The following is a 72,089-nucleotide window of genomic DNA, read 5'->3' on the forward strand; positions in this document are numbered from 1 at the left end:
CTTTCATTTTCTCTGGAGATGTTTTAGAAACTCTTTTAATGAAAAGAAAGGCAAGGCACTTTACTCAAATATCCACAACCCAGAGACAGATTTTTTCGACCCTCAGTGTCGTGCTTTTAAAGACAAACTGAATGCAAATCGATGACTTATTGGTAGTCCTATAATAGATTCACATGAACCTTGCATCTGTTGTCTAGGCCCGTCCCTTACGACGCTCCTGATTGGCTGTTGATAAGCCAATCACAGGGCTGGAAATTCTCAATCTCTCTCGAGAGTTCACACAGTCAGGATGTACGTTCCGACCTCTCCTGAGAGATGTGTCTTTCAAAAATTAGAACTTTCATTACACCTCAGTTTTGCCTGCAGGAAAGGAGTGTTTCCCATTTTTATCACTAAACATCGTCAAACCAATGATTTAAGGATTATAATGACATAAGAATTATGTACTTCAGCAAACTTATGGTTTAAATATTTATTGTGGAATAAACATGAAATTCTTAATATAAAATATAAAATATATTGCCAAAGATTCGTTCTCTTCGGGTCGTTGACTTGTTTTCAGACTGTTTGTAGTGTTTATTAGAGATGGATATCCACGTCCGCGGATTATCCGCATTCTTTATAAATTCGCATCCACATCTGCATTAGCATTGCAAGTAACATCTGCATCAGCAGTTTGGGAAAGTAGATATTCGGATATCACCCCCTGCTCAGAGTTCAATAGTTCATACTCATACATTGTAGCTAAAAGTAGATTTTTTTTTTTTTTTTTTTTTTTTTTTGCTGAATTTGGCTTTTTAGTTTTATCATACAGAATACATGATACATAATTACGCATTTCAGACAATATATAAATTATAAGTAGCTCTGTTATAGTATATGTGTTTTAGTAATTTCGTGTCATTTACAGCAATTGTACTTATAAAGGCAGGGTATTGCATTTCTTAGGAAACTCTCTCTCTCTCTCTCTCTCTCTCTCTCTCTCTCTCTCTCGTCTCTCTCCTCTTCTCTCTCCTCATCCTCTCTCTCTCTCTCTCTCTCTCTCTCTAATGCAAAGAATGGCTTTGAGTTTTGTTACTCTTATCATGCAGTGAACATGAAATAACCTTGTGCCAAGACAACTACGTTCTTATGAAAATATGAGCACACATACATGAGTATTTCTTTATGTTACTACTTTCTATTAGTACATCAAATATATGGTAACACATGATTTTGAATTATGTGACTGAAGATCGTCTTTAACAACTAAATATATCGTAACTATTAAGATTTACAAAGTATCCGCATCCACGAGGGTATGGTCATCAAATATCCGCATCTGCATCCGCATCCGCATCCGCATCCGCAATTTAAAAGATTGATATCCGCATCCACATCCACATCCAGTTGTATGACTTACTAGTTGACCAACCCAGCGCTTCCAGGAAAACTGAATGACAGTCAATCATTTACCTTAGAATGGAATAAATATGGTTTGTGGTTTCGATTAACACGTTTATTCAAGATTGAACATTGGGTGGTCACAACTTAAGGCAGAGTTCATCATTCCAGGATGCAATGAAACTACCTGTATGTACTACCACAGCATTGTGCATTTACTGGAAATGGCAGTTTACCACAGAGCAGGGCTTTTTGTAGGCTCGCTTAGATTTCAGTGAGATAACATTGCTGTTACTTTTTCATGATTTGTTTTTTTTATTTTTACTGCTTATTCAATAGAGTAATGTAGCCGTTCCCGGCGTGAGTATTTGTCCCACCATGTTGCTATTTTACGCCAAGCTAGAATTTCATGTCAACAAATGGGTTCATTAATTCAATCTGAGACTTAAGATCAATGTTCCTGGTAATTTATTGCATTTGGTGACAATTATTTTAATAAGAGGATTCAGAAGCACCAATAACCGTTTGTGTTTATTTCTGTTATTAGCTCTGTCAACACTTCGCTTCTTCACCTATCTTCTCATAAGTCTGTTGTCTTGTTTACATGGACGGAAGATCAATAAGTACTGTAATCGATTACCTTTTGGGGTGTTTGTTTGTTTGTTTGTATGGTGTTTTTATGTTGCATGGAACCAGTGGTTATTCAGCAACGGGACCAATGCCTTTACATGACTTCCGAACCACGTCGAGAGTGAACTTCTATCACCAGAAATACATATTGCTAACCCCTCAATGGAATGCCCGAGAATTGAACACGCGGCAGGCCAAGACCACACTGATCACGCCACTGAGGCGCTTTTTTGAGGTGTTTCTTAATAGTTTATATATACTATATGTGAGATATATATTAATTTTATATATAAAATATAATATTATTCTAATTAATTTTATAATATAATATAATTATATATATACATATATATATGTGTGTGTGTATCTAATAAAAGGAGCCCATAAAAACGCCAAAATATAGAGAGAAAATACTATATTTCAGAGACCACTGCCTCCCTCTTCAGGTAGATGAATGAGAAAAGTTACAGAAAAGGTGGTATTTATACCAAGAGATGCATCCACAGATAAGCCAATTTAGGTCACTCCCACTGATAATCTTCCTTTAATCCTCTTAAGCATTGGTTGAATGAACACTTTATCAATGACATCTGTATCCCATGCGCCCTTTGAGATGTTCATTATATCATCTGACTTGTACTGGCAGTTGCTGCTATAAATTATACATGACAAATTCCAGTTTATTCTGTGGTTGTTCATTTATATGGTGGAAAATAGATGAGTAATGTTGTCCATGTACCTAACTGACTGTTTATGTTGTATTAATCTCTGGGGAAGTGATTTTCCTGTAAATCCGATGTAAGATTGTTCACAGTCCAGGCATGGGATTTCGTAAACGCCTGTGTCCTTGGGGGATGTCTTTTGTTGGACGTTAATCAGGGGTTTGGCTAAGGTGGGGAATTTTTATTTTATTGCTGGGTGTCTCTCTGGTCTTGTCTTGAGGGGGTCGGTAGAAAATTACGTTTGCTTTTTACTTAGGCCAAACACCCTATATATATATATATATATATATATATATATATATATATTATTATATTATATATTAATTATAATAATTTATTATAATATATATTATATTATATATAGATATATATATATATATATATATAAATATATAATTAATTATATATATATTATCTATATATATTATATTATATATATATCAATATATATAATATATATATATATTATATAATATAAATATATAACAGTAACCAAAGTTAATAGAAATGCCATTATTATTATCTTCTTGGAAATGAGAATTAGGGAGGAAGAATTGCTTGGATGTCGAGTGACTTGGATAAAACAAAAAAGCAGAGAATATAGGGGGGAACCATTTTTCCTCTTGAATTGAGAGGAAAATGATTCAGCAACTCGAAATTTGCTATCCAAGTTTGATTATAGTATATGAGAGCACGGTATAATAATGTTTGACTTGATCTGAAGTAAATCACGTTAAGTACGTCTAGTTTTATTTAGTTATTCCATTTATCTATGTATTTGTTTGTTTATGCATTTATTTTTAGCTGTGAGAGTGGGGGGTTCGTGTTTAAGACTTTTTAACCGTTCTCTTATAATGATGTTAGAGATTAAGCTGGCCTTATGCCAGCATGGGCTCTTGCTCATAGAGCAGCCCGTAGAAGCTCTCTTATAAACCATTGTCAGCAACTTCCTTCTACAGAGTATGGGAAAACTCAATAAAATATTTTGCTCAACATGTCTATCATGGATAGACAATGTTATTAAATCAAGATTGAATGTACAAATAGTTGAGGATGAAGAAGAAGAGGAAGAGGAAGAAGAAGAAGAGGAAAACGGAAGAGAAATAAACAAAACTGAAATGACAGAAAAAAATAAGGAAAACAAAGAACAAGATAAAAGTATGGATGCAGAGATACTCATTGATACTACATATGAGGCAATAAAGCAGCATACTTACGAAGAAATAAATTACGATATGACAACACAAAAGAAAATCCCGAAGAGGCTCTACCCAGATCTACACAATGACGGGAAAGAGGAAAAAATAGACAAAAAAGACAAAGTCTGCAACCTTTTGAAAAGAGGGAATTGCAGATTTGGTGAAAGATGTTACTACAAACATCCTAAGGTATGTCACAACTATGAAATATATGGTAAATGTGCATACCTAGACGGCTATGAGGATGATAGCAGAGATCTGCATCCAAAAGTATGCAAAAACCTAAAAGAAGGAAAAGGATGTAAGTTCGACAAAAAATGTAAATATATGCACCCTGTAGCCATGAATCATAATCAAATAAATAATCAATCAAGTAATAAAATCCAAAATAAGAAAGAAACAAATAAAGAGAGGAATAAAGAATATCAGGTAAAAGAAAAAACCAAGCCATCAACACGATATGCAGTGATGTCAGCAAAAAATTTAAAAGCCTCAGCTCCAAGATACAACTCAAGAGATAATAACTGTATTTATTATGCAAGAGAATATTGTAGATACGGAGAAAATTGCAGATTCAGACACAAAATGAATAATTATGATGAAGGAAGATCAAATATTATGGAAAAGTTGGATTTTTTAATGTCAGAATTTCTGGAAATGAAAAAAAGAACAACATACCAGAACAGGAAAGAGACATGGGAGAATCCTTATTATTACCCATATTAAATGAAGGAGAAAACACGCAAACCATCATAGTGATGAATGCGCAGGGTTTAGTTACGAGTAACTCAAAAAGAAAAATAGAGTACTTAGAAGAACTAACCCAAATTGAAAAGAAAATAGATATAATGAATATAAGTGAAACCTGGTATTCCCAAGAGACTGGGAATGGTGATCAAATAAAAGGGTTCCAAACTTATAGATCAGATAGAAAAAATAGGAATCAAGAGGGAACCGCAATATATGGGAAAGACAAAAATCAAGGAAAAATGTATGAGAAATATAGTAGTAACTCAGAATGTGAACTAATAGCGGTAGAATTTGAATCTGAAAAATTAATGAACATAGTAATATATAGACCTCCTAATACTAAAGAGTTTGGCTTAATAATAGAAAAATTGGATGATCTATGTAGAAATCACAAGGACTGGACTATTCTCCTATCTGGAGACTTCAACTTTCCTTTCGTAGACTGGAAAGAACGAAGAGGAGATTGTGGTTGTACTTATACATATAAAAAAGAGAGTAATAGTAATGCAGAAGATAAGAGGCAATTCGAAAAGCTATTAGATATGCTACTAGAATACAACATTCAACAAATACATCACCTGTCAACAAGAAAGGAAAATACTTTAGACCTTTGTATTTGTGAACAAAATGAATTATGTTAAAGAAATAATAGTTTATAATGCGAGTATTTCAGACCATAATGTCATAGAATTAACAGTCCATTCCAAAGCAAGTGAAAACAGAGATAAGCAAGAAATGAAAAAGTGGGAAGGATATGGAAAATACAACTTCTACAGTAAAAATATAAAATGGTCAGAAATAAATAAAGAATTAAGCAAAGATTGGGATAACATAAGGGTAAATACGGAGATATTATATAAAATATTAGAGAAAATAGTGGATAAATATATACCAAAGAAGAAAAGTAAACATCAGTCATGCATACCAAGAGACAGAAAGATCTTGTTCCAGAAAATCAGAAAGGGGAAAAAAGGTCTTGCAAAAGAAAAAAATGCATGGAAAGTTATAGAACTAAAAAGAAAGATAGAAAATGCAGAACAAAACATTATACAATCAAAAGAAAATAAAAAACGGGACTTGGAAGAAAACACCCTATTAAATATCAAGCAAAACCCCAAACTATTATACTCATACGCGAAAAAGATGAATAAAAGAAGAATAGAAATAGGCCCTCTAAGAATTGAAGGGAGATTAACGAATGAAAAAAAGGAAATTTGCAAAATATTGGCAGAACGATATAAGAGAGAATTCACCCCTAGAATAGATAATGAAGATAATGATATAGAAGTAAGGGACGAAAATAGTAAATATTTAGCTGACATAGATATTAATAAAGCTGATATTGTGCAGGCTATTAATGAAATTAGAAATGGAGCTGCAGCAGGTCCTGATGGAGTTCCTGCTATTTTGTTAAAGAAAGTAGTTCATTCTATTGCAAAGCCACTTGCAATATTATTAAGACATAGCGTAGATACAGGCATGATTTATGATGAGCACAAATTAGCATATATTACCCCTACATTCAAAAGTGGATCAAGACTAGAGACAAGTAATTATAGGCCTGTGAGTCTAACATCACATATTATGAAAGTGAATGAAAGGGTAATGAAGAAAAATATTATGAAACATTTAATAAAAAAATAATCTGTTTAATATAGGACAACATGGTTTCGTACCCGGAAAAGTACACAAACCCAACTGTTAGTCCACCGTGAGAACATATACAAAAATATGAAAAGCGGAAATGAAACAGATGTGGTTTATCTAGACTTTGCAAAAGCTTTTGACAAGGTAGACCATAATATATTAGCGAAGAAAATTAGAAAACATAATATAGGGATAAAGTAGGAAGATGGTTAAAAGAATTTTTACACAACAGAAAACAGATAGTTATTGCAAACGATGAGAAATCGGATGAAGCTAAGGTAATTTCCAGTGTGCCACAAGGTACGGTGTTAGCTGCATTACTGTTTGTTATTATGATTGCAGACATAGACAGTAATGTTAAGGACTCGGTAGTGAGTAGTTTCGCCGATGACACAAGAATAAGTAGAGAAATTACTTGTGATGAAGATAGGAACGCGCTACAAAGAGACCTTAACAAAGTATATGATTGGGCAGAGGTAAATAGGATGGTATTTAACTCTGATAAATTTGAATCAATAAACTATGGAGACAGAGAAGGAAAGCTATATGCATATAGGGGACCTAATAATGAGACAATCACAAATAAGGAAGCAGTTAAAGACCTTGGTGTGATGATGAATAGGAACATGTTATGCAACGATCAAATAGCAATTCTATTGGCAAAATGTAATGCAAAAATGGGAATGTTGTTACGGCACTTCAAAACAAGAAAAGCTGAACACATGATTATGCTTTATAAAACATATATTCGTAGTCCACTTGAATATTGCAATATGATATGGTACCCACACTATCAAAAGGATATTGCACAAATAGAGAGTGTACAAAGGTCCTTTACAGCTAGAATAGAAGAAGTTAAGGACCTTGACTACTGGGAAAGACTACAATCCTTAAAATTATATAGTCTAGAAAGGAGAAGAGAACGCTACATGATAATTCAGGCATGGAAACAGATAGAAGGAATAGCAGAAAACATCATGGAGCTAAAAATATCAGAAAGAGCAAGCAGAGGTAGATTAATAGTGCCCAAACTATACACAGGACATTAATCCACTACGCACCAGCATCGATAATGCAGCGTCTATTCAATGCGTTGCCAGCTCATCTGAGGAATATAACAGGAGTGAGCGTAGATGTGTTTAAGAATAAGCTCGATAAATATCTAAACCGCATCCCAGACCATCCAAGATTGGAAGATGCAAAATATACCGGAAGATGTACTAGCAACTCTCTGGTAGACATTAGAGGTGCCTCATACTGAGGGACCTGGGGCAACCCGAACAAGATGTAAGGTCTGTAAAGTAAGGTCTCTCTCTCTCTCTCTCTCTCTCTCTCTCTCTCTCTCTCTCTCTCTCTCTCGTTCGAAAAGAACGAAATATGTAGTGACCTTTCCTTAAAACCTAATATACCTATGTTGACTTGAGCAGTAGCCTGTGTTCCTGGTTGCTTGTCGACTGTTGTGGATCGCAACTGAGAGGGAGAGAGTGATGGGAGGGACTCTGCAAAATAAACCTCGTTCTTACCGGGGTGATATCACCCATCAGATTTCTCTCTCTCTCTCTCTCTCTCTCTCTCTCTCTCTCTCTCTCTCATAATCTTTATACAGTGTTTGATTTGGACCTATTTGAAATGCCTGTATTACTTAAATTTTTTGTTATTGCGAGTTAGGCAAACATCAGTAAATAAATAAAATTATTTGGTTATGAGAAGATCAATTAAACTCTGAAATTTAGTAGACAGAATCGTAGAATAAAGTTATGTTCATGTTTTCAATGTATTAATTATTTTGTTTGTTCATTGCAAGAAAGGCGGAGAATTCCATTATCTGAAAAGGAATGTCGTTTAGAGCTGCTCTAACCGGTTGATCCTCGAGTTTGCGACTCCTGCACGGCAGTTTTCTATTTCCGGTTCCGAACTTTGACGACAGCCTCAAGCTCTCAAACCCTTCAACGCCCAGGTTATCTCCATATTATAGCGGCGCGATAGAACGAGATAAGAAATTATTCACTTCTCTCGCTTCTCTTTGGGTCACTTCTCTTGTCTCTCTTTGGGCCACTTCTCTCTTCTCTCTTTGGGCCACTTCTCTAGCCTCTCTTTGGGCCACTTCTCTCGCCTCATTCTGGGGCACTTTTCTCGTCTCTCTTTGGGCCACTTCTCTCGCCTCACTCTGGGGCACTTTTCTCGTTTCTTTTTGGGCCACTTCTCTCGCCTCTCTTTGGGCCACTTCTCTCGCCTCTCTTTGGACCACTTCGCTCGCCTCTCTTTTGGCCACTTTTCTCGCCTCTCTTTGGGCCACTTCTCACGCCTCACTTTGGGGCACTTTTCCAACCGTTGCTTCCACCTCACCTTTCGGAACGATGTACAATGCGCTATGTGTGTTTCTAGAGCTAGTTTGAGTCTGCCAATCTGTGTCCTAGAGGAGTCCCCCTCTTAGTTGAGAACCACTGGTCTAGACCAAGGTTTTGACCATTGACCATGCTCACTACCCTCCAGCTATGAGTCAGCAGTCGAGTAGAAGTTCGCACGTCGAGTTGGTATCGTTAGCTGTTCGTCCCTCATACCAGCCACAAGTATATGCAAAGGGAACGGCAGAGCGAATATAACAATTTTTTTTTTATAAAATTTTCCATCTAAACAATGTGGGCAATGGTGTACGTAAGGTAGTGCAGATGAGATAACTGGAGAAATTTACCGAGATAATGAGAAATTCGCAGTCTTTTGTCTATACTTTAATCCCCGGGGGGCTGATACTAAATACGGTGTCCCTCGGAACTTCCGCAGATTTCTCATTATCTCTGTAAGTTTCGAAGGTGATCTCACCTGTTCCGTGTTATATACACACCCTTTTCTATATTGGTGAGCCAAAAAATCCTATTAATAAGGGATATCTTCGTTCGGCCTTCTACTTTACATGTATCCCTTACCCAAGTATTCTTACGACAACAGTCCTTACAGACCTTACATCTTGTTCGGGTTGTCCCAGGTCCCTCAGTGTGAGGCACCTCTAATGTCTACCAGAGAGTTACAAGTACATCTTCCGGTATATTTTGCATCTTCCAATCTTGGATAGTCTGGGATGCAGTTTAGATATTTGTCGAGCTTATTCTTAAACACATCTATGCTCACTCCTGTTATATTCCTCAGATGAGCTGGCAGCGCATTGAATAGACGCTGCATTATCGATGCTGGTGCGTAGTGGCTTAATGTCCTGTGTATAGTTTTGGGCACTATTAATCTACCTCTGCTTGCTCTTTCTGATATTTTTAGCTCCATGATGTTTTCGGCTATTTCTCCTATCTGTTTCCATGCCTGAATTATCATGTAGCTTTCTCTTCTCCTTTCTAGACTATATAATTTTAAGGATTGTAGTCTTTCCCAGTAGTCAAGGTCCTTAACTTCTTCTATTCTAGCTGTAAAGGACCTTTGTACACTCTCTATTTGTGCAATATCCTTTTGATAGTGTAGGTACCATATCATATTGCAATATTCAAGTGGACTACGAACATATGTTTTATAAAGCATAATCATGTGTTCAGCTTTTCTTGTTTTGAAGTGCCGTAACAACATTCCCATTTTTGCTTTACATTTTGCCAATAGAATTGCGATTTGATCGTTGCATAACATGTTCCTATTCATCATCACACCAAGGTCTTTAACTGCTTCCTTATTTGTGATTGTCTCATTATTAGGTCCCCTATATGCATATAGCTTTCCTTCTCTGTCTCCATAGTTTATTGATTCAAATTTATCAGAGTTAAATACCATCCTATTTACCTCTGCCCAATCATATACTTTGTTAAGGTCTCTTTGTAGCGTGTTCCTATCTTCATCACAAGTAATTTCTCTACTTATTCTTTTGTCATTGGCGAAACTACTCACTACCGAGTCCTTAACATTACTGTCTATGTCTGCAATCATAATAACAAACAGTAATGCAGCTAACACCGTACCTTGTGGCACACTGGAAATTACCTTAGCTTCATCCGATTTCTCATCGTTTGCAATAACTATCTGTTTTCTGTTGTGTAAAAATTCTTTTAACCATCTTCCTACTTTATCCACTTTATTATGTTTTCTAATTTTCTTCGCTAATATATTATGGTCTACCTTGTCAAAAGCTTTTGCAAAGTCTAGATAAACCACATCTGTTTCATTTCCGCTTTTCATATTTTTGTATATGTTCTCACGGTGGACTAACTTTTTCCGGGTACGAAACCATGTTGTCCTATATACACTTTCATAATATGTGATGTTAGACTCACAGGCCTATAATTACTTGCCTCTAGTCTTGATCCACTTTTGAATGTAGGGGTAATATATGCTAATTTGTGCTCATCATAAATCATGCCTGTATCTACACTTTGTCTTAATAATATTGCAAGTGGCTGCAATAGAATGAACTACTTTCTTTAACAAAATAGCAGGAACTCCATCAGGCCCTGCTGCAGCTCCATTTTTAATTTCATTAATAGCCTGCACAATATCAGCTTCATTAATATCTATGTCAGCTAAATATTCACTATTTTTGTCCCTTACTTCTATATCGTTATCTTCATTATCTATTCCAGGGGTGAATTCTCTCTTATATCGTTCTGCCAATATGTTGCAAATTTCCTTTTTATCATTCGTTAATCTCCCTTCAATTCTTAGAGGGCCTATTTCTATTCTTCTTCTATTCATCTTTTTTGCATATGAGTATAATAGTTTGGGGTTTTGCTTGATATTTACTAGGGTGTTTTCTTCCAAGTCCCTTTTTCATTTTCTTTTGATTGTATAATCTTTTATTCTGCATTTTCTATCTTACTTTTTAGTTCTATACTTTCCATGCATTTTTTTCTTTTGCAAGACCTTTTTTCCATTTCCTGATTTTCTGGAACAAGATCCTTTTGTCTCTTGGTATGCATGACTGATGTTTACTTTTCTTCTTCGGTATATATTTTATCCACTATTTTCTCTAATATTTTATATAATATCTCCGTATTTTACCCTTATTTGTCCATTCAGCTTACGAAAATTTTGTTATCCCGCAATCTTTGTTTAATTCTTCATTTATTTCTGACCATTTTATATTTTTACTGTAGAAGTTGTATTTTCCATATCCTTCCCACTTTTTCATTTCTTGCTTATCTCTGTTTTCACTTGCTTTGGAATGGACTGTTAATTCTATGACATTATGGTCTGAAATACTCGCATTATAAACTATAATTTCCTTAACATAATTCATCTCGTTCACAAATACTAGTATTTGTGAAGTATTTTCCTTTCTTGTTGGCAGGTGATTTATTTGTTGAACGTCGTATTCTAGTAGCATATCTAATAGCTTTTCGAATTGCTTCTTATCTTCTGCACTATTATTACTCTGTTTTTATATGTATAAGTACAACCACAATCTCCTCTTCGTTCTTTCCAGTCTACGAAAGGAAAGTTGAAGTCTCCAGATAGGAGAATAGTCCAGTCCTTGTGATTTCTACATAATATCATCCAATTTTTCTATTATTAAGTCAAACTCTTTAGTATTAGGAGGTCTATATATTACTATGTTCATTAATTTTTCATATTCAAATTCTACCGCTATTAGTTCACATTCTGAGTTACTATATTTCTCATATATTTTTCCTTGTTTTTTGTCTTTCCCATATATTGCGGTTCCCTCTTGATTCCTATTTTTTCTATCTTGATCTAATAAGTTTGGAACCCACTTTTATTTGATCCATTCCTTCCAGTCTCTTAGGGAAATACCATGGTTTCAACTTAATTATTCCATTATATCTATTTTCTTTTCAATTTTGGTTAGTTCTTCTAAGTACTCTATTTTTCTTTTTGAGTTACTCGTAACTAAACCCTGCGCATTCATCACTATGATGGTTTGCGTGTTTTTCCCATGTCTCTTTCTTGTTCTGGTATGTTGTTCTTTTTTTCATTTCCAGAAATTCTGACATTAAAAAATCCAACTTTTCCATAATATTTGATCTTCTTCATCATAATTATTCATTTTGTGCCTGAATCTGCAATTTTCTCCGTATCTGCAATATTCTCTTGCATAATAAATACAGTTCTTATCTCTTGAGTTGTATCTTGGAGCTGAGGCTTGGAAATTTTTTCCTGACATCACTGCATATTGCGTTGATGGCTTGGTTTTTTCTTTTACCTGATATTCTTTATTCCTCTCTTTATTTGTTTCTTTCTTATTTTGGATTTTATTACTTGATTGATTATTTATTTGATTTTGATTCATGGCTACAGGGTGCATATATTTACATTTTTTGTCGAACTTACATCCTTTTCCTTCTTTTAGGTTTTTGCATATTTTTTGGATGTAGATCTCTGCAATCATCCTCATAGCCGTCTAGGTATGCACATTTACCATATATTTCATAGTTGTGACATACCTTAGGATGTTTGTAGTAACATCTTTCTCCAAATCTGCAATTCCCTCTGTTCAAAAGGTTGCAGACTTTGTCTTTTTTGTCTATTTTTTCCTCTTTCCCGTTATTGTGTAGATCTGGGTAGAACCTCTTCAGGATTTTCTTTTGTGTTGTCATATCGTAATTTATTTCTTCGTAAGTATGCTGCTTTATTGCCTCATATGTAGTATCAATGAGTATCTCTGCATCCATACTTTTATCTTGTTCTTTGTTTTCCTTATTTTTTTCTGTCATTTCAGTTTTGTTTACTTCTCTTCCATTTTCCTCTTCTTCTTCTTCCTCTTCCTCTTCTTCTTCATCCTCAACTATTTGTACATTCAATCTTGATTTAATAACATTGTCTATCCATGATAGACATGTTGAGCAAAATATTCTGGTATCTTTTCTCATATCTTGCATTACCTCAGTACATTGTGGATGTGTCGGAATGTTGCATGCAGAACATTTTCTGATCATGTTTTGGATTAACTATGCTATACCACACCTTACACAGTTTGCATGCTTTTGGCATTCTTTTTCCTAATGCATAAATTAGGATATTCACAATGTTCACCTTATTCATTTTCTTAGTCGGAATATGTTGGTTTATGTATATTTTCTTTATGAGTCTCTTGACCACTTGGATTTTATTTGGAACTTCTTCAATTATTTTCAAGATGTTTTCTGTTGATTTGTTCCAGTTTGAAGGATTATATCCTTCTAATATATCTATGAATGCTTTTGTATCTTTTTGGTTAGGACTATTGCTGATCTCATAGATGAGAAATGCCAGTTCCCTTCCTGCTACCTCATCGTTTTGTGAATCTGCCAAACAAGCTAAATTTTGCCATTTTTTGCCACAGTTGGAACTTACTGCCATCTTGTTCTGATTTACAGTATTTCACTTGCTAAACTAACTTAGTAGATGCTTTATCCTACTATTTTCACACTAATCTTATCACCGATAGTTCACGAACACTTCTAGATATTTCTCAAGTTCTAGACGTAAGTTAAACTTGTGATATCTGTTGATTAATCAGACTGTGCGCGGGAACGTCTCACCAAGCAAGATGGCTACTTGTAGAAAAGCGCTCAGTAGAATTCATAAAAGCACAGAGTGTGAAAGTGTTAAGGTTGCATGTTGTTGACGGCAGTCTGGTAAAGGCAATTGATGTTTTGTATCAGGCAAGCAAGAACTTCAGGTAACGAGAACTTGGCGAGGCTGTTGTGATGGGTTGTTGTGGAAGATCTTACATAAGTGTGTGTCGTGTATCCAAGGTTATGTGTCATTATTGTTTATGAGGCAAGGAAAGGAGTTTTAAAACTCACGCACACACACATAAACAACAAATAATGTATAGACTAATATTTGTAGATGTTTGATTATTGTCTGTACAGGGTGAGGAAAATTTACATATGCAGATGACAACTTAAAAAAACTCATTTTCAAAAGAAGAGACTTGAAATGAAATATTATTAAGAACAAGATTTGTGAGTAGACAGGAGTCAGGACTATGTTAAGATGAATATCAGTAATGTTGTTGGAAAAAGAAGAGTACGTGAAGCCAGGAAGACTCGTTGTCTCAGAAGATATTTCGAATTGTAGTCCCATCAAGTACTGGGATTTTTTCATTCTTTACCCTTACACTAATCTTTTCCACACTTGTATAATTTAGTTCTGCCTCTGTTATCCCTTCCGTCCAATAACTTTAAGATACTGACTCCGTCGACCCAGGACTGCACTCACATCCAACAGCATATCTCCATTTGTTTTTCTTTCAATTTCTTCTTCAGTAGTGAGCCCTAACCATCCTCCTGCACAAATGCTCTCTTTTGTCTTGCAACTGCACCATAAACACTGTATTTCTGTCATTAAACCTCTTCATTTCCTGTCCTCCTGCCGACTGTTTTTATTCATTCTTCCGTTCTTCATACATCCACAATTACTCCCTGAAATTTTTAAAAACTCATCTGCTCCTCTCACCTGCATATCTTTAATCTTACCCCTTAATTTATCCATTTTCTCCATACATGTTCTCTCCACTTCTTTCTTATCTAACTGACTTGTATCCATTATCACTTCTGCTTCATCAAAATAACAACCGGATGTATTACCTTCATCTTCTCTTCAGTACATAAGCAAACTCGTTTTCTCACCATTACCTCTTTCCCAAGTGTACATATATATATATATATATATATATATATATATATATATATATATATATATATATATATACATATATATATATATATATATATATATATATATATATATATATATATATATATATATATATATATATATATATATTTATATTTATTTATTATATATATATATATATATATATATATATATATATATATATATATATATATATATATATTATAAATATGTGTGTGTGTGTGTGTGTGTGTATATGTGTGTGTATTACCGGTAATCTTCTTAGGCACGAAGATATTGTAATTCAGTTGTATTCCGCAAACGAAAATAAAAATGGTTTGTCTTAAAACATGCACACAGTCCATTGGAGGACGAAACTGTTGGGCATTTTCTGAGATAAAACCATTTTCATTTTCCTATGTGGAAAACAACTGAATATATATATATATATATATATATATATATATATATATATATATTCCTTGGAAAATATGTATTTCACTCAAATCAAGCCTTCTGCAAATACATTTCAACAAGTCTCTTCGTTTTCATTTACTCCAGGAGCACCATACCTACCAACAATACGATCTCTTTCTTTGCCAACAACTTTTACAATCGAATCACCTAGCAGAATCCCCCTTTTATATTTCCCAACTCCAACCAGGCACAGATTCAGATCGCAACAAAAAAGATTTTTATCTTCTATTCTCATTCCTTACCATCCCCGGACCATAACCAGCCACTGTTACGACTTTTCCCTCTGCAACTCTCAGTCTTGTCCATACAGTCCTCTTAACTAACCCATTTGTACAATTGTACTTACTCTCTGTAATGTTATTGCTACTTGTGGCTACTGTGTATTGATGTCAATTGTCCTAATATACCATTTGAAGGCTACCATTTATTTTAGGACAATTAATGAAGAGTTTTTATAACAGTTCAAGCCTTAGCATAACCTGATAAGATTGTACCACAATATCCTTAGGTCTATTTTTAGCTGGAACTGGTACTTGACTTCGAAGACGGTCGAATCTCCGTCTTGAGGTTAAGGTTGAGGAATAAAAAGTCCAACATCCGCGGTTTCTTTAATGTTTCCTAGTTCTTAACAGTAGGTTCTTAAACTGGTTCCCTAAAATACAAAAGTTAATCCAGGACAGCAATCTTGTGTCAAACAGCAAGCAATCTTTAGCCTAGGGAATACTGTACTACTCACGCCTGATTTAACTGTACAGAACAGTTAGCCTGGCTTTACCCGCATAACATAAGTGGCATTTAACTCGAGAATTGACATTTTCATAAACCTATGGAAGAACATCGCACATCTTAGCCTAGGATTGCCATCTCGAATTTCAAAACGCGCTAGGTAAGGTTCAGAAAAGCGTTAGAATTTACAAAATTGCGTTTTTTTTTACAGTATTATCTATTCATCTATTGCTAAAATAATGACTTCTATTGTTAAAATTACCTCAAGCAATTGTCAGTGTCCTCTACATGCTGAAATTTATTATAAGCGGTTACCAGTGTACTTACACTTTTATTGGTTGTGTAGGCTAATTCAGGATTGTCTATACTCTATAGTATCCTCCATGCCTAATTCGTAGCGATAGCTGACGTAGATGTGTGTCTAAATTAGTTTTATATTTCTCTGATTTTCCTCTATCATCAAGTGATTTTGGGGGGAAGGATATATTTAAGCCAACACTTGTCATAACGTCTCGATCCATATAGTATTTCCAATAATGCGTAAGTTCCTCGTTGGACGAGTGGTTTTCGCGCTCGGCTACCAGTTCGGTAGTCTGGAGTTCGATTCTCGGCGCGGCCAATCTGGTGATGGAAATTCTTTTCTCGATATAATGTGGTTCGGATTCCACAATAAGCTGTAAGTCCCGTTGCTAGGTGACCAATTGCTTCCTAGCTACGTAAAATATATATATATATATATATATATACACACACACATATATATATATATATATATATATACATATATATATATATATATATATATTATATATATATATATATATATATATATATATATATATATACATATTATATCTGATCTTTCGGGCCAGGCCTAGGAGAGCTGTTAATCAGCTCCGTGGTCTGGTAAAATTAAGATACACTTAACTTTTTCCAATAATGCATTTAATGTTTTTATACTCATCATGTTCCGTATATTTTACTTCACTAAATGAGCGCTCAACTTCGGCATTGGAACTTGGTAAAAAAAGTAAAGATGCAGCAAGATTTGCAAGTTGGCCAAAGATGCTCTCCCCGGTTGCATGGTAATAGCTCGAAACAGTTCATGAGTTTTGAGTGTCAGACCATTTTTTATGGTGAATCTTTTTCCACTAAAAATCAATGTTTGTTATGACAGCTGGATCATCAGTGAAAACCTTTGCCAAGTCAATAATAAGTTGTTTGAAAGGATTTCAACGTTCACTTACACTTATGCTGTTGCATTTGGTCGATAAGTTCGATGATGAAATTCAAATAATTGGCTTAATTGTTTCTGCTTAGTTTGTCGAATTTTAATGACTCGTTTGGATTGTTTTGGGGAAGCTATCAACCCCCTAAACATCGGAAGCACTCAAGGAGACACTTGTTTCATAGAGAGACTGACTCACAACCACGGACTGTTACCCAAGGGTCACTCTCTCTACGCATCATTATTTTCTACAATTCTTGCTTTCTGAAAAACGTGTCGGATAAAGCGCTAGATTTACTACAAATAAAAAAAAAAAAAAAGGCAGAATAGCTAGACGGCAAAATTAAGCTCTAGATTTTTTTTTTTTTAGAAACGCTCCAGATCTAGCGAGAAAAAGAGGTAGGATGGCAATCCTGCTCGGAAGTTGTATTGCAACCACATGTAAGCTCAACATGGTGCAACGTACGTAACAGTACCATAACAATTTTTGGTAATTTCATGTTACAAGAAGTTAAAAATACAAAGGAACACTATGAAGTGTTACAGTATAAACTAAGACAAGTGCCTTCCTTTGACAAGGGAGAAATACACGAGCAGTGTAAGCTAATCTTATCAACTGCAAGTTCGCGATGTACTGCGATTTATTTATCTTTATTACCAGTGCTAGAGAAATCTAAAGAAACGATATTTTATATCAGAGAACCTGTGACTTGTGTGAATTTGTTCTGTTCCTTTGTTATATCTTTTATTTTATCATGATATACTTACGCATATGCGCATAAGTATCAGGTATGTACTATATGTTACCCCCTTCCTCAAAGAGGAGGAAGGAAGAAGGCTTACCTGATCGAGGCGTTTTGGTAGCATGGTCTTACTGCTAAGACCAGGCTACCAAAACGCCTCGATCAGGTAAGCTTACTTCCTTCCTCCTCTTTGAGGAAGGGGGTAACATATATGTACACAGTACAACATTATTTTTTGACACATTACAGGTATATGACTTTTTCATTTATCAGCAAAACTGTAAGGTAGAATTTATAGCTAGTAACAGACTACACTTAGATATTGAACTTTATTTCGTTATAAGAAAAACCACGTCTATTTCTAACTTTCATTTAATTTCTACTTAGTTCTATCTCTGTTTCACACATATGACCATATTTTATTCTATGCCGGCTATCTTGGCAGTTTAGTCGCCGTTTTGACTTCTTTCATGCGAAAACATGCACATTTCTAGTAAAAAGGGTAATTGTAGTTATTGTATAATTACAGACATGTCGTTGAAACTTTAAACTCTTGCAATTATAATATACACATCTTGGCATACACACACACACACAAACACACTTGCATGTAACTCGTAATCAGTGTTTTTTTTATCTTTTTTGTTTTTTCATCTTTTGTTTATCCACAGTTTTGGTTTCTGTTTCCTCTTGTGTATTAATTTATAATAAAAAACGGTAACTTTTATATATCTAAAAGGTGCACCATTTCAACGTTTAAAACTTGCTGTACTTCGCATTGTCTTCTTTGCACTTGTTCATCACCTGCCGACGAAAACCAGAATTTTCCTTGTAACTCGTTTCTGCCCTCTGCTGGGAGCATAGAACAATCACTTGTCCTTTGTGGGGTACAGAGAATCATACGAAGGGGGTAAATCTAGATCAAAGTTATTGTCCATCGTACGTAAACTTTCTGGTCTATCAGAGCTCGCAGCTTCCGACGACGCTGGCCTCGTGTTCTTGCCCAATGTTGAATTCAGACCATGAGAAGGAATTTGTATGGGGTGAAGAAGACCCGTAGCACTGGTATGGATGCCACTGCTACTGCTATAGTATTTTATTACCTCCTGAAGTGTAAGCGTCCTGTTCAGCGGTGGTTCGATACTCTCACCTGGGCACGAGTCTACTTGACTGACAGCATACTCCCCCTCTGGCGGCAAGCGAAAAGGCTGGCTGCTGGCACAGTGACACTTATTATCGAAAGAATAGCACTGCAGTTCGTGGCCCAAGTAGTAAGGTTCCGTTGCCTGTTGTGCATGCCACCTTGCAGGCGATCCCATCGAAGCTGACGGCCGCTTGTGTCCCTTTCGTCACCCATGGCAGAGTTCTGAAGCTACTTGCGAAGCCCGCTAGCAAGTGTACGTTTATCTGGCGAAGGGGCAGAAAGCCGTGCCAAGTTTACCCAACCCTTCGGTCTCACTGCAGTCCTATTTATGAATCGCGCCAGACCTACTGCTACTTGCGTCATCGACGCGCTGATAAAGTCTATACTTCATCATCCAGTTTATGTCAACGTTTGGTAGCATTATTCAGGATTACCAAATCTTTTCCTCAAATAAAAGTGGAATGTGTCCACATCCTTACGGCTTCATTTCACAGGGTGAACACTTTCCTCAACGGACGGACATTTCACTTTATTAACACGAGTAACCATTAGCTTATAATGCATTTCATATGCGTGTGTATATATATGTGTTTACGTATATATTTACGTGCACAATATCACACACACACACACACACACACACACACACACACACACACACACATATATATATATATATATTATATATATATATATATATATATATATATATATATATATATGTGTGGTGTGTGTGTGTGTATATATATATATATTAATATATATATATTAAGTGTGTTGTGTTTGTAAACCATAATTATATATATATATATATTGTGTGTGTGTGTGTGTGTGTGTGGTGTATAATATAACATATTACTTATACATTACTCATTACTGATTCGATTGTTTGTACAGGGATCTTATGGAAAAACTGAATTGTTGTCTCAAAATGACGTTGTGTGTTTGCCAGCGATATACAAGACAAGGCGCTCGGCGAAGCCATTTCAGAATGACCTCAGGACACATTATCCCAAGATCAAAACAGAGAGACATGTCGCATTTCCCCCACCCGTAAACCCGTAAACTTATGACTTCCTTAGCGGACCCCCGCATGGGATAGTGCCGTCGGTGCATCTCACGTGATTCACTGTAGGTATTATTTAAGGTCCATTGCAGCATCCCTTTGGTCCCTACCTGCAGCCTCTCTCATTCTTTTCACTGTTCCTCCGGTCATATTCGTTTCCTTTCATCTGATTTTCCACGCCCTATACCGATTTTTTTTTTTTCCACAGTGCAACTGCCAGGTTTTCCTTCTGTTACACCTTGCAAACCTTCTTCCTGTCAATTTCATTTGTATCGTTGAATAACCTCATAGGTTCCAGTTCCTTAGCAAACATCATCATCATTATTATTATTATTATTATTATTATTATTATTATTATTATTATTATTATTATTATTATTATTATGCAGAGAATTAACCTTGTTTTCATGGAACAATTCCACAGAGACCACTGACTAGAAATTCAACCTCTCGAAGAGTAGTATGGTGTTCATTTGAAAGAAGCAACAGAAGGTAATAGGAAATTCAGAAAGAAGAGATCAGTTATTAAAACAGAAAAGAAACAGATTGACAAGTTAATGAATAGATCAAAACAGAGGCCTTGCGTCTTTCTTGGAACTTTTGTTTGTTTGTTTGAATGGTGTTTTTACGTTGCATGGAACCAGTGGTTATTCAGCAACGGGACCAACGGCTTTACGTGACTTCCGAACCACGACGAGAGTGAACTTCTATCACCAGAAATGCACATCTCTGACCCCTCAATGAAATGGCCGAGAATCGAACTCGCGGCCACCAAGGTGGCAGGCCAGCACCATACCGATCACGCCACTGAGGCGCTTTCCTTGAACTTTTGGGGTTTCTAGACGCACAGCATCCTCAGGGAGACTCTGTGTTCCGCACTTGAAGGAATAATGGTTATTCCTCCAAAGGGTCCGCAGTCCAGCGGTGTGAGGAATGAATTAAGGACCTCTGGAACTAATGAAGTTATATATGAAGTTCAGATCGTTAAGACAAGGTGTGAAAGATGGCGAGATGCCTGGTTTGGGCCTCAGGACTTTGACCGACCAGCACAGATGGTTTCGGCAAGAATATCAGGAACGTATTTATGTATGGCGTCTGACTCAAGGACACAGATCGACCCTGCGTTGCGAGTCGCAATATCTTACGTAGTGTTAGTTTAGTTTTTTAAAATCGTTCACTTATTTTGTACTATATAATAGATATGTATATATATGCACATATATATTTTTATGTGATATATTTATTTATTATATTATATATATCTATATATATATATATATGTGTGTGTGTGTGTGTGTGTGTGTGTGTGTGTGTCTGTGTGTATTTAAATATATATATGTTGGACGGTCACAGTCCTGAGGTCCAAACCAGGCTTCTTACCCTCTTTCACTCCTTGTCTTTATATATATATATATATATATATATATATATATATATATATATTTATATTATATATATATATATTGTATATATACACATTTAAACTTAGTCACTTCCATTCCTATGTTAGGACAGAGTATAGGTAACAATCCCCATCAGGCTTTCATTTTTATCTCTTGTAAATTATGAAATTACCGCTTAAAATGAAGGGAAGGAATTTTCCAAAATTATTAGGGCCAATTTTCCTTGAGCAGGAAATTCGTGATTTTGCAACCAGAAGATACCGTTAAATTTTAAAAATATATATGCATGTATGTTTGTGTGTGCGCGTGTGTGTGTGTATGTGTATTACTAACAGGACTTCATTTAAATTGGATGGTAGCTAGTGGAGATATTTATTACAAAAAGAAAAAAGTTACAAGCTTTCCTGGACCAAATCCTCATTGTCAGGTATCCGTGAATACTTGACAGTGAGGACTGTTAGTGCAGGAAAGTTTGTATCTTTTTTTTTTAATATCCACTAGATACCATCCAGTTTCAATGAGGTTCTTGTTAGTAATTGTATTAATGCATAGAACAATTGCGTAGTTGATAAAGTTAAAATGCACACACACACACACACACACACATATATATATATGTGTGTGTGTGTGTGTGTGAACTTCATATATATATATATATATATATAGATATATATATATATATACTATATATATATATATATATATATATATATTGAGAGAGAGAAATAAGTTTTCGCCCCTTTTCCCATAACTGTATCATTGACATTTTATCATTGCATATGGTAACATGAAAAAGGCATCTTATCTTCTTTACACAAAGGCAACCAAATTTCCAGTTATCAGTGAAGTACAGTTAATGTTATCTGTTTTGTTAGCGTATTCTGATATGCGGCCCATTCACTTCAGTAATAAGATTATGAATATTCCTTTGTTTTTTGTTTTTCTGGAGATGATTTCTTCTCCTCTACTGCCAGGCTTTGGAATCTTTCCCCAGTTTGGTTTTTTACCAGATACCTGTAAGTTCGTGTGAACTGCCTCCGTCGGGTGTAGATCTCGCTAATTTTGTCTTCTTGCCCATCGTTAGAATTACGGCTTCATAACGAAAGAAGCGATGTTCATATTACCCTTGCTTAGCGAAGTCTTGATTCTGTCAACTTCAGAAAAAAATTAGTTCCTCTTTGTCACAAGTTGTGCTGATTTTCACTCAAACTTTGCTGTCCTTTATACCACCCACATATTTACTATATCTTTATCACACAAATAGCAGTTTCTCAAATGGGAATTTCTCCTCCTCCTCCTCCTCCTCCTCTTCCTTCTCTTCCTCCTCCTCCTCCTCCTCTTCCTCCTCCTCCTCCGTCTTCTCCTTCCTCCACCTCCTCCTCCTTCCTCCTCCTTCCTCCCTCTTTGAATCCTTTTCCACCTCATCTAAAATGAAAATGAGAACCTGGGGGCCAGATTAAGGCTGGGCAGATATATGTGCGAGACACTCGCGAGATTATGTCTCTTTCCTTCGTGAAAAAAAAGTCGCCATATACCAAGCTGTCGATTTTGATTGGAATCATTTAGTGGCTGTGATCTGTACTCCTTTTGTTCCCCAGACTAGAAAGACGACAACAGTAGGAACTGTTTTCTTGTGGGTCCATAAAAATCCTTTTGAACAGACAGACACGACAGCTGCAATAGCGGAAAGAGATCAACTTTTCTTATCATCACTCCTTATCTTCTTTCACAGCAGCATTCAGTAGCACCTAGTGGCATTGCTGACAGTTTCCCAAATCTCCCAGGATGAACCCTCATCCTTAATCTCGTGGGTGTGTAAGGGCAGAGAGATAGTGGAACGAGATGCTAAGACAAAGAGCCATTGTTCCTGGTGATCATAACAACATGGTCACCTCATTCTTATATCTCACTGAAGAGGTTGCACTTGAGTGCTTACCTCTATATCAACATCTCTTAGCCCTTGATAAGCCACATTTGGTATAGTGGTGGTCAGCGGATCTTGGGCATCACCAAAAATCTTCTTCGGAAATTATGTATTTCTTAGAAAGGTTTCCTATAACGCCACCCCTTCATTTCAGTTATGTTTCGCCTAGTTAAAGGATTTTTTTATGCCTATGTTTCGTTTTATGGCGAGATTCTTCTGTAGTTGGAACTTCAAAAGTTAAAAGTTAAAATGCAACTCAATTCTACCCTTAACCAATTCTCCCTCATGTATTTTGTACGTTACATTTTTTATCTGTTTATTTATAAGTTTGTTAATCTATATTTCTTTTCTAATAGTAGAGGAAAAGACCCGTTATAGACTCCACTTTTCTAGCCCCGCCCCCACCCACCCCCATCCCCCAAGGGGCGTGGCTACCCCCCTCCTCCCTCCTGATAAGCTCATGTACGTACGTGAGGCCTAAAAAGGGGCGGGGCAACCCGCAAACCCCCAAAAGGGGCGTGGCCACCCTGACCCCATATTGACTCCACTAGTGTGGGGGGCGTGACCACCCTGACCCCATATAGACTCCACTATTCTTGGGGGCGTGGCCACCCCTGACCCCATATAGACTCCACTATTCTGGGGTGCGTGGCCACCCCTGACCCCAAATTGACTCCATTTGTATTATAAGCTCATGTACGTACATGAGCTCATAATTGACTCCATTTGTTTTACAAGCTCATGTACGTACATGAGCTCATATTAGGGGGCGTGGCCCCCCTAACCCCAAATAGACTCCACTTGTCTTAAGAGCTGATATACGTAGATGAGGTGTAAAAGGGGGTGTGTCCACCCTTGATCCCAAATCGACTCCACATTATTGATGAGCTCATGTACAGTTGGACACAGGTTTCCTTGGTACACCTTCTTCAGGGACTTCGAAAAATTATATGGTAACAGTGTTTACTGAGGGGGATGAGGGGAGAAGGACTCTTCCTCTCTTAGCAAGAGTTCCACCAATAAGCTCTGGAATTCTTTCAGTGGGAGGAGTCATTAGGTATGGTTGGAGAAACACACACACACACACACACACGGAGTAAAAAAAAACAAAAAGAAATCTGTGCAGGGTATATCGCTGTAACTAAGATTACTGTCTCACTTTTAATATAAGTTTGTTTATTAAGATTCCATTTAACTTTCGTCTAAGTCGTTATCTTCCACCGTGTCTTGTTATTATATATCGGTCATATTCATTACGCAATACTTAAAATTGATCAAAATTTTAGAGTTATATTGGTACTGGAGAGAATCACGAACATCATAACATGACATTTTAACCTTATCACGTAAGCCAAGTTTATAGTATCGGTTGCAGTGCGTTTCCTACCAATAATATAATAGGAAGCTATAAAGAGAAGCGCAGCAACACTTCATTGAACATACCCAAAAACTCTGTGAACGTGTATTAAGTGTCCGACACCTTAGCTCTCTCTCTCTCTCTCTCTCTCTCTCTCTCTCTCTCTCTCTCTCTCTCTCCTATTAGCTACTTTAAAGTGACATGTCATCTAGAACTACCACTGCGTTAAGTATTCAGTTTTGATATGTCATTAACACCCTTTAATCTTGACTACACTAATATATGCATATATATTTTTTCGGGGGGCGGGGGGAGTGGTGTCGGGGATAGAGTTCTTGTTGTTAAGCCGTCTTACAGGTTTTGGAATTCTAAAATGTAATTCAAACTGACAAGCTTCTTGCTTTTGCTGTACCGATGTCCTCAGCCTGGCTTTGCTACAACTGAAATGGGTGGGGGACTAGGGGTAAGGTGGGCCTGTTGCGACCCCGATGAGTGGACGAAGTACTAGATATTATGCTCGTGGATAGAGTGTATGGCTAACGAAAAGCTCCACTTGAAATATTTTCTTGTTTATCCTCCTAATATTATTATAGTACTGTAGATTTTCTGAATACAACAACATTTACAAGAAGAAGGATTGGGTTAAACTCACTCTCTCTTGTAAATACATTAGAATGAAAAGGAGAGAGAGAGAGAGAGAGAGAGAGAGAGAGAGACTAGACGTTACTGAGGAATCAAAATGAAACTACTAGGGACAGAGAAAATTCCACAACGTGTAATGGAAAGTGAAGGACTCCCAAACCTGGTGCAAACTTTTAACCATTCCCATATAGTAAACTTAATTCGTTCGCCAATGATAAACAATTGTTGATATTCAGAGGTTTCATGTATTAATGGTTGGGTTTGTATTCCCTCTTGAATATACTGTAGAGGTTATTCCCTAAACGCCGTTCATTACAATAATTATTACATGATATGGATAAACATATATTAATTGTGATACATGTTTTAATGTCATACGGACAGAAATTCCTTTCGCTCTTATCATCATTCGTGTGAGGATAAGAGACAGACGTCTCTATTGTTAAACAGCCCCTTCAGTCATTTACCTTTCCATTGTGGAAAGAGCTATTTGGAGAAATGTAGTTTGATCATATTGTCCTAGGGTTCTCTTTTTAGATAATTTTTTAAGAAAAAATCAGGATAGCGAAATTCCCTTTAGATTTTGAACTCCTTTAAAATATCAAATTCACCTTTCTAATAAATAAATTATAATAATCATGACCTGGAGCTAAACGATATGCATAGGTCTGTTTACGATTTTTTTTTTACATCATACGACATGGAAGTTCAGCGGAAGCCATGGGGTAATCCAAATATACACACTCAAATAATTTTACATTATTTTTAATATTAGTGAGAAGTCCAGCCACCTTCCTTCTAGATCACCTCTTGCAATCTGTTAGGCATAGAAGATTCATGGTTTCTGACGATCTGTGGTCGGTTGTGGAAGAGTTTCCATTGTGTTCCCAGAGGTTCATAAGTTGATCTGGTCTCCTCTCCCTCTCAGGCTCCCAACATTTTACCAAATTAGCCTAAATATTCTTAGTGAGGTTCATGTCTGTATCCTTACTTGGCCAGTCAAGCAACTGCAGATCCTCTCGACCTTGAAACCATTCCTGGACTATTCTGGCCGTATGGATGGGGCAGCGGTCGTGAATGAAAATGACAGGAGCAGGTGGGGAGGAATAATTCCGCTGTTGAAGTGAAAGAAGTTAGAAATCCTGAAGAATTTCAATGTATTTTTCACCAGTGAGCCTCCACTCAATCCTGGTGATATCATCCATATAATGTAAGAAGATCCAGCCCCACGGTTACTGTGACATGCCCATTCCTGGTCACCTCGTAAATTTCTTCTGTAGTATTTGAAAGGAAAAAATCTAATTTTTAACAATTCACGCTTTGCTTTTCGTAATAGGGAAAATAATTCTATATCGTTTGGGGAAATAAAATGCTAAGTAACAACCCTTGCAATAAGTTAAGAATTTTTATTCATCTGCAAACATTAATACTTATAATAGCATTAACTTCGATCTGCAACAGTCCGTTATGATATGATATTCTTTAATTCAGTAAAGAGGCTGTACTCTATATAAGTTTGCCTACGTGATTATTCATAACATTAATAATGTATTTGCTTAATGCCTGAAAGCTGGCCATAGTAGAACTAATGGGGGGTTTTCAATGAAGAATTTTTATTTTCACACTTCTCGTGGCAATATAATTCAATTAGCGGAAAATACATGGTTATTGACAAAATTATCTTCTTTTGATTATAATATTACCCTGCTTATAATTATTATAGTCCTGACTGTTATTAATGATTTTAGAAACTCACCTTATATTACTCGGTCTTCGGTAATGTATTCTGCCGTGACTTCTGCTAGTAAGAGACCTTTCATCACTGCATACGACTCGAGACCAAAATTCCATATCCTCCCCCACAAACCTTTGAACGAAGGCAAGCCTATCTGCACGATGCCGAGAAATTCCTTCTTGGCAAGAATTCTATGAGGTATTCCTGCCTCATGCAGACGTCTTCGCACCGTCATAGCCTAAACATTTAATGCCAGACGTTCACAAATAGCAATAGTATTGGTAAAAGGATCTTCTTATGCTGCTCGTCGAATGCCTCTTTACTAACACAAATTGTAGAAATGACCACCACAAGAGGGATCTGAATGAATTCTACTCGAACATAATCTCCGCTTTGCTTGCTTCGGGCAGGACTGCCTACAGATTTCGTCAAGGTAATTCTCGTAATATACCTGGATGGAATGACTTGGTTAAAGATCTGTATACATACTCACGAGAAATGTTTTTACTGTGGAGGCAAAATGGTAGCCCCAGGGAAGGGCACACTGCATTGCTAATGAGACAGGCGAGAGCGCAGTTCAAACTTGCTCTTAAGCACTGCAGGTTAAATGAAAAACAACTAAGAGCCGATGCAATGTCTAGAAACTTAGAATCTGGTGATTATCCTCGTCTTTGGAAAGATATCCAGTCTTTAAATCCCAAAACTAAAAAGCTATCACAGAGAGTAGGGGAAGCAGTCGGAGACGAAGCTATTGCAAGTATGTGGGGCGATCACTTCAACAATATCCTGAATTGCATAAATGATCAAGATTCCCGAAGGGATGTAGATAACCTCCTTACTGACAACATTCAATTTCATTTTGCAGACCGTATTACGCCAGGTAACATCAGCGATGCCATAAACAGCCTACCTAATAATAAATCGCCTGGCTGTGATGGTCTTCCTGCAGAGGCCTTAAAACTCTGCCATCCGATAATTTACATTTTGCTAGCTGCCCTATTCAATGCGTGCATAATTCACCGGTTTCTTCCAGACTCCCTACTCTTAGTTCACTTGATACCATTAATCAAAAACAAGCTAAAGGATGCAGCTGACCCTGGCAACTACCGGCCGATTGCAATCACAACGATCGCATCGAAGATACTTGAGTCTGTTCTTCTAGTTAGACTTCTCCCCTTTCTACACACCACTGACAACCAGTTCGGGTTTAAAGCAAACCACTCAACCGACACCTGCATCTACATACTGAAAGAATTGCTTAATTACTACCTATCATCAGCCTCTCCTATTTTCCTTGTTTTGTAGATGTGAGAAAAGCATTTGACAGAGTAAACTACCTGAAGCTCTTCCTGAAGCTGCATAAAAGGGGCACACCCCTGTACCTAATTGGCATTTTACATTGCTGGTTCTCCACACAGCAATTCTGTGTCAAATGGGGTAACATGTTATCTTACACCTTCGGCTCCCTAAACGGGCTCCGGCAAGGGGGCATTCTCTCTCCTTACCTGTTTAATACGTACACAGATGACTTGAATGTCAAACTGAACTCGCTCCCAATCGGATGCACCGTCAATGAAACAACTATAAAACAACCTCTGTTACGCCAACGATATGGTTCTGATTTCCCCATCAGTGCAAGGTCTCCAACGACTCATCGACACCTGCCGCCAATATGCAGAGGAATTTGATATAATCTACAACGAAACCAAGACCCAGTGCATGTCGCTGCTCCCGAGATCGCTTAAGCATATTGCAGAACCTCAAATTTTCCTCGGAAACCATCGGCTGGAATTTGTGCACGAATTTCCGTATTTGGGTCACATTATCACCGACGACCTAAAAGATACGGCAGACATTGGACAGAGGTTTGCCTTCTGTCACCGAGACGTGAAACTGCTGCTATTCCGCGCGTACTGCTACAGTATCTATGGGTGTTCCCTCTGGACGAACTATACCCGAGAGACCATGAGACGCATCACTGTTGTGCACAATGACATTCTGAGAAGCCTCACAAACACTCCCCGCTACCACTCCGCCACACAGATGTTCATTGAAAACCACCTGGACAATTTAAAAATCATTGTTAGGCGAACAATGTCCAGTCTGGTAACCCGAGTGAGAAACAGCAGCAACTCGCTCATACAAAGCATCCTAAGGAGTGAAGCAAGAAGAAGATCTAAATTGTGGGAAAGATGGGAAAATGAGGCCTTTGTCCCCTAAAGGACTTAATCTCTGTATTGGCAAGATGTCATCTGCAGTTTTTGTCATTATTACATTTATTGCTGATATTTTAATTTTTCATTATTACTGTGATTCCTATCAAGTTACAGTTTTATTTACATTTAATTTATGTATTAAGCCCTCTGGACCTGACTACTGTAACCACCTAAGGTCTCTAGTTGAAATTTGAGTTATATAATATGTGCACCAACTGTTATTACTTGCAATGCATTTTTTTTTTCTCACCAATATTATTACTGTTATTACCAGTATGATGATTACTAGCTTTTATGCTACCTCAGCTATATTATGGATAAGTGCCGATTATTCATTTTCTTTTTCTATTTTATCATATCTCATGTATCTAGATTGTGTATGTTACTGTCTGTATCTTGTATACTCAATGTATATGGCCCCGAGCTGAAATAAAACATATTATTATTATTATTATTATCCTCACGGGTGGTCATTCGTGGTAGAGGTCTTCGAACTTAAATACGTAATTAACATGCAGATACCTACATAATCAAGATTAATTATAGCCTGTTTTTACTTATGGGAACGCTATTTGGTATTCTGGGAAGTAAAGAGAAAGAATCACTATTAGAGTTCAACAGGACCAAGGCATCTGTAATTTAGGTTTCATAATTTCACGGGTTTATAAGGTTTATAGTTTAAAAAATTAATAAATAAATAAATGAAATAAATGCTATCCAAAGTCGGTCAATTTCCCAGTCTAAGCTTGCCTCCTTTTCCATTTATTTACTGATGTAGGGAAGACGTCAAGACGCTCTGCAACAGCACCTATTGAAAGCCCACTTTCTCGTAGAGCGACGATCTGCGCCCGGAGAACAATATGTTGCTGTTCATTTGGAGACTATAACGAATACTACTAGCAGAGGACAGAAGCCCTATCAAAATTTATACAACACCTCAGTCTAGCCATGATTGGGTGACAAACTTGTTAGCGTGTAATAGAGGTGCTGTAGCAGTGATATCGTTATCACCGAACAAAGTGATATATTAAATCACACGATTACTGGGATTGATTGATTGATTGGCTGTTACTGGCATTGCAACATCTCAGGTCATTACTGTCATTGTTAATTGTCTGTTTGAAACACTGTTTACTAAAGGTGGTGCTGTTCCTCTCTTAACGTGAATTCTACTAATCAGCTTTCGAGCTGTTTTAGTGTATAAGAGGTTGGAGGAGGCAAACTTGTAATAAGTATTAATCCTTATAGATGAATAAACATTATCCTAATGCAGGGGTTGTTACTTAGCATTACATTTCCCCAAACGATATATCATTATTTTCCCTTTTACGGAAAGCAACGCGTAAATTGTAAAAAAAATTTAGATTGTTTTCCCTCAGATACCACCGAGGAAACATTTGCGAAGTGGCCAGGAGTGGCTTGTAACCGTAAACGTGTGGGCCTGGATTTCCTTACATGGTATATGTGATATCACCAAGACTGAAGGGTTTCACCAGTGAAAAATACGTTAAAATTCTTCAGGATTTCTTCCTCCCTTCACTTCAACAGCGGAATTATCCCTTTCCACCTAGTCCTGTCATTTTCATTCATGACGGCTGCCCCATCCATACGGCCAGAATAGGCCTCGCTGGTCTCGCCTACTTCATTCTGTCCGCTTTCTGTTGTTGATTCCTCTCTGACATTACATTCGAGTGGAATGACTTGATTCAATGGTCTCGTAAAATTTCCACTTGCTGTTTTTATCTCGACTGTCCTTATAACATTATCAGGACCTGTGTGGAGTTTCTCGATGATTTCCAAAGGGTACTTGTGTCTTTTACAATTATCATTTACTATAAGGACCAAATCTCCTATGCTTAATGGACAGATGGTTGAAGACTCGATGTTTCTGTGCATCTCTCTAAGAGAAGACAAATAGTCAAGTAGCCACAATTTCTCAAACTTTCTTATCGTCTCACACAGTCTTGCATAGTTCTCCTTCAATTCGACGTTTTCATTGAAAGGTACGTCGACTAACTTGTTCAAAGGGGGAGCCATTGTAATAGCTCTGCCGTATAAGAGTCTGGCAGGGGTGAGCGCGATGTCGGCGTTATCTTCGTTGACATATGTTAGTGGCCTGTTATTGATGATGTTCTCGGCTTCGGCGACGATGGTATTGAGTTCTATAAACGAGAGACTTTTTCTGTACAGAGTCCTCTGTAAGCACGATTTCACCACTCCGATCAGTCTCTCGTAAAAGCCGCCTTTCCATAGTGATCGGGGTGTTATGAACTTCCATTCTAAATTATGATCCGTCAGATAATTTCTTACTTCGGGCTCTTCGCTGATATCTCTGAGAAACTTACTGGCTGCAATGAAGTTGGGCGCATTATCACTTATCAAAACTTTCGGAAGTTCGTGTCTTGCCGCGAATTGTCTAAAAACAAAGAAGAATTCTTGTGCATTCATTGATTTGCACACATATAGGGCAACCGCTCTTGACGTAGCGCATGTAAACAATAAGACATACGCCTTCTCGTTCTCAGTTTCATTTTCAGCCACATTAATGTTTCCCGTATAGTCGACGCCAACACAGGAAAAAGGGACTTGATGCTTAACTCGTTCGGGTGGTAATGGGGGAAATCCAGGCAGACTTAGAGGCTGATTTTGTGCTTTCTTACTCAATAAGCACTCTTTCAGGATCTTCTTAACGGACTGTCTCATTTTTCCAGCCCAAAACTGTTGTCTCAATATAACCACATGTGTATTCGTGTTGCAGTGCAAGTTGAGTATGTGATAATGAGACACTTATAAGTTGCCATAAGGGGTGTCGACTGGCGACGTATACTGGATGCTTAGCGAATTCTGGCAATTCTGCATTATGAAGTCTTCCTTGGCACCGAATGACACCACTTTCATCAACATAAAGTCCTAATTGTCTAATAAGATTCCTTAACTCAGAGGGAACACTAGAACTCGTTTGTAACCCTTTAGTCAACGCATAATATAGCGTTGGAAAAGCTTGACCCTGCATGATTCTGATTAAAACAAGTAAATTATTACTTTCCCTGAATTTATCAGGAAATATTCTCCTCCCAAACAAGATCAATCTACCTACAATCCTTAATGCGTGTTTCAATGAGGAGAACTCAGACATTTAAATAAAAGTACATCATCATCAGGGTTTCTCAAAACTGGTTCTACAATAATTTCATTTACATTAACAGACTCTATGTAAACTACATCCTCTTGTTCTGGAAACTTATTTTTGTCAATAATCCAGGTCGGGCCATGAAACAACAAACCTGACTTACTCAAAAGAGACATTGAAATACCTCGCATAACTAAATCAGCAGGATTATCCACGCTCTTAACATATAACAACCTGATGTTATGACTGGACTTAAAGTCCTTGATTTCCTTTACTCTGTTGATTACAAGCACTTCTTTAGATCTTTCATAAAATACCCAACTCAACGCAACTTGGGAGTCACTCCAAACAGTACAATCTGAAAATTTATCCCCAAAAATCTTTAACAAATGAACAGCTAGGCGCATGCCTATAGTCAAAGCAAGTAATTCTTGACGGGGAATAGTGAGTGAGGGGTGAGGGGCTACTCGAGACTCACTAATTAGCAAGTGACTTGTGTGCTTACTGCTAACAACATACGCACAGGCTCCATAAGCCACATAAGAGGCATCAACAAATACATGTAAGCAACAAGTTCCGTCATTAAAACAAAATCTAGGGACTTTGATCTCCTCAATAGAATTGAGTTGGTTTAACAATTCATCGAACTCTTTCTTTAAATCCATCATCAGTTCGTCATCCCAGTCAGTTTTCAGTTCCCACAATTTCTTCACAAATAGTTTTCCCTTGATTGTTACGGGCGTTAATATTTCCAAAGGATCAAAGATGGTTGAAAGGAGAGACACAACCTTTCTCTTAGTCAAAGTACAAACATTTCCTAGATTATTCAAATATGTAACAATCTGAGAAGGCATCTTTACACTCAATGAGTCATTACAGGTATCCCACAAGAGACCGAGTAGTTTTACTGCATTCAAGTTGACAGTATCTGGGGTATGTTTATCACTAAATGAACTCAAATTGCTTGCCCATTCTCCCAAAAGCATATTAGCTTCCAACATAATTTGGGTTACCTTATTACTCTCGAGTTCTAAATCTTCACATTTCTCATAAGTTTTCATAAAGTTATCCACATAAAAGGACTGCTTTACTGAACTGGCAATGGGATCTGAATGGTTTGGCAAATGATACTGTATTGTCTGATTCAGCAGAAAAGGTGAACAAGTTGCTCCAAACAATAAAACCTTAAATCTAAAAGTCTTGACATGCTTAAAATCTCTATCAGCAAACCATAAGAATCTTGTGAAATCTCTGTGATTTTCATTAATTCCTATTCTAAGGAAAGCTTTACTTACGTCTGCTACTACAGCATATTTGTTCTGACGAAATTCCAGCAGCATATCTGTCAATTTCGTCGCCAGATTAGGTCCGGCATGTAAACAATCATTGAGGGACTTTGCATGCTGTGACTCCTTACTACTTGCATTGAAAACTATCCTAATTGGAGTCGTAGCAGATTCCTTGAAAACTGGGTGGTGAGGTAAATAATGATTAATGCCATCAACTGGATCAAAGGAGTTATCTTCTAACGTTACCTCCTAATAAATCCTAACTTAACATACTCATCTAAAACAGACTGATATTGATCAAACATGACTGGTTTAGACAGAAAGGTTCTGTTAAGTGAATATAATTGACCTAAGGCTTTTCTATAACATGTAGGGGGTCTGGCATCGCTCTTAAATGGCAAATCAATTGTATATTTGTTATCAGTCTTTACAATAGTCAAATTGAAATCTTCGATCGCTGCTTGATCGTTATAGGATCGCGCATCCTTCCCGATGCCGATCGTATCTAATGACCACTGTCTAGAAATATCCTCACCGTCAAGAGGATTTACAGAAGCAGTGACTCTCGAGCAAACTATACTCTGTGTACTTATTACAGATCTTACATTTTCATCATCACTGATAACATTACAAGCCCAATTGGGTATAGGACCAAAAATAACAGCACCGGCGGTGCTACCAAGCAAACATACATCATCATATTTATCGTGACAATACACAAATGCATTATAATGATCAGCACCAATAATCAAACCTATATCACTGAGGGTATCTGATTCAATATTCTTATCTGCCAGTTTAACACCTCGTTCTTGCAATCTCAGATACACGTTGTGTAGACCAGGTGTGTGTGGATGGAAGTGTTAATATGATTACAAACAACAGCATTTAATTTGATACGTTTAGTACCTGCTCGAACCATTACTCTTACTACATCAAACATTTTAGTTTCAACATTATCTCCAAACGGAATCAATGTAAGTTCCACTTGCTTTATGGGTAGTAAGTTCAATTTCTCAACAACATCTGGGTTAATGAACGTTCTTTGAGATCCGCTGTCTAAAAAGGCTCGAACCGGGATCCGATTCCCATCATTACTCAATAGAAGGGTGGCTGTCGGTAGAGCTGTCGGTCGAAGAGATGCGACATTTTTCACAGCTACTTGATTACTGTTAACATTAATCTGAGAATGACTCTGATTATTCGTAGCCGCTGATTTCTGACTAGTACTGAAACTAGGCTGCGATTGAGCTGTTTCTATAGGCTTATTATCAACTCTACTATGACCTGATTTGGTGCTAGAAGGTTGCCGAGACGAATTTACATTAACGCTCGAAGAATTAGGTAATAGTCTAGCACATAGGAATGTATGATGTTTACCATTACAGTTAAAACAATATGTCTTACTCTTACTGTTACATTCAAATAAACGATGACCCTTTCTTAAACAACCAAAGCATAGTTGTAATTCATTGATACGAGCTCTTCTAGTCTCTAAAGTATTGTATTTCGTGCAGACCTTACCGCTGTGTTCGCCTTGACAAAACAACAACAAAAAAAGTTATTTTCTTAGGGGTATTTTCAACATTAGTTCTGAAAGCACTACTGGGCGAATTAGCTTGACGCTCGTTTTTCGAACTCGTGTTACGATCCTTGCCACTCTTAACCGGGTTGGACGTTGATGGCGTGGGGTTATGCATATTATTTCTACCTAAACGCTCAATTAATTTCTCAATGCCCTTTCTCAATTGATCTACACTGAGTTCACAAGTATATCTCTGATACAAGGCTTGCACTGTTTCCTTGGATAAACACCGCTTGATAATTGCTTTCTCATTAGAATCGCCACTCATAATACCTGGTAAAGCGTCTAACTGATGAACGATGCTATTCCATTTCATAAGGAAATCCATCAGTTGCTCTGCATCATGCTCAGGGTGCGGTAAACTTAACAGCCGATTTCTTAAGTTCTCTTCTGATTTCCCAACGTTGGAAAAACGAGTTTTCAGTAGTTTTATCGCTGCAGTATAATTAGCTGGAGTTATAGCTAAACCCTCAACGGTTTCGCGTGCTTTACCCTTAAGATAACTAGTCAGCATAGTAAACTTGATGACATTATTCATGTCCTGCCTATCATGAATACTGCTTTAAAAAACTAGTCCAAAAAGGATACCCACTGCTCAATTTGCCCTCAAAAGTAGGTATTGTAATTTGAGGCAACTTAGGTTGTGGAATACTAGGGGTAGCAGGTACCGCAGGTGTCGGATTAACAGGTGTGGGCGCGGGCGCAGGGCCGGGCGCGGGTGTGGGTGAGTTTGGAGATTTCGTTGTCCGCGCTAGAGAGGTAACCATTAGTCCTCGTTATAGCATTTACTAATTCTCGACCCTTAATCTCTTTATAATATTCAGAAGCGGCTGTCTGTAGTGAATCAGCTGCTTTCTGAAAGGACCCTAAACGCAGCTTAATTACTGCTGTAGTCAACTGTTCAACATATTTTACCTCATTCAAACGTCGTTCGATTTCACTTATAGCAGCCTCATACAAAATGAGTGCATTACTACAATTGTCTGCATCCATGGTGAAAATTTTATGGCAAAATCACCTTACAAAACATACAAAGTTGACAATAATAATTACAATATAAATCTCAATAATATCGAAGTAACAACACTTCCTCGAAAAACACTGATACACAGAAAAACATTCAAGTTAACAATCTGTGTTCTACAAAAATAATACTGGTCAATACCGTATTACAAAACTCTTATTCAAAAGTCAAATTGGAATGAGACGGAAGAATATACATCGTCTCGTTACATCTCAATACTTATATGTGAACCATATCTACCTTCAAAAAAGGAGAATGACACTCACCTAGTTGTCGACCCTTTACCTTTGGTTGTCGTGTGAGTGTGTGTGTGGTAGTTCAAGAAACAATGTGCCAGCATAAAATGACTCTAACTAGGGGAAAGGACCTGTAAACAATCCAACAACAAACAATGGTGATATAGAATGATCTGATTCCAAGTTACAAAGTCCAAAATAATGTGTTCAGTATCCAGAATAACCAATTCGGGAGTGTTTAAACATCCGGTTCGATGGACCAAGAAGGGAGAGAAGCTGTGGCGAAAAAGATGGACTTATAGTGGACTGTATTATATGCTTAACGTTGTTACTTGGTCAAAAACCGCTAAAAGCCTTACGCAACAACTCCACAAAACTCCCTTTGCGGTTTCTAAATTACGGGGAGATATCTCTCAACCCAATTCATTATTAACGAGGATAACACTCCAATATCATTAATGAGTAGTAGCACAATTAAGTACTTTCACTTACTGAGCAGTCCTTGTAGACATGAACTCAGATAATAAATCCCTACACGAGAACGACGAGAGGTACGTGTGTAAGTGATTACATAATAAAAATATGGAATGTTATTCCATATATATAAAAAACTAAAACTAAAGAGGTCAACCAGATTGCTTGCAGGAATGTGATCAGACCAGAGATGATAAAGATGACGTATACAATAAAGTAGGCTAAGTTGACATGCCGTCACCTGTGGTCATTCATTTGTTTTGAAACATTAGTCCAAGCTTCCTGCTTGAGACAACTACCGTGACCTATAATTCAAACGGCCTACGTGATTTCTAATGTGTCTCATTTGTATGTATGTTCATATGTTCGAGCTACTGTCTGCTTCCTTTATGACTTGTAACCGAGATGGTAGTGGGAACAGAGTGGAATTAGCCATCATCATTAGCAGAAGCGATCAAGCCATCGTCATTGGCAGACCTGTACAATCCTATTTGATCTTCATCATGTAATCTCAGAGAATAGAACTATTTTTTATACTTCGTGTTTTCTACTAGAACCTCACATCTGAAAAGATATCATCATGAGTTTAACACATCGTCGTCATAACGAAAGAAGATACTTACTTCGTTAGTTATCATGAAACCCCAAGACTCTCCAATGAGTATGGAAGTGCATAACCAACCGACTTAGCGTAAGATTATCGCAAGTCTAACATTACCTCATAGGGCGCCTTATTATACAAGGCAACAGCCCTAATACGTGCCTCTCTCTCTCTCTCTCTCTCTCTCTCTCTCTCTCTCTCTCTCTCTCTCTCTCTCTATCGCTGCGCTCTCAAATGGCATCTCACGGGTTGATTTTCAGACCTTAGAGGAGCGCTGTGTTATCTCGTTTCTAAAAGTTATTTGCATAACCTTAAAGTATGAACACAATAAAGGTTTATCAGATCAATTTATATTCACCATCCACAAAACTGAAACAGGAAAAATGAAATAAAATCGAGGGATATTGAAACGCATTTGATAAATGTAAAGTTCAAATTAATTTAATAACTAAAAGTTAAACATATCAAAGAGTAATAACATATAAGTGACAAATGTAATTAATCACTCAAGGGGAATTGTAAATCAATGGCACTCAAATGAAACAAATTACGACAAAATTCAAAGAATCAGGGCAATCGCCCTTTCTAAATCCACACACACATCACTACACAAACTAGATAACAGGTCACCTCAAAAGTTGAGCCAAGAAGCTGTCCGTTCCGTCCTGCATTCGGGTTTTGTTGGGGAAAAAGAGACAAGTTGTACAATTACCACGAATACAGAACTGACTTACAAGGTTTTCATGAACACAAAAACTTTACAATAATCATCAAGCTCGTCGTCAAAAATAAATTCCAAATATAATAGTGTGTAACTTCAACATATTTATTAAATGTAGTGAATTAATTGGTGGTGTGTGTCAATACGATTTTGGGCGGTATCATGCCCATACAGTGTACTACGCACATACACATACACACCCCTAGAGGGGCACGCAAAGGAGCGTTCAGAGGGGCGAACTACTACCCTTCCTTTCCCCTCCCGATCCTTTGACCTCTACTAATGGCATCTCTGGCGAGAGGCACAAACAAGACCCAATAACACCAACTCTTACCATACGTAATATGCGCAATACATTCACCAAGAGCAATTTCATATATATAAAGACAAATGAATTATCATAACTAAAACAGTAATTATACTTCGTTACTAAAACGTCTACCGACGTTATGTCTGTCAAAAGACTTCGTCTTTGTGTAAAACTATCCTTTCGGTGCTAACCGCACCACAGATACTACGTACTAGAACATAGCAAAATCAGATAATATGATGTTAAGTGTCATTCTCGAATAGATGTGGTACTTTCACCCTTATTATGTCATGCAATGTAGACGTACATATCTTTACAAAATATATGGGCATGCGAATATATTTGGTTTTCACATGAATACAAATACAGTAACATAGTTCCTGTCTGTCGATTACCTGACAGACGGCAATACGCAGTGAAAATCAATCAATAATTTCTAATGAGACGGACACTAATAACTATAATAAAAGACAAATAGCATGGAAACAAGTGAATACACAAAAACATTAGAAAATAAAATCGTTGTGAGAGGAATTCCTCACAAACTAAGCAGCATACCTACTGTGGGTTTCAGAGACAGTGCAAGCACGTTTTTGGGCAATATCTATTTCTGTAACGAACACTCGTATCAGAACGAGATTTTGCTGTAGTGCATTACACCCAGTGCCGTAATTTATAAGGGTATCGTGAATCACTAATCGTAAAGATTAACGACACTTGTCCATGTACCAAGAGACAAAAACTCCATTCTCCAGAAATGGATACGAACACGCGTATAAAGCATACCTACTATGGGTTTCAGAAAGTCGTTAAAAGAGGAAAGTTAGCATTGAGGGGCATATGTTTTGATTGAGAAAAATACAAATTTATTCAATAGCTAGCTTGTAAAAAATACTTGATTACAAAAAATGATTGACAACTAAGCAGCATACCTACTATGGGTTTCAGAGACAGTGCAAGCACGTTTTTGGGCAATACCTATTTCTGTAACGAACACTCGTATCAGAACGAGATTTTGCTGTAGTGCATTACACCCAGTGCCGTAATTTATTAGGGTATCGTGAATCACTAATCGTAAAGAATAACGACACTTGTCCTTGTACCAAGAGACAAAAACTCCATTATCCAGAAATGGATACGAACACGCGTATAAAGCTCCACCTACGCTCCCTCCTCCACCGCCTCCCCTGTCCTTTTTCCTTCCTTCGCCTTCCTTTCTCTCTCTCTCTCTCTCTCTCTCTCTCTCTCTCTCTCTCTCTCTCTCTCTCTCTCTCTCTCTCTCTCTGTTGCCAATTGGTACGTGTTCACCCTCCAAACTGGGTATAAGACTTACACAAAACGTGGAAATTGGTGAAATTAGCCTATGTATTGAAAGTATATATACATAAATATTAAAGCAATTTTACCATTATTGCATTACTATGACAACTAGAATTCATGGAAACAGTTTATAATAATGCATCGACGTATGTGTGAAGCTCCACTATACTCTGTTTTTTTCCATCTGTCCATCCGCCTGTGGTGTATTTGTATGGTAACACTGCGTCCCGGTCTTTAGATAGTTACATTCAGCTTACATTCAACGATTATAATAATATCCTATTTCGAATATTAACGGTGTAATTCGCATACAGTAAATTATTAAAACACTTTTTAGTTGCAAATGTACACCCAGATATCCTTTTATTTACCTAAAACTTACACATAGCGTAACTATCTAGAGCTCGGGACGCAGTGTTACCATACAAAAACACCACAGGGGGATGGGCAGATAAAAAAAACAGAGTATAATGTGGCAACGATGATTTTGTCATTCTTAGCATGCAAACACTAAAGGTTACATTTATTTCTGGCATACAGGTATTAAAAAAAATCAAAATACTAATATAGACTTAAATCAATGAAAAGTGCTAGCAAAAAAAATTATAATCCACTTATCCGTAGTCTGTTCCTCTATGGTTTTCGGCAGCCAGATGTACGACAAGGTTAGAAACATTGGATTGTATCTACTTTAGAAATATCTGTAATTTTTCGGGGTAATTTGGTTGCAAAAAAGGGATAATAGACATGAATTAAATTAACATTTTTAAATAACAAAGTAAACTTGAACTAAATAACGAGTAATTTAAACAATTTAGGGAATAAAACTTCGCAGTTTCGTCGCCTGATGTTTGTAATCGTGTTTGTGGCTTGCGCGCTTAGGAACCAGGAACAGCAACTTGTTTAAAGTGCAATGTGGAGTGAATTGAGACCAAAATGTGTATAATAACAATGAAATAAACACTGTGGAGTTTCAGTTGTGATGGCAGTAAGGATAAAAACCACCGATTACAAGGTAAAAATGAATTCAGTTCAAACCATGACCCTGGGAATAAGAAGTTTCATACTTTCACTAAAATAGGCAACAAAATGTTGTTTTATTGTGCTGATTACAACTGCAATCTTGAGTAAGATCAATAAACGTTACATATATATGCTAACATTGTTCAAATGAGTGCTGGGAAGGCTGGGAAAGATGGTGGATAGCCCGTGAACAGACCCTGCCATCCACACGATAGCCGCCATATTGGATTTCAAAACTGCCTTAGAAAACATATTTTACGAAGAGTGTCACATGCTTATTTTAGTTTGTATGGGGTTTCATATATCGCATTATTTTGACGAAACTTCAATCTTTTGAATGGTATGTCTAGAGTTGTAATTGTATTCTTGTTTCACCAATTAAATATCGAGTGAATAAGACCCGTCCAGCGTGATGATGATGGATCATCCGTGATTTTTTCCCCTTTCCGGATTCAGTCGTTACTTGTGTTTACCTAGCATAACCTTTCAGTAACTTGGAAGTTAACCAGATTTTACTCTAATATTTTCGTCTCCAATTTTCAGCCCTACCTAATAATTTGATATATAGCCTGCTCATTATATTGCAAAGAAATTTATTACATTATTACTGTAAGGCATATTTATTTGTTTTCTGGGTTGTATTGAGAAGACAAAATTTTGAGAATTTGGGTATTAGGTATTAGGCTAGGTAACCATTTTGGAATTTGTGTAAACATTTATTTCCAAGTTAGTGTATTTGTGTATTACAGTTTATTTAGGGTGGCCTAGTGGGTTTGAGCCTAACCTTATTTGAACTGTGTTGTCAGCTGCACATTTATTTGTGGAATTTGCCTAGGCTAGCCTAAGGTTTTTGGCTATTTGTAACAGCGTTTGGATTTGGCTTTTAGCCCATTTTGACTGTATGGTCAGTCTTTTGCTGTTGGCTTTGCTAGCGTAAGGTTTTTGGCTATTTGTACAGTTGTCTTTGGCTTTTAGCCATTTGACTGCCTTTGGCTTTTGCCCATTTTGATGTATGGTCAGTGTTTTGCTGTTGGCTTTGGCTAAGGCCTAAGGTTTTTGGCTATTTGTAAACAGCCTTTGTCTTTGGCTTTTTAGCCCATTTTGCTGTATGGGTCAGTCTTTTTGCTGTTGGGCTTTGCTAGCCTAAGGTTTGGCTATTTGTAACAGCCTTTGTCTTTGGCTTTTTAGCCCATTTTGACTGTATGGTCAGTCTTTTTCTTTTGCTTTTGCTTTGCTACCCTAAGGTTTGGCTATTGTAACAGCCTTTGTCTTTGGCTTTTAGCCATTTTGACTGTATGTTTCAGTCTTTTTGCTGTTGGCTTTGCTACCCTTAAGGTTTTGGCTATTTGTAACAGCCTTTGTCTTTGGTTTTTAGCCCCTTTGGACTGTTATGGGTTTCCAGTCTTTTGCTGTTTGGCTTTTGCTAGCCTAAGGTTTTTGGCTATTTATAATAGCCTTTGCATTTGGCTTTTAGCCCATTTTGACTGTATGGTCAGTCTTTTGCTGTTGGCTTTGTTAGCCTTTTGGTTTGGCTTGCTTAGCCTCTTGGTTTTGCCTACTGATTTGACTACTTTACAGCTGGCAAGTATCTGAAATTTATTTATGATCCATATTGAAGTTACAATGTGCTAGTGAATCATATTTCGTTAAGTTGTATCATGGCAAATTTCAAGATTACTGATCGCTCGCTTAACGGGTCAAAAGAGCTGTTGCTAGACTGCTACATAGTGCTACAGCAACTATTGGTGTAGCTAGTCCAACTTTGATGACTGTAAAATCCAATGTGGAAACGTTACAAAGGCGTTGGAACAAATATTTGGAGGTATGGGATCAATATATCTCCGAAAGAGATTCTTTTAGATCAACTACAGAGTGCAGTTCCTGGAATTTCCAATCCTGTTCCAACACAACAGAGTGCCAGGGTACGTTTACCTGAAGTAAAGATTAACAGCTTTGATGGAACGGTAGAAGAATGGCAAACTTGGTGGGACAGTTTCCGTTCGTTAGTTCATGATCGTATGGATATAGACAAGGTATTGAAAATGACACACCTTAAGTCCTGTTTGGAAGGTAAAGCATTGTTAGTTGTCTCAGGATTTCAGTTCACAGACCAAGACTATGATGATGCTATTGTAGCTTTGCAAGATAGATTTGCTAACCCAGAGAAAGTAAAACAAACATTAGTGCTTCAGTTGTTCAATATGGTTAAGCCTAAGAATACTGCTAAGGAATTGGAGCAGTTTAAGCTGGATTTTGAAAGAATTATGAAGACTCTTCTACACTATGTTACTGATATACAGTCTTCCCATTGGCTTATTGCTGTTCTGTTACAGAGCAAGTTGCCCACAGAGGCAGAGATGTTCATTTTTCAGAAATTTCAGACTGAATATTTTACAGTTGATCAAATCAGCACAGGTCTTGCTGACCGCCTTGAATTTCTTGATAGGATGCCAAATAGTGATAAATTTCCACAGGATAGTGGCAAATCTTAAGTTAGAGATAAAGTGAAATCCTCCAACCAGACACGGCAGGTATTTACAGATATTGTAAATATAGTGATAAATTTCCACAGGATAGTGGCAAATCTTAAGTTAGAGATAAAGTGAAATCCTCCAACCAGACACGGCAGGTATTTACAGATAAGACTCAGATTGGAACTTATTCAGTTGAAGCAACATCTTCTAAAAACCAATGTTTATTGTGTTCATCAGATAGTCGACAGGAGCCGCAGAAGCGATGCTCAAAGTAAGCGTAAGAAGGAGCAACCTTCCCCGAAAGAAGTAGGCTGATAGATATGGGACGGTATTCTAGATGTTAAAGAAATAAGCATAATGGCAGGTGTTTGCAGCCTGTTAAATGCTTTGTCTGCAATAAAACTAATCATAATGAAGTTTTTTGCTACAGCAATTTTGGAGGCAAGTTGCAAAGTGAGGTGAAATCAGATGGTACTGTAAAGTCAGATAAGCAAGTTAACAGTACTACAAACATTGAAGTTAACAGTGTAGTTTCAAGTACAAAGAGTGCTGGGTCCAAATATTCTTTTTCTGTAGCTACGGCTCAGGTCAAGGTATCTAATACTAATGATAATTCCAAGTCACAGTATATTCGCTGCTTTTTCGATCCTGGATCGCAGATTTCACTTATTACTTCCAAGTTAGCTACGGCACTACAGCTAAAGACTGTTGAGAGTCAACTTGTTTTGCAAGGTTTTCAGTCCTAGCCAAAGGAGGGGCAATTTGATATTGTGACACCTCTAGTTTCTTTATGTAGGAGGATCAAGAAGATGAGAGTTGTAATTGTGGATGAGTTACCATGTAGTATTTCTACACCAGGCATGCATAAGGTTTATCAAATGCTGCAGGGTAAAGGGATTAAAACTGCAGATGAATTTTATCTGTCACTGTCTCAGGGATTGAAATTATGGTGGGTTCTGATTATTTTGCTGATTTTGTTGGTGGTGTTACCAAGTATGAAGGTGTTAGATTGTTTGAGACGCCTGGTGGTTACATTCGATTTGGTAGGATTTCCTCACAATTTTCCAATAACCTGGAAACTTCCGTTAAGACAAATGTTGTTGTTTGCAGATTAACTGCTAATATTTCTCCTCGTCATGTTAGTGATTTAATTGAAGAGAATAATGAACAAGTTCATAAATTATGGGAATTAGAATCGATAGGCATCAATCCAACTGCCCCATCTGTAGAAGATGATTGTGTCTACAAAAGGTATGTCAATAGTGTTGAGCATCAAAATGGACAGTATTTTGTTCATCTTCCCTGGAAAGAAAATTGCCCTCTTTTGCCCAACAATTATAGAATGGTTTTAGGTCAAGTGTATACATTAAGGAAAAATTTATCTAAGGTTCCTGGACGTTTGGATGCATACCATAACATCATCCAGGATCAGTTAAAACAGAAATTTATCGAGGAAGTTCCTGATGCAGTAGCTGGTGCTAATACACATTATATTCCGCATCATGGGGGCCTTAAAGATTCAGACACTACCCCCTTAACCCTTAAGGATAGTGTATAATTGCAGTGCTCGAGATGGAAAGTATAATCCTTCATCCTTCTCTCAATGATAGTATAATCCTTCTCTCAATGATAGTTTAATCAAGGGACCCTCCCTGACAGAGAAGTTAGGTGATGTTTTGTTAAAGTTTAAAGTCAATGATTTTGCATTTTGTGCAGATATTAGCAAGGCCTTTTTGCGGGTAGGCCTGCAGAATGTTGGTAGAGATTTTGTCAGGTTTAGACACTTATAGATTTGCTAGTGTGCTGTTTGGTAGCACATCATCTCCATTTTTGTTGATGGCAACACTTGACTATCATTTGAGTAGGTCAGGTAGCCCCTTTAAGAATTTGATTGCCAAATCCTTTTATGTTGATAATCTTCAGGGTAGTATGTCCAATGAAATAGAATTGTTAGAATTTTATGCTGAGGCTAACAAGCAACTGAGGAGTGCCAATATGTCACTTAGGACTTGGGTAACTAACAATGAGAAACTTAAAACTAAAATTGAAGAAGATAACAGTGGTTATGTTGTTCCTACCACTACTTCAGTTCTTGGATTGAATTGGGATGTCAAATCAGACATGCTTAGTCTGAAGTCGGCTAAAATATTTGTACCTGAAGTAATCACAAAACGCAATTTACTTAGTTTGGTCTCAACGGTTTTTTATCCACTAAAATTCCTTTGTCCAGTAATCATAAGGGGTAAAATCCTTATTCAAGCTGCTTGGAGGACTAATGTCTCCTGGAATGATCCATTAGGTGAAGAATTTTCAAGTAGTTGGATGGAATTATATGAAGAGTTCAAGGCACTTAGTGAATTTTCAGTACCTTGCAAAGTTGCAACTCAAGGAGTAAACTATGTTTTGCACATATTTTGTGACAGCTCGACCAAAGCTTATGGTTGTGCAGCCTATTTGGTAGGAAATGGAGAAAGTAATCTTGTTATGGCAAAAGCTAAGGTTGCTCCCCTTAAAACAAAAACTCTTCCACAATTGGAACTGACATCAATTTGGTTAGGAACTAAATTAGCCAACTACATTCAAAAAATTTTAAGTGATATTAACATTTCAAGAACTGTGGTTTGGTCTGATAATGAGGCTGCTATTCAATGGGTCAGAAATGATAATTGCAAAATTACTTATGTCAAGAACAGGGTGGCTGAGATCAGAGAAGTGTCAGCTAATTATCAAATATTTCATTTATCTACTGGAGAAAATCCTGCTGACTTAGTGACTCGTGAAGTTGAAGTTGAAGACTTAGTGTCAAATTCTTTAAAAGTTTGGGGCCAAGTCAAAAGGATGAAGTTTTAGTTTATGAGATAACAGTGGAAAGACAAATTGATCCAGTTAAGGTTGAATGTTTGTTTGAAGTTAGAGAATGTTCTTCTCTGGAGAAGATTTTCATGATAACGAAATATGTATTTCAGTTTCTGGAAAAATTTTTTACTCAAGATATCACCAAATCGAGTGTCAAAGATAACTTTACCAGATCCAGCAGTTTATTGGCTGAGATATTATCAACTTACTAAGTTTAAAGAAACTTTCTTGGCTGTTTTATTCTGTGAATCCTGATCCTATTGAATTTAAGAGCTTGTATGATCTTTTGCAGAAACCACATAGCTTGTCTGTGGAATGTTCTGATTTGATTAAGGACTTAGGTTTGTATTTTGATCCACCATCGGACTGATGAGGTCAAGAGGTCACCTCCAGCATGCTGAGATTGCTGTGAATTCCAAATACCATGTACTAGTTCCACCAGGAGAACATTTAACTAACCTTTTCATTTTAAAGGCACAGGTATAATTTACATGGAGGAGTACAGGAAACTCTTGCTACTATTCGTCGACAACTTTGGATTCCCAAGGGAAGGCAAGCAGTACACAAAGTGTTTAGAAAATGTGTTCTCTGTAGGAAAGTTGAAGGTAAACCCTGTTCCCCCTTCTTTACCTTTACATAGAGTTGTTTTGAACAGACCATTTGAGAATGTAGGTGTTGATTATTCTGGACCTATTGTCATTACAAAGACTGAAGATAATGAGCCAAGGAAGGTTTATATCTGCTTGTTTACTTGTACAGCTACAAGAGCAGTTCACCTAGATGTGGCTTCAGATATGACAGCAGAATCATTCTTATTTATTTTTTGTCAGTTTTGTGGCAACTGGTCTGTTCCCAAACAAATAATTTCAGATAATGGGACAAACTTTAAAGCAACTGCCAAGTTTCTTGAGGAAATATGTAGTGATCCTCAAATACGAGAATTTTAGAAATCATGGTATTGTTTGGAAATTCATCACTCCCAGACACCTTAGCAAGGTGGCTTCTATGAGAGGATGATTAAGGTTGTTAAGAATTGTTTGCGAAAGGTTTTGTATCATAAGAGAGTCAGTTTAGATGAACTTTAGACTGTGGTTGTTGAGATTCAATCTTGTGTTAATAATAAGACCGCTCACCTATATCAACAGTGATAGGATGTCTCCAGAACCCTTGTCACCTTCACATCTCCTATATGGCAGATCGATTGAAGTATGCCACCAGTAGTTTTAGCGGATGAATCTGAGCCTACTTACATGGACCACGATCAATTGAATAAGCAATTTTCCTTATTGTCTTGTATCATTTCCAAGTTTGAGAAGGTCTGGAAGAATGAATATATAATTTCCTTAAGAGAACGTCATTATGGTTCTGTTAGAGCTAGGGAATTGAATAATCTTAAAGTTGGGAATGTTGTTTTGGTCCAAGTTGAATCTCCAAGAAGTGAGTGGATTTAGGTAGAATTGTTGAACTTCGACCTGATTCAGAAGGAGTCATACATTCTGTAGATGTGTACTGCAAAGGTCATGTCAGTACACGAACAGTTGAAAAGCTTGTACCTTTAGAGGTTAGTGAACCAGTGAATGAGGAACTTTTAGGTAATCTTGATGATAATGTGAACACTGATGTTCCTAGTTCTGAAATGCCTCATCCCCCTGGTCAAATGATTGAAACACGTCTTCAACGTGCTAGCAAAACTAGAGCTACACTGGAGAGGAGGGAGCTCATAAAACAAGGACCTCTGTAAGTTAAATTTAATTCTTATGTGAGAAATCACCCTTGTTTGTTGCTTAATTTTTTTTTGGGCTTGGCCCGAGAATGTCATAAAATGACACATTTAATTTTCATTTCCATTAAAAGAAAAGGTGTTAATTTCTTTATCATTAACTTTACTTTAGATTTTGTGATTTACTAATTAATGATTATTAATTATTTTTAATTACAAGTGATATTTTTTCGCCTGTATTTCGCAAATGCCTTAATGTTGGGGTAATGTGCGGCTGTCTGGGTTACTGTGTACACATGGCAATTTAAGGGGACATTCTTGGATCCCAATAGTGGTGAGCGCTGCTATTCTGTATTGGTTATACTATGTAATTAAGTGTACTTATCTTCCTGAAGACGACAAACCAGCTAAGTATCTTATATAAGTTAATTTGCATGTTTGGCCAAATGTGTATAGGAGTTATAAAAATGCTAGGTTAGTTCTCGTATCTGCGTTTGGTGACTACCAACGAGATTTAGGGTAAATACAAATTGATTTCTGGTTTGTAATAAAATTCCAGTGCCTAAAATTCCTAATAAAATTCCAGTGCCTATAATTCCTACCGTTGTTGCCTTCTTAAAGAAAATTATGCGCTGTGGACTATTTTGAGCAATCGGAGGATATAATTTCACCACAGTATAAAATCAATGTTAGAAATGTAAATCGAAGCAATAGTCCTTCTGCATTATCTGTAGTGTAGCACGTAACTCACAAAGTCCGTGCATTGTTTTATTCTACTGTCAACCTACTTTTGCACCACCTTGAGCTCTGCCATTGTAAGGATCAGGGCTGGTTGCAAAAATGCCCATTTATAACTGCAATGATTCTACCTTCTGTGGCTTCAATTGAAATTCACTAGCCCATTACACTTTCTCATCTTTCACATCCCCCCCTGAAGGAGTGTGAATCTCCGGGCAGTCTTCCCTAACTTCTTGTATAGAGACGTAATTCCATATAATACTTAAGTTCCCCAAGGTTGGAATCGGACCTATAGGCTCATCAGTAAAACATCTCTAGCGGTTCAATTATACATGTATCTCAGTTGCACAAGAGCGCATAGGAACCTTCAAAAGTGGGCCACTCCAAGCTTACCTTTTCCTTAGTACTATATCTAAAAATTCAACACTCAGCATAAATTATCTCTTATGGTGTTTTATAGCACTCTACATTTGATCTTACTCACCTTATATGTAGATACTGAATTCCTCATGATAATGCACTTGATAAGACCTTTCTATAATATGGATACTTTTTAATCTCAAAATGTTCAGTATGCCGACACTGACGTCAGATTTTTAATGATAATAATAATAATAATAATAATATGTTCTATTGAAGGAAATTGCTGCTTCAGCTGCATTGATTCTATAGAAATTCTTTTCCATTCTTCTAACTACGGCTTTTTCAATGTTACATAGAATGGCAAGTAACGTGCCTATGGGAGGAATAGGGAAGGGCACGTTACTCTCCAATCTATGTAACACTGAAAAGCCGTAATAAGAAGAATAGAGAAGAATTTCTATAAGCAATCTCCTTCAATAGAACCTGCTTGAAAGAGGGGCTTCTACTTAAATAATAATAATAATAGATTTTATTTCAGCCCAAGGTCATATATCTTAAAGGCTCCAACAATAATCGGGTTGTTAACCTTAGCTCTTGCCAGCTAGAGACAGATGCAAAACGCTGGATTCCTCGAAGATGCTAAAATGAAAAAACAAACAGGATAGCTTACCAGTGTACCTTTGTGGTCAGTGACACGCTTCAAGGATCACGAGTTTCATGTATGTAGTGTGTATGCCTCATGTGCCAATCGGTGAGTGTGTGTATTCGTAATGAACAGGAAATGACATAATCTGTAGCAAGTTGCAAAATTTTGATTGATAGAGTGTGGAAAAAAAAGTTAAGTATATCTTAGTTTAACCAGACCACTGAGCTGATTAACAGTCTCCTAGGGCTGGTCCGAAGGATTAGATATTTTTATGTGGCTAGGAACCAATTGGACCTACAGTTTATTGTGGGATCCAAACCACACACTATCGAGAAATGAATCTCTAACACCAGAAATAAATTCATCTGATTCCGCGTTGGCAGAGCAGGGAATCGAACTTCGGACCACCGGATTGGCAGCCAAGCTCGAAAACCACCCGTCCAGCGTGGAACTTGATAGTGTGTGTAACACCCCACAGAAGAGGTGTTGCGAGTCCGTCGGACAAGGTACCGTAAAAATGAACTTTGAAAAGTTAACATTTGAAGTAACAATTACTCGAGTCTAGAGAAAGGGAAGTGAGGTGCGGCACACATTCATTATTGACGAACTTTAATATTTCTATGGTGTCATAATTATGGTCTCTTCATTTCAGATGGATTCGAAGTCACCTATGGGTTTCTCTGACTGATTTTGACTATTAATAAACTATGAATGTTTGGATACCTAGGGGAAGAGCGGGGTACTTACTTAAATATGATTTTGAGAGGAATATGATAGTTTAACATTTCTTTTTGAGTCGGGTTTATTAATTTTATTCCATTTTCATGTTAGCTAATTTTGGGAAATAAAAAGTATATTTTTATAACCACGAGAGTTTACCTTAGCCTAGTTTGACTTTCAGCCAACCCCAATGGTAGGTTATGTTACCAATTAGATGTTTTGTTTCGTTTTGTTTAAACGAATGTCATTTGACCTCGTTAGGGATTTTCCCTGTTAGATATACATGGAATATACAGTACAGACTATAAAATACAAAATCTAGATACACGAGATAACATGATAAAAATTATACAACGGCAATATCCACACAGTGTGTTGCTGAATAAATAGAAAGATAGTATTCATAATAATGGCAATATTTTAAGAGCAATAATATTGAGAATAGTAGATAGAAAACAAACGTTAAAAATCATAATAATTAGTCTTATCAGATTACATATAATTAAATTCTAACTAGGGACCTCAGGTGGTTATGTAAAGCAGTCAGGTCCAGAAGGCTAAATATGAAAATTGAAAGTAGCAAAACTCTGTACTGATAATATTCACGGTAATAATGTCTGAAGTCTCTCTCAATCCGTGATTGGCTAAGCGAGGAGTTGGGAATTGTCACCTGAAGGCTCGTTTACACGGGGATAGTTTACTGGCGGCAGCAATCTATCCCTGTGCAAAGGCAAAGTTAGTAAACTGTCCTGGAGAGTTTACTATCCAGGATATAGTGGCAAGTAGAGTTGAAATCCCGGCTACTTTACTGGCCACTATCCGGACACTTGAGCTACTGGCGCCAGTAACTATCCCCGTGCAAAAGCAAACTTTCCCAGTTGTCACTTGCCTTCAGAAGGATCATCATGTCAGAGAAGTGGAATATCGAGGATATAATGAAGTTTTTGGATAAATACCAGGAATTTGAATGTTTGTGGAACATTAGACATAACGATTACATGAATCGTAATAAGCGGGATGTAGCTCTTCAAGAAATAAGAGATGCTCTGATTGAATTGGAAGTAAACATTCCCAACCTTGATTTTTTAAGAAAGAAAATCAAAACTCAGAAGTGTGTTTATAGGCAGGAGTTCATAAAAGTGGAAAAATCTAAGAAATGTGGAGCATGAGTAGAGGATATTTATCATCCTCGACTGTCTTGGTTTAAGAGAACCGATTCATTCTTACGGGATGTAACAATAAGCCGAGCCTCATCAACAAATTTGGTAAGTTTTTTGTTTTCTTTTTTTGTGCGAGTTTGAAAATCATACTCTATAAAATACCCATGAAGCAACAAATAGCTTGGAGTGAAATGAAATATCAGTGTTTTGATCAGTCATTTAATAGTAGAGACTGGAACTCTGAAGAAATATGAGAGTGATGCAAGGCTGTCCCCAGATGCCAAGAACCGTTATGTTATTTCAAGTTTTACTCTGGCTGGTAATGCATTCCTCGTCGTGGTATCCTTCTTAGAGATGGTAGGCTCTACTAGACGTAGCAGTTCTTCAAATTTCTCTTGGCTCATTCTCATATGCTTCCTATATTCTGAAGGATCTTTGTTTGCTAATTCACGAACTAAAGTACTATCCTGGAAAGTTTACTTGCCGCTAGTTACTGGCGCCAGTGAACTATTCCATTGTAAACCTGCCTTAATTTAAGCGCCTTAGTGGCGTGGTCGGTTATGGTGTTGGTGTGCCACCTCAATGGCCGCGAGTTCGGTTCTCGGGTGTTCCACTGAGGGTGAAGATGTGTATTTCTGGTGATAGAAGTTCACTCTCAATGTGGTTCAGAAGTTACGTAAAGCCGTTTGTCCCGTTGCTGAATAACCACTGGTTCCATGCATCGAAAAAACACCAAACAAACAAACAAAACAAACCTAAACACGGTGTATAAGCGTGATTGACGTCAGGTGCGTTACCGGACTGGACGGGCAAGGAACAAAACGTTTTGTTTTTTAGCCACAGTTGGACGTGCGTCTCCAAGCTGGGGTCCACATGAAGGAAGAATTTATGGTAGACCTACACCAACCTGCATTTGAACCACCTGCCCAACTTTGAGTTATAATCAAATGTGATGATTTGTGGTTATGATAAAGGATTCAAGTAGTTTTTTTTTATTATAATTTAATGGATACATTTATGTAAATACCTTTGTTTCAGAGGTTACTGTGTCAAAAGTGTTCAGTTCACACACAATCTACGTATCTTAATTTTTTTTTAAATTCACCATAAATCGAAATATTGTTATAGAGACTTCAAATTTGTTTCAAGATGAAGTTAAATGATGGAATATTACGATACTGTAAGAGTTTTAGCTAACAATTGCAGTTTTTGACCATTTCGAACGAGTTAAAGTTGACCAAATGTCGAAATTTTTTTATAAATATTTTTTTATATGCAAAGATTTCAAAAATGAGAAATGCTACAACCTACAAATATTTTTTGTTGTATTTTGCATGTTTTTGCGCACATTTTCATATATGAAACTCTAAAAAAAGCCTAATATGAAAAGGCACAAATATTAGGAGAATGTGACCTACGCATTTCGGAGATTCGCTGCAGAGAATCGGCGCGCGGAGGGAAGAAAATAGTTTTTTTCAAAAATTCACCATAAATCTAAATATTGTTATAGAGACTTCCAATTTGTTTTAAAGTGTAGATAAATGGTTGAATATTACTAGACTGTAAGATTTTTATGTTACAAATGCGTTTTTCGACCATTTTGGTTGAGTCAAAGTTAACCGATCGTAGTTTTTTTCCTATTTATCTTACTTTTTATGCAAATATTTCAAAAATGAGAAATGCTACAACCTTCAAATATTTTTTTTTGTATTTTGCATGTTTTTTGCGCACATTTTTATATATGAAACTCTGTAAAAAGCCTAATATGAAAAGGCACAAATATTAGGAGAATGTGACCTGTGCCTTTCGGATATTCGCTGCCGAGAATCGGCGCGCGGAGGGAAGAAAAATAGTTATTTTCAAAAATTCACCATAAATCTAAATATTATTCTAGAGACTTCCAATTTGTTTTAAAGCGAAGATAAATGGTTGAATATTACTAGACTGTAAGATTTTTATGTTACAAATGCGTTTTTCGACCATTTCGGTTTGAGTCAAAGTTGACCGATTGTAGTTTTTTTCCTATTTATCGTACTTTTTATGCAAAAATATTTCAAAAATAAGATATGCTACAACTTCAAATATTTTTTTTTTGTATTCTGCATGTTGTTGTGCACATTTTCATATATAAAACTCTATAAAAAGCCTAATAGAAAAGGCACAAATATTAGGAGAATGCGACCTACGCATTTCGGAGATTTTCGGCCGAGAATCGGCGCGCGGAGGGAAGAAAATAGTTTTTTCAAAAATTCACCATAAATCTAAATATTGTTATAGAGACTTCCAATTTGTTTTAAAGTTAAGATAAATGATTGAATATTACTATACTGTAAGATTTTTATGTTACAAATGCGTTTTTTGACCATTTCGGTTGAGTCAAATTTGACCGATCGTAGTTTTTTTCCTATTTATCTTAATTTTTATGCAAATATTTCAAAAATGAGAAATGCTACAACCTTCAAATTTTTATGTTTTTTATTTTGCATGTTTTTGCGCACATTTTCATATATGAAACTCTATAAAAAGCCTAATATGAAAAGGCACAAACATTAGGAGAATGTGACCTACGCACTTCGGAGATTTTTGGCCGAGAATCGGCGTGCGGAGGGAAGAAAATAGTTTTTTTCAAAAATTCACCATAAATCTAAATATTGTTCTAGAGACTTCCAATTTGTTTTAAAGTGAGGATAAATGATTGAATGTTACTAGTCTGTAAGATTTTTATGTTACAAATACGTTTTTTTACCATTTCGGTTGAGTCAAAGTTGACCGATCGTAGTTTTTTCCTATTTATCTTACTTTTTATGCAAATATTTCAAAAATGAGAAATGCTACAACCTTCAAATATTTTTTTGTTGTATTCTGCATGTTGTTGCGCACATTTTCATATATAAAACTCTATAAAAAGCCTAATATGAAAAGGTACAAATATTAGGAGAATGTGACCTACACATTTCGGAGATTTTCAGCCGAGAATCTGCGCGCGGAGGAATAAAAATAGTTTTTTTTCAAAAATTCACCATAAATCTAAAATATTGTTCTAGGAGACTTCCAATTTGTTTTAAAGTGAAGATAAAATGATGAGTTGAATGTTACTAGACTGTAAGATTTTTATGTTACAAATGCATTTTTCGACCATTTCGGTTGAGTCAAGTTGACCGATCGTAGTTTTTTTCCTATTTATCGTACTTTTATTGCAAATATTTCAAAAATGAGAAATGCTACAAACCTTCAAATATTGTTTTTTTGTATTTCTGCATGTTTGTTGCGCACATTTTCATATATAAAACTCTATAAAAAGCCTAATATGAAAAGGTACAAATATTAGGAGAATGTGACCTACACATTTCGGAGATTTTCAGCCGAGAATCTGCGAGCGGAGGGAATAAAATAGTTTTTTTCAAAAATTCACCATAAATCTAAATATTGTTCTAGAGACTTCCAATTTGTTTTAAAGTGAAGATAAATGATTGATTGAATGTTACTAGACTGTAAGATTTTTATGTTACAAATGCATTTTTCGACCATTTCGGTTGAGTCAAAGTTGACCGATCGTAGTTTTTTCCTATTTATCGTACTTTTTATGCAAATATTTCAAAAATGAGAAATGCTACAACCTTCAAATATTTTTTTTTGTATTCTGCATGTTGTTGCGCACATTTTCATATATAAAACTCTATAAAGAGCCTAATATGAAAAGGCACAAATATTAAGAGAATGTGACCTACGCATTTCGGAGATTTTCGGCCGAGAATCAGTGCGCGGAGGGAATAAAATGGTTTTTTTCAAAAATTCACCATAAATCTAAATATTGTTCTAGAGATTTCCAATTTGTTTTAAAGTGAAGATAAATGATTGAATATTACTAGACTGTTATGTTAATTTGCCCTTGCAAAAATTACCCAAAAATATATATAATATAATATATATATATTTATATATATATATATATATATATACTATATATATATATATATATATATACTTACATATATATATTATATACATTATACATATATCTATATATATATATATATATATATATATATATATATATATATATATCTATATATATATACTAATATATATATATTTATAATATACACACACATTATATATATATATATATATATATATATATATATATATATATATATATATAAACATTACCTTAATATATATATAGCCCTAAATCCCCAAAAACCGCACCAAAATTTACCACATTGGCAACCCTGTTACCTCCTATTCTCTCCGCTAGTTGGCAACACAGTCGTTGACAGATACGAAAACTTTCCCTCAAATCAGTTGTTAACGAGCGGCCGTGTTGTTTACATCACGGCCGCTCTTTATAAATTTCCTTAAACATTTTTGTGCCTTTAAAGCTTTCATTATTTGTTAAATGAGACTTTATATGAATTACCACTCACGCATTACATCACGAAATAGTGAATTAACTTTGATTTCTGTTGTGGTTCTTATCTTAAATTACGAACTTTTGCGCGACCCGGAACTACTGACCTGTCCAATTCTACAATGGATTACCAAGAAATTACGATGCTTCCTTCTGCCAGCAACATCAGGAACTGCCCGGTTTGTGGGACAAGGATGAGTAGCAGGGAGTATGAACCCCATGACATTTGTAGCTCTTGTCGTGGACAGGTTTGTGACTTGACTTCTCGTTGTGACGTATGTAAGCCCTGGTCTGACGAGGATATGACTGCTTATATGAAACGCCAAACAATCTTGCAGCGTAAAAGATCGGTTAAGGAGAAAAAGAAATCGATTGCTAGAACTGTATCTAACAAATTCTTTGACTTGGGCGCTCATGGTTCTGGCTCTTCGGTTTCGGTATCGTACGACTCCGATTCCGAATTAATTGATGCTTTGCCCCCTGTACAACCGGTAATTAGTGAAGTTATTTCTGATGTGGATTCAAAGATTTTGGCAATGGAAACTACCTGGAAACAGAATTTTAAGAAATTACAGCTTAGTCTAGATAGAGATATTTCAGCTAAGTTTAACAATCTGTCAGAGAATTTTCAAGAAGCCTTTACTAGAATGTCTAACACACTTTTAGATTCATTTTCAGCTCCTCGTCAGGTACCTGTCGACAGCACCATGGGTAACCGTGCGACAGATACCCCGGCTTGTGAACCCCGTCGTGGCGAAGGCCTAGGGGGGATCTGGTCTGGGCAGGTGCCTAACGAATCTTTACCCAACGTGTCCCCTGTTAGTCCCGTAACAGTGCCAAAGGGCGCTTATTTAGGAGAAGGGGGGAGGGATATTAGTGTCAGACCGAAGATAGCTAGTCGTCAGGATTTTACTTCAGGGGAAGTTTCTAAGTTAGGATCTGACGATGATGATGATGATGACGCGGATTCGTGTGATATTGATGTTTCCTCGAATGGATGTCATGATGTAGAATTCAAGAAACTTTTTGATTTAATTTTGAGTTTTCTTCCTCAGGCAAGGCCTAAAGAGCAGAAGCAGCCTCCGCCTCGTTGTATTACAGAAGGGATTTTTCTTGACGGTCCTTCCCGGTCACGGGAATTTTGACGTTTTCCCTTTGCCCAGAGGTTCGCGAGAGTGAGGGCGGACGTTGCCGCTAAACTTTCGAAGGTGATGCGGGCAGGAAGAGGAAGCTCTCTCTCTTCTACGACACCGGAGAGGAGTTTACCAGGTGGCGGATGATTCTTCATTCTCTCGACCCCCCAAGCCAAATCCTGATTTTGTCCGACTTTCAAGTCAACCCTTGCCTTCTAAGGCTTCGGTCTCTGTCTCAATTGAAGATTTTATTGCTATGGAGTCTGTTATGAGCTCCTTACAAGAAGCTCAATCCTTCAATATGTGGGTCCTCGGAGGGCTTTTAATGTATATCAAGGACTCCGGGTTTGTTCCTCCTGATGCTCCTCTTTTTGAGAAATTCTGCTCATCCATTTCAATCGCTTCTGTACATCAGAACGAGCTTGCTGCTTCAATGCAGGCCTTTCTTGTTTCTCTAAGGCGTAACCTGTATTTGTCGCAGTTACCCTCCTCTGTATTGGAGATTCAGAGAACCCGTCTGTTGTCCTCTTCTCCTTTTGGCGATTTCCTTTTCGATATTTCTGTGCTTTCTGAGGTTTTGAAGGAACATCAAGGTGATGCCTCTTCCCAAGCTCACTGGGCCTTATCAAGAGCTTTTTCCTCTGGTCTTCCTCCCGTTCCTTCAAGGAGTAAGCGTAAGTTTAGGACCAGATCTGTACCTTCTGCTCCAGCCCAACAACCTCCTTCTGGCTCTTTTTCCAGAGTACATCTCAGGTTGCTGGTGCCTCTTCTTCATCCTCTGGTGCTCACCCTTTGAAACGCGGAAGAGGTTCTTGGCGTGGCTCTAAGGGCAGAGAAAGAGCTCAACCTCCAGGAGGACCTTCTTCTTCTTCTTCTTCTTCTTCCTTGTCTCTGCGTAAGAATTTTCGGAAGTAGGAGTCATCACCTCGCCTGGAGACCACAGTAGGAGCTTGTCTCTCCCGCCATTGGTCAGCTTGGAAGGGGAGAGCGGTGGATGCTTGGGTGGTGGAGGTCCTGAAGGAAGGTTACGAGATCCCTTTTGTTTCCAGACCTCCACTTTCCAATCATCCTCTCGAGTTCAGCAGTTATTCCCCTCACTCAATCAGGGGTCAAGCCTTGGAGAAGGAGCTTTCGGCCCTCTTGGAGAAGGATGCCATAGAGCGAGCTCCTCCTTCTCCCGGGTTTTACTCTCGGATGTTTGTAGTTCTAAAGGCCTCGGGTGCCTGGCGCCCCATCATAGATCTTACGGTTTTGAACAAGTTCATTCTAAAGTCCAAGTTCAGGATGGAGACGGTCCAGACTGTTCTTTCATCCGTCAGGAGGGGGGACTGGATGATTTCCATCGATCTGCAGGATGCTTATCTGCAAATCCCCATCCATCCAAGAAGCAGACTTACCTTCGGTTTTTCACGGACTCGGGAGTTTTCCAGTTCAAGACCCTTTGTTTCGGCCTCACCACTGCTCCACAGGTCTTTTCTCGGGTGATGGCTCCTGTTTCAGCTATTCTGCATCAGTTAACTGTAAGGATGCTTCGGTATCTGGACGATTGGCTAGTCCAGGCCGAATCTCTAGAGAAATGTCTCCGGTCGAGGGAGATAGTTCTGTCTCTTTGTGTCGAGTTGGGCATTCGTGTCAACTTCGACAAGTCCAATCTAATCCCTTGCCAGATCATGACTTATCTGGGATTGTTGAATTCCCAGATTTTGAGGGCTTCTCCCGCTCAGAAACGGATAGACAAGCTTCTGAGTCTGATCGAAGAATTTTTGTCCTCCGTAACGCAGCCAGTTTCTCTTTGGAGGTCTCTCCTGGGCCATTTGTCATCCCTCATCCAACTGGTTCCCGGAGGTCGTCTCAGAATGAGGTCCCTTCAGTCGACACTTCGCCAGTCATGGGATTTCGTGTCCAAGGACACGATAGTCGCCTCTTCTCCACAATGTCGGAAGGATCTCCGTTGGTGGATGCAAGTTCACCGCCTCAAGTCAGGGACATCTCTTCTTTCGGTTCCTCCGGACCTAATGTTTTGGTCAGACGCCTCGGATCAAGGTTGGGGCGCACACCTGGGCTCCGAAGCCGCTTCGGGCCTTTGGTTAGAGGAGGAGAGGATCATGTCAATAAATTGGAGGGAACTGAGGGCAGTGTACCTAGGCCTTCTTTCATTTCAGGAACAACTGTTGGAGTCGGTTGTCGCGATCTTTGTCGACAACACCACAGCAGTCTCGTACTTGAGAAACCAAGGCGGCACAAAGTCGGATCTTCTCACTCAAGAAGCCCGGATCAATCCGTGTTGGGCAGAAGACAGGGGGATTACGTTGGTCCCTCAGTTTATCCTGGGCCATCACAACGTCTTAGCAGACGCCTTGTCGAGACTGAACGAAGTTCAAGGGTCGGAGTGGACACTTTGCCAGGAAGTCTTCGACAGCCTCAGGAAGAAATGGCCTGTCACAGTCGATCTGTTTGCCACCCCACTGAATTTTTGGTGCCAGATATTCTTCGCCCCTTACCAGACTCCTCAGAGTGCCGGGACAGACTCTCTTTTGCAGGACTGGGAGGGACTTCAAGCCTATGCTTTTCCTCCGTTCTCTCTGGTAAGGTCAGTCCTCAACAAAGTGAGGGCAACCAAGCGTCTGGATCTCACCTTGATCGCCCCCTTCTGGCCACAGAAGGAGTGGTTTCCCGACCTTCTGGAAGCACTGGTGGAACCCCCCATTCGCCTGCCAGAGAGACCAGATCTTCTCAAACAACCCCATTTTCATCGGTTCCATCAGAGGCTCCACATGCTTCATCTTCATGCCTGGAGACTGTCAGGAGGTTCTCCAAGCACGAAGGGTTCTCCTCCAGAGTGGCGCGACAGTTGGCTCTTGCCAGACGGCAATCAACCAGAGTAAATTATCAGGCTAAATGGTCGGTTTACAGACGTTTGGTGTGTAAGTCTCAAGGACATTCAATTTCTAGACCTTCCTTACCGAAAGTAGCGGAGTTTTTAGTTCATTTACATCATGACAGGGCCCTGTCACCTTCGTGCATTAAGGGTTATAGGTCTATGCGTTCCTATGTTTTTAAGGCAAGGCTCCCTGAGATCTCTTCATCTTATGTCATTAGAGATTTACTTCGATCTTTTTCCCTATCTCGACCCAGGCCGCAGTGTTCGCCTCCGACATGGGACGTTAACAAAGTCCTTCAAGCCTTAAGGTTCCCTCCGTTTGAGCCTCTGAATTCTGCCAAATTTAGGGACCTCTCTTCTAAGACACTCTTCCTTGTCTCACTGGCTACAGCCAAGAGGGTGGGTGAACTGCAAGCACTCTCTTTTCTGGTTGCCAGATCTGGACAAGACATGATTTTGTCATACCTTCCTGAATTTGTCGCAAAGACTGAATCGTCTGATAATCCCATTCCCAGGTCTTTCGTACTGAAGTCGCTGGTCGACTTTGTTGGTAATTTAAATGAGGAATTAGTTCTTTGCCCTGTTAGGGCGCTCTCATGTTATTTACGCCGCACGAAGGACATTCAGGGTCGTCCCCGTCATCTGTTTGTTTCACCCCGAAATGTCAAGAGACCTATTTCAAAGAATGGTGTATCCTTTTTTCTCAGAGATCTGATCGTTAAAACTGGTGGTTCGGCTGCTGGGGAAGACCAGACGCCGAGAGCACACAGTATTAGAGCAGTTGCTACATCAGTAGCTTTTTATAGAAGAACGTCTCAGTCGCCAAGGTGCTTGAGGCGGCGACTTGGCGTTCTAATTCTGTTTTTGCCTCTTTTTACTTGAGGGATATTTCTCTAGTTCTAGGCGACCTTCGTTCTTTGGGCCCGTTGGTGATGGCAGGACAGGTCGTCAGACAGGAGAATTAGGTAGTCTTCCTGTGTTATGTTTGGTTGCTACCTGTATATTATTCATTAAGTTTTGTTTTGTTGTATATATTTTTTTTGTTTTTGTATTTTAACCCATGGCAGTTTTTGACGTAGTTATAATGGGAATTAGGCAGTTTGGTATTTAGGTGTTGTTGATGACAAGGACTGACTGCTTGGCAACTCATGCTGCTTCCATTGTCAGTGTGAAATGGTTCCAGCCACTGAGTTGTCGGCACTGGCGACTACGCTTCTCCCAGAGTCGATGCTGACCTAGGACTAGCCACTGGTTCGCTTGTCCTGACGACTCCTGCTTCTTCCACTGTCCTGGACAGGGAATTAGTCGATGGATCGTCTGCTGTCATCTGGTGACTCGCTCACCATCTACTTTTTGTCTCACCTGTTTTCTCAGAGTCAGACACTCGTGTGAGATCAGGCGACATTTAGTAGCCCTGAGTTTCTTGTTGACGAAGTCGGTTGCGTTGATACACCCCCGATGATCGTGTAACATGAGACCAGGTTGGACTGTCAGGCATTCGTCCTTCGGGACTGAATTGCCTTTTTGCTCCGCGCTCCTTTCTCTTGGCACCAGAAAGCTCGAGTTAGGAGTTGCTCATGAGCCGATTCGTTGCTGGCGACGTCGGGTTGCGTTGATACACCCCCAAGGTTTGCTTAGCTTTGAATCGCCCAGACAGTCCAGACACTCATCCTTTAGGGAAAGAATAGTGCTTGATAGTCTTCAGCGTGCAGCCTTGCTGTCCGCAATTCGTCTGACTGGTCACCTGGTCGGTCACCTGACTTTAGTACAGACGGACTGACTATGCACTTACTCCTTGTCCTGTGCTACCGCAGTTTGGTGGCATTATGGTAGGAGACTTTGAGTTGTTAGTATCTTTGACCTTGGGTTGAGTTTTGACTGCCTATGATATATATTTCTTTGTTTGTTTTCTTCTATTCTGTCCCGAAGGGGAAATTGTATTCAGATTCCCTCCTCCTTTTCAATGTGGTTAATCGGGCTAGATAAATTATATTAAGGTAATGTTTATTAATATGGAATTTTTATTCTAAAATTAATATTAATAATACTTACCTGTATAATTTATCTAGTCCCACCCATCCTACCACGATCTGCCTATCACAACTGATTTGAGGGAAGGTTTTCGTATCTGTCAACAACAGTGTTGCCAACTGGCGGACAGAATAGGAGGTAACAGGGTTGCCAATGTGGTAAATTTTGGTGCGGTTTTTGGGGATTTAGGGCTAGATAAATTATACAGGTAAGTATTATTAATATTAATTTTAGAATAACAATTCCACATATATATATATATATATATATATATATATATATATATATATATATATCTATATATATATATATAACATATATATATAATTATCTATACATTTTCGATTCTGGTACGAATACATGAATAAAAGGAATGCAGGTGACACTTTTCTTTTCGCATACAATGAAATGTCTTATTATTATTTTATCATGCACAGATACGGATATATAAAAACTTGTAATAAATATAAAAATATATATAAAATAAATGCAGAATACTCACTCGTAATCCTGACTCTTCATTCTATTCTTGTTTTCTCCCTCCTCCATTGAAGCGTCTTGCATTTTTTTCCTCTCGACATGACGAGGTACAGGTGGAGGAGGGAGACGCGCGCCCTTACTGCTGATGGGCCCGGCGGCCCCGTGCGCCCTCCGCTGTCGGTTTATTGGGCACACTCCAAAACATGACTGTAGTGTGGTATTTACGGTCACAGTCCCCTATCCTGCAAAGAGCAATTTTGCAGGCACGACAGAAGAACCGGGTGTCTCTCCTTCTGCCATTCATATGGCACACCCGGCACCGTTTCTGCCTGCGCCCTTCTAGGGCCTCCAGTGTGTGATCCCCTGGCTGCAGCCGACACACAGGGTCCACTACCCGACAAGAAGCGGTGATGCCGGGGCCGGCAGCAAGAGGGGCGTCGGCAGCAGGGGCGTCGACAGCAAGGGCGTCGTCAGCAGGGGCGTCGTCAGCAGGGGTGTCGTCAGCAGGGGCAGCTGCAGCAGGGGCGTCGTCAGCAGGGGCGTCGTCAGCAGGGGTGGTGGCAGCAGGGGCGGCGGCAGCAGGGGCGGAGGCATGTCGACCGAAGTTGGCCCTCCTATCTGCCCTTTCCGCTAGGGGCAGATCTGCAGCTCGGGGCAGGGGGTCAGTGATGGAAGGCCACTCATCGGGATTGAAGTTGATGAGGGCATTCCCGGCTACCTCTAGGAACTGTATGTGGGACAACCTCGGAAGATTGTCACCGCGTTACCCACAGTACAGTATGTAGGCATTTTGGAAGGCCAACTGAAGGATGTATTTGAGGAGCTTCTGTGTCCACCTCCTGGTTCTCCTGGCAAAGGGATAATACTGGATGAGCTGATCAAAGAGATCAACTCCTCCCATGTGCATGTTGTAGTGCCCAATGACGGTAGGCCGCTCGATATGAAACTCCTCAAACACAACTCGGCCCTGTTGACATGTCTTCTTCCGCTGTACGATCTCTTCTTGGATGGGTTCATGACTCGTCGTAATCATGGGGACGAGTCGGACACCCTTCCAACAGATGACGAAGACAGCGCCCTTCCGCCGCCACTCTGTCTCTCCTCTTGCCAGGTGTTGCGGATGACTAGCGTACCTCTTGAGGGAAATCGGGGCCCCATGCACCAACCGAAGGGTACCACTGACGTGCACACCTGCTTCATACAGTTACTGGGCCAGGGATACCGAGTTATAATAATTATCCATAAACAGGTGATATCCCTGGTTACGGAAACGTCCCATAAGACTGAATACAGTGTCACGCAGCGTGGAGAAGACCCCAGAATACACTGAAAAGTCTACGACGTATCCAATGTTGGACTCGGTAATAAAAAAAAATTTCACTCCATATTTCTTCGGCTTCTTGGGGTTATACACTGTAATGCTCAGACGTCCTTTGTAAGGCATCATCCCCTCATCCAAAGAAAGGTTCTTTCCAGGAACCACCAGATTTCTACACCATTCACGAATGTATTCCAACACTGGGCGGATTAGGATGAGGCGATCACTGTTATTCTGGGGTATGGTCCTTCGGTTAAAGGCGTTGAAATACCTGTCCAACGCCAGGAAATTATCACGGGACATAACGCCAGGCACATTGGGCGTACATAAAAAATAATTCCGCCTCCAATATTGCCTGACGTCAGCAGCAGGTGTCATACCAAAATAAATGTGGAGCCCCAAAAAATGCGCCATGTCAATGAGGTTGCAACCCCGCCAATAATACGACAATGTCGTCCGTAATTCATACCAGCAGTACCGAGCGTAGTCCACCGTCTCTTCTACCAGGTACTCCAGCAATTCCCGCGTAAGGAACAGCTGGATGAACCCCAGAGCAGTCAGGGGTACCGGTACGGTGAGCCCAGGAGTTGCCGTGAATGGATGCATGTTAGGAGGGGTGGGGTCCTCCGTCCACCCCTCGTCACTCTCGGATGACCGGCCTTCACCTTGGCTGGCGCGACGAGCCGACCTTCTACGTGCCCATGCGCGCGCACAGGCGCGGGTACGATTTCGCACACTACCCCCCCCCATTGGCCCATCACCCTCACTTAGGCCTTCGCTTTCAGTATCATCATCCGCGATGAAACTAGACCCCATATCCCCATCCTCCCCCTCCTCATAGGCACTGAAACCACTAAATTCGAGCTCACTTTCGGGATGTGAGCCTCAAACGGACATTGGGGGCATATATTCGTCCTCACTGACATCGGGACTGATGTCCTCATCACTCGATGACCATCTGCCATCAAAATGAGGACTTGCGACATATTCCCGATCAAGCTCCGAGAGATACTCGTCTATGTCCCTTGGTTGGAGGCCTCCCAAATTCCTACGAATGCCCTTAAGGATGCCCTGATGCTTCTTAGGGGTTACCAAAGGCACACGAGACACACGTTGTGATCCTAAACCACTTTCATCCGCACGTGGTCGCACAGAACGGCGTTGAGGCGCGAGGTCATGTTGGGTGCTTGGTCCTTCGCCAGCATCTAAGTCCAAAATACGTCTTACACGATCCCTTCCGACAGGTAAAACGCGCTTTTCGCGGTCCACACGTCGTTGAGACATCTCTACGAACGTCCTGTAGCAACACAAATGTTCAAAGTCTCGCACAAGTTTAGGAAAACTCGATTGCGACAAAAGATCGCTCTCGGACGATGCCCTGCTGATGCTGACTGGAGCGAGAAGAAAGCATTTCGCGCATGCGCACTTGGGTCATGCTTCTAAACAAAACAACACCTCGATCCGTGAACTCCCAGCATTCCCCAAGGCGCGTGATTCAGAAGTTTTAGGCTGGTAGGCCTATAAGTATTTTTGCGCAAATTTTAAAAAAACTTTTGTATGTCGACGTAAAATACGTCCAGTCGGCACCCGAGAGACAAAAAATGTTGACATAAAATACGTCCAGTTGGCGTTTAAGGGTTAACTTAGGCTAGCCTATACCCATTTGACTCTGTTAAGCATTGGTTGACATGAATTCCTACTAAAATTCAATGTAGGCTAAACCAGTCTTTCTTTATATTGTACCTGACATTGTTGCTGACTACTCCTAACTAGAATGCAGATTGTATTTATATTGCAGTTGAAAGTCATCCAGAGAGAAAAGTAAAATAGGTAATACCTGTTGCAGTGAACTTATCGCCGAGTTTATCTGCTTACCACAGTAAGTTCGTCCAAAAAAGGACACTAGATGTACCCATGGCTTGCTACCTCATGATGCCATATAAGTTTTATGTTCCAGTTCATAAATAAAACAATGGAACCAAGAAAATACCTCGTGTCCAAGTGATGTAAGGGAACGAGAGTCGGAAGTGAGTCACCAGTCAGTCGCGTCGGAGACTCGGTCCGGACTACCAGGTAGTGATGCCGTTTTTTCTTCACAACATTGGCTTTCAGCAGTGATACCATAGGCAGTTCATCTGATTTTTTACTTTATTTATGATTTAATGGTTAGAATGCGTATTTTCCGATGTAGAATTATTTTCCATGATGTTAGAAAACTACACGTCACTAGCTTAATATAAAGTATTTTTGACGAAGAAAAATAAAGGATTTCAATAAAATTCAATTGTATAAATAAGCAGGATATGTTTTATATTTTTATTTTCATAATAAAACATAAAAAGGCAAAGTGAAGAATTTTTTTCTTCAGTGCCGTGGCCTGTGGTCGGAAAAGCCATGGAGGGTTGCCAGATGTCACCAGAAAGCCACACTGTAATAGACGAAATTCCTCGAAACGGCAACCCAGCTACCAGGGTCGATGTCATCACATCATGACGTCACATCGAACAAGCCTTCTATTCTCGGTGGTCTTGCCTTAGCGCAGGCTTATGCGAGAGGCGAAATATGCAGGCGACATACTGAGATCAGACGATAGAGGTGTCCCACATAATCCTTTGCGACTTCGTGAGACAAGCGAGAGGTAAGCTTCCGAAAATTGAAATACATGTTTAAGCCGTGGTTTAACCACAGACTATAATGTTATACCGCAAAATGACAATTCCTTCAGCAACCAGCTATGGCTATTAGTTTATCTTCTGTTATTATTTTATTATTCGATTTATATTTTTCTAATTTAGCAATGGAAAATACATGGCAGTTAGCCTTTAATTTAAAAAACCACAGTTGATATTCCTGGGTGGTGAAATTTATTCTTAAACAGCCAAAGGCGCGAATGCGACTAAATGGGTTTCCCGGAATATACGAAACTTTTCAACGTCATTCGTCCTCCTCCGATGATTGGCAGAAAGGGAGATAATGTCATTCTACGTCACTTTTTCCGGGCTGTGATTGGCCGAGCAGCCCTTGTCGGCAAAGGATTATACGCTTCGGTAATATGCATAGATCGTTCGTTTCACCCCCTCCAGATGTTTAGTTTTTGGTGCATACCAACAGAGAATTGAAGATAAGTACCATCAAACAAATATTACCACTTAATACAGAGATTTTTCCAACGGTAACCTTTGTATTTCTTTCAGCTAGTTTCTGTTGTAATTTTCTCGTGCGACGAACTATCATCATCATTTTAGTGCATCTCTTCCTGTCTTCATTTATCATGGTCAGTCAAATTTACGTGGATGTTGCTGAATTATTTTACGGATTCTGTTAAAATATACTGAGCAAGTAAGTTTCAGAGTATTTCGTACTAGTTCACTCCCCTTGCAATTTCATCCTTAAATTTTGTTCTCTTTCCCTGTTTACCTGTGTTGACGAAGGGCACATGTGCCCCTATTTCAAGTCCATGGATGAAAAAAAAAAAAAAATGTGCAGGAGTACAGACGGCGGGGGCGGGAGTCAGCCGACTGACTACAAAAGCATAGGCCTATGCACATACACAGCCGAAAGTGCCTGAAAATTTAATTACCTGCCACCGTTGGCAACCAGAAAATTTCTGCTGTTATGGCAACTCTTGTTAGGTTCATCACGTAGAACGGAACTGGATGTTAGAACAACAGCAGCAGCATATGCCTAAGCAACACAGCAACATTGTGGTAACAATGGGCCATGGTAATGAAAAACAGTAAATAAACACTGTGGGCGTCCTTGAAAATTCTGTCCGGTACAAATGGCCTTGTAACAAAAGCTGCAAAAAGTAGACAATAGTTGAAAACAAAAGCAGCTGTTCGCATATTATATTATCAGCAGGAAAATTGTGAACTGTTTACGGGAGATCGTTGTATCACCTGTATAGATTTCCTTCTTCACTGCCTGAGGCTTTTCATCAAGAACATGAAGTAAATTCAGTCTTCTTCTTCATCTTTATCTTAAGCATTACACTACAATTCCTGTGGTTGTCAACATAAATCTCTTCCTGTTCATTCGATGTGCCAGGCCACCTTAAAACGCTCTGAGCCAATTCTCTCTTTTATGCTAACCTTTGTTTGCTTATATTTCGTTGCATACAATTTTCATATTTCAACCATTCCTCTCATATGACTGAAATTTATCTCACTGACTCACTAGAATAGAGAACTAACAATAGAAATGTGTAACATTAATTTCAACCAGAATGTCAAGACCGTTAATCAAGAAAATTTCATTTTTTAAATAGAATCACAACCATAGTAATCAGTACATTGAGATGTAATAATGATGTGGAAAAAATATGGACAGATCTTAGATGCAAGAGATAAACAGTAGTTAGGAAAACGCAAAGGCGATCAAGCCCACAAGGAAGCAAGAAGAATGAAGTGCAGATAGAGACTTGAATTATATTTTTGCAGTAAAGTTGAAAGGACCGTGGGTTATCTTCGATTGTTCAGTATTGTGTTTGAAACGATTGCCTGTAATTTTCAGTCGAAAGCGGTGCAGCATATGGCATTTGATCTTTTCACAACAATTCCTTAGCAGCAATAGAGATGGTATAACTCCGGTGCTGCGAGAAAGAGAATCCTTTCTAGTTGAAGGTAACGTTAGTTTGAATCGCCAAGTGTGCAGCGTTGACATTGCAATGTGGATCATCGAATTTGATGCCTACTATAATTATTTAGGCCTTCTAAAACTTACAGCTATTTTATGTTAGCCTAAAGGTGGAAAATAATTGCAGTTAGTACATTGTATAAAATATACTCTTTGGTTTCCAAGGAAGACAGCCATATTAACAGTAGGTCCAGCAGTAAAGCCCGTTTTCACACACACGTTAGATATTAGTGAAAAATGTAACGGGTAATATAATTAATTTTAATCAGTTAAGTATTTAATATACATATAGAAATGATAGATAAGTGAAAAAACATAAGTACGGATGAACAAAAACATACAAGCCACCAATGATGTATGTACGTGCACTTGGTCTTTGGGCCAGATAGAAGTTTCAAATATATTTTTATATGACCATATCCACCAGTGCTACACAAACTGCATGTGGTTTCTAAGTTTTTTATGCAGTGTGAGGAGTTGGTGGATTCCCTAGGGAGCACTTTTGTTCAGTGTCTTCAATGAGTCTTCTGCTGGTAATTGTTATCATGAGAAGTAGGGAGTCAGCTTTAAGGGAGATGTTCAGTTTTATTTCCAAGTCAGACCCAATGGATCTACGCCTGGCAGAGGTAATAAACCCCCTCCTTTTCCCTCAAGGTTTATTAAAGAATACTATCACCAGATTGGACTGTAGCGGTGCGAGCAACAGTGAAGAACTTAAAAGGGTTATCCTCTTCATGTAAGTCCTATAGTAGATTCACATCAATCGTGCATTTGATGACTAGGCCCGTCCCTTACAACGCTCCTGACTGGCTGTTGATAAGCCAATCACAGGGCTGGAAACTGTCTCTCTTGAGAGTTCACATGGGCAGGATGTATGTTCCACCTTTCCTGAGGGATATTTTTGAAAGACGTATATCTCAGGAGAGTTTCCAGTCCTGTGATTGGCTTATCAACAGCCAATTAGGAGAGTCATAAGTAACGGGCCTAGACATCAAATGCACGGCTGACGTGAATCTATCATAGTACAGTAAACCTATGTAAAGATCTCCAACACAAATCAGTCACTTTATCCAAGAAATAAGCATGACCAGAGAACTACAGGAACCTCAGCCAGTAACACTGAAAGTGCTCCCTTCCAGCAGAGAGTAGTCTGTTTCAGGCAGCAAGCTTCAATTGGACTGGAATCTTAGAATTTGGGTTTAAAACCCATTGAACACTAAAACTAAAGAAAGTTAAATGAAGGAGTTTTGAGTGGTTGAACAGCTGGATAGAAAAGTTTAGAAAGTAAATTAGATGAAGCCAAAGGGTCTAGTGGCATGACCCATGACTTGAAGAAAACCTCACAGCAGCCCAAAGAAGTAGTAGTTTGAGAGGTTGGACAGCAAGACTAAAGAAAGAAAGCAGGAATGGAGGTAAAGTAAAAGTGAGTGCACGTAGAGGCTGAAGGGACACTGTCAGCACCCTTTTAGTAATTCCTACAGTGCACCGTGTGAAGTCTGTTGATGGCACTATACCCCTATGTACGTTGGTTCGGGTAGGAAGATAAAATAATATTTTGCAAAATGGCTCAGTCAGAACTGTCATACATTACTGTCACTCAACTGATCTTTGTATGAGAAAGAATATAGTATCAACCGTAAGAATTAATAATGAAATTAAATATTAAAGGATTCCTGGAGCTTATTTTCCGTATATTTTCTGAATACAGAATATCTTTACTTTTGGTATGGGTAGTTCTCGTATATTCACATGTTTCTCATAATTCTCATAATCCAGATCACGAGTAGAACTAATTCCACCAAGGTTCACATGGTACGAACACAATGATTACAGTGATTACGTGTAGTATTACTATAGGGTTATAAGAGTTTTAATGATTAAATAATTGTATCGTTCTCTTATGCTTAATCTAACCTAACTTAGGATGCAGCATACAGCAAATTTCCCGGGATGTTAAACATACTTCATAAGTCAACACTTATGATGTATATTTAATATCCTGGGAAATTTGCTGTATGCTGCATCCTAAGTTAGGTTAGATTAAGCATAAGAGAACGATACAATTATTTAATCATTAAAACTCTTATAACCCTATAGTAATACTACACGTAATCACTGTAATCATTGTGTTCGTACCATGTGAACCTTGGTGGAATTAGTTCTACTCGTGATCTGGATTATGAGAATTATGAGAAACGTGAATATACGAGAACTACCCATAACAAAGGAAAAGATATTCTGTATTCAGAAAATATACGGAAAATAAGCTCCAGGAATCCTTTAATATTTCATTTCATTATTAATTCTTACGGTTGATACTATATTCTTTCTCATACAAAGATAAGTTGAGTGACAGTAATGTATGACAGTTCTGACTGAGCCATTTTGCAAAATATTATCCTAACTTAGGATGCAGCATACAGCAAATTTCCCAGGATATTAAACATACATCATAAGTGTTGACTTATGAAGTATGTTTAACATCCCGGGAAATTTGCTGTATGCTGCATCCTAAGTTAGGTTAGGTTAAGAATAGTATCCCATTTTTATAAGGGTTAAGCAGTCCTGTGCCTACAAAGTCACCCTGGACAGGTAGGTCATATGTTACAGAGTTTTGATATAAAGTTTTGTCATAGGTTAAGTTAGGATTCATCTTATATTTGTCTACAGTTAAGGTGGTCTGCCCCAGTCAGGTAGGGCCAAGGATTCAGAGGATCTCATTTGATCTGATAAAAATGCAAGTGACTTTAGTAGAGGAAAAGACCCCATATAGACTCCACTTTTCTAATCTCCCCCCTCCCCCCTCCTGATAAGCTCAAGTACGTACTTGAGGCCTAAAAAGGGGCGGGGCAACCCTGACCCCATATAGACTCCACTATTCTGTGGGGCATGGCCACCCCTGACCCCAAATGGACTCCACTTGTCTTATCAGCTCATATACGTAGATGACGTGCAATAGGGGGCGTGGCCCCCCCCCCCGACCCCCCCCCCCCCGGCCCCCCCCAATTCCCCCCGACCCCCCCCCCTTCCCCCACCTTGTCCCCCCCTTACCGCCAAATCGACTTCACTTGTCTTATAAATGAGGTGCAAAAGGGGGTGTGGCCACCATTGACCCCAAATTGACTCCACATTATTGATGAGCTCATGCACGTCCATGAGGTCCAAAAGGGGTGGGGGCGTGGCCCCCCGTGACATCACGTAACTCTACGGGAATAAAACCATCATTTCATCCCCCCACCACTGACCCCAA

At 38.4% G+C, this 72,089-nt stretch overlaps 2 protein-coding genes across 2 annotated transcripts; one reads left to right on the top strand and one right to left on the bottom strand.

Annotated features, from left to right (window-relative positions):
* Positions 1-22,938: 22,938 nt before the first annotated feature.
* On the bottom strand, positions 22,939-32,263 carry LOC135218879 (uncharacterized). The gene is made up of 2 exons (XM_064255326.1): positions 31,171-32,263; positions 22,939-23,111 (listed from the first exon to the last, which is right to left on the bottom strand). The coding sequence occupies exons 1-2, from the start codon at positions 32,261-32,263 to the stop codon at positions 22,939-22,941; spliced, it is 1,266 nt and encodes a 421-aa protein (XP_064111396.1).
* Positions 32,264-43,054: 10,791 nt separating this feature from the next.
* Positions 43,055-43,765, top strand: LOC135218880 (uncharacterized). Its single transcript, XM_064255327.1, has one exon. It carries the CDS (start codon positions 43,055-43,057, stop codon positions 43,763-43,765), a length of 711 nt encoding a protein of 236 aa, XP_064111397.1.
* The last annotated feature ends 28,324 nt before the right edge of the window (positions 43,766-72,089 follow it).

The sequence above is a fragment of the Macrobrachium nipponense genome, chromosome 1 (assembly GCF_015104395.2).
Source record: "Macrobrachium nipponense isolate FS-2020 chromosome 1, ASM1510439v2, whole genome shotgun sequence".
NCBI classification, from domain to species: domain Eukaryota; kingdom Metazoa; phylum Arthropoda; class Malacostraca; order Decapoda; family Palaemonidae; genus Macrobrachium; species Macrobrachium nipponense.

What these genes read in the sequence shown, in the direction of transcription:
- LOC135218879 (XM_064255326.1), bottom strand. Translation starts at nt 32,263, where the DNA reads ATGAGACAGTCCGTTAAGAAGATCCTGAAAGAGTGCTTATTGAGTAAG. An exon ending in CAGCGAGGCCTATTCTGGCC is followed by an intron (nt 23,112 to 31,170) that starts GTATGGATGGGG and finishes TTTTCATTTTAG; the next exon opens with ATGAGGTGGAAAAGGATTCA.
- LOC135218880 (XM_064255327.1), top strand. Translation starts at nt 43,055, where the DNA reads ATGTGGAAACGTTACAAAGGCGTTGGAACAAATATTTGGAGGTATGGG.